At 45.0% G+C, this 71,138-nt stretch overlaps 2 protein-coding genes and 1 long non-coding RNA gene across 4 annotated transcripts in view; all 3 read right to left on the bottom strand.

Annotated features, from left to right (window-relative positions):
- The window catches only part of LOC309533138 (cytochrome P450 2J2-like), a 19,797-nt gene extending 3,043 nt beyond the window's left edge, over positions 1-16,754 (bottom strand). Inside the window, exons 1-8 of the mRNA XM_082224318.1 lie at positions 16,482-16,754; positions 11,287-11,443; positions 9,152-9,301; positions 8,650-8,810; positions 6,955-7,131; positions 5,327-5,468; positions 2,852-3,039; positions 1,323-1,464 (exon numbers count right to left, since the gene is read on the bottom strand). Coding sequence (XP_082080444.1) covers positions 1,323-1,464; positions 2,852-3,039; positions 5,327-5,468; positions 6,955-7,131; positions 8,650-8,810; positions 9,152-9,301; positions 11,287-11,443; positions 16,482-16,751 — 1,387 coding nt within the window. The 5' untranslated portion in view covers positions 16,752-16,754. The remainder of the gene's footprint in view (positions 1-1,322; positions 1,465-2,851; positions 3,040-5,326; positions 5,469-6,954; positions 7,132-8,649; positions 8,811-9,151; positions 9,302-11,286; positions 11,444-16,481) is intronic.
- A 5,551-nt stretch (positions 16,755-22,305) lies between these two features.
- LOC309533424 lies at positions 22,306-25,761 on the bottom strand. Its single transcript, XR_014220237.1, has 2 exons — positions 24,884-25,761; positions 22,306-22,848 (listed from the first exon to the last, which is right to left on the bottom strand). It is a non-coding gene; the product is annotated as an uncharacterized lncRNA (long non-coding RNA).
- A 15,149-nt stretch (positions 25,762-40,910) lies between these two features.
- Positions 40,911-67,946, bottom strand: LOC309533167 (cytochrome P450 2J5-like). 2 transcript variants are annotated; one of them, XM_082224371.1, is made up of 9 exons: positions 67,665-67,946; positions 56,222-56,384; positions 55,638-55,787; positions 53,677-53,837; positions 51,595-51,768; positions 46,676-46,817; positions 43,359-43,546; positions 42,643-42,784; positions 40,911-41,650 (listed from the first exon to the last, which is right to left on the bottom strand). In XM_082224371.1, exons 1-9 carry the CDS (start codon positions 67,833-67,835, stop codon positions 41,463-41,465), a joined length of 1,479 nt encoding a protein of 492 aa, XP_082080497.1. In that variant the 5' UTR covers positions 67,836-67,946; the 3' UTR covers positions 40,911-41,462. The 2 variants fall into 2 exon arrangements, with proteins under 2 accessions (XP_082080497.1, XP_082080498.1); XM_082224372.1 differs by lacking the exon at positions 51,595-51,768.
- Between the last annotated feature and the right edge of the window lie 3,192 nt (positions 67,947-71,138).

Here is a 71,138-nt window from a genome sequence, read left to right as displayed (position 1 = left end):
GAGCTGGTGCTCCAAGCTCAAACTGCATGGCTCTTACAAGCCATTTTTAAGTCTTTACACCCAGTGCTATTTTTCTAGAAAAAGAGGTGCTAAAACTTACCACATATACCTTTTATAATGGCAATGATGCCCACCTGACAGGTGCTGGAACTGAGTTCCTGTGAGTTCCAGCTGGGAAAAAGCCCTGCTCATACCAATAATTTAGGAACTTTCAGCACGGTAACTAAGTCAAGTTTTACTGCTTGTGCAATGTTTTCTGAATGCTGTGTGGAAAAGCAAAGGAATCTGACCTTTGGAGAGTTTGTATGTGAACCATTATAAACTTACCAAATGTGTGGTCTTTTCCCTCTTCTTTGGAAGAGGGGACTTTTGAAAAGAACTCACAAGGGCATATATTAAAGGTCTAGCAGCCTATATTTCCACACTTTACTTTGCTGCATATTTTTTGATTTAAAATCTTTGCTGGGGTGTTCTCACCAAATGAGTACTTGCCCCAAACCTGGATCTTGGAATTCTCCTTTCTATATACCTATTTCCCCCCCTGACAACCAACCAGAAGAACCTGTAAAACCATGCTATATTATCATACAAAAATGGCTGGCTCATCTTTACTTTAAAACATCATCTACAACAATTGAATAGGCATACAGTGGTACCTCGGGTTAAGTACTTAATTTGTTCTGGAGGTCAGTTCTTAACTTGAAACTGTTCTTAACCTGAAGCACCACTTTAGCTAATGGGGCCTCCTGCTGCCGCCGCACCACCGGAGCCCAATTTCTGTTCTTATCCTGAAGCAAAGTTCTTAACCTGAAGCACTATTTCTGGGTTAGTGGAGTGTGTAACCTGAAGCGTATATAACCCAAGGTACCACTGTAATTATTTGTATAAAAAGGTTAAGAGATGTTTGGAAGTTAGCAATGAGCATGTCTGCTGAATTTCTGCAGGAACAATACTTTACAGCACGTGGCAGATGACATTAAACACCCAGCTCCTGACAGATATGGGACAAAAATACTCCTTTGTTCTTTGAAAACGGAAAACTGGCACATACCCCAATCTCCTATAGAGGTCAGGATGAAAGAAGTAGAAAACAGGGTGATTTCATTGCAGACTCAGTTCTGAGTGTGGTTTCAGACCAGGCTAAATTACATCCCAGGAAAAGATGTAGGGTAGCTTTAGCCTAAACATGCCCAGCAGTGCTACTCCTGCCAGAAGGATGTTATTTCTGCTCTGCCTCCCTTGCTGCTGCTGTTGTCATTTCCTGGAATCTCCCCAATAAGCATGCCTACAAATCACAGCATAGCTTGGACATTGGCATTTACCTGCACCAAATGGCAGGTATTCTTCTCTAGCCACATATTGTCCGTTCTTGTCCAAAAAATGATTTGGGTTGAACTCTGTTGGCTTCTCCCATCGTGTTGGATCAAGAAGAACAGAACGCAGATCGGGAATAATAATAGTCCCCTGCAAATAAGAAACAATTGAAAGGGAATGCACTCAGAACACTGGATTGTCCTTCACTACCCTAGGGCTAATATTTGTGAAATTCAAACTGAATTTAAACTGGGTGGGGTTTTTGTGGGGAGAGTGGCATTTACCAGTGGCCAGATTCATCTCCAACTTTTTTCCATTTAAAAGCTGTCTGTATGGGCAGGGGAAAGGACGGTCTCATTCTCTCCATCCGTCTTTTAAAAGGGAAGACCCAAAACCAGAGGAAGACTGCTGGTCACCATATTTTCTCCTCCTTGATACATGAATAATAGAATTCTAGAGCTGGAAGGACTCCAAAGGACATCAAGTCCAATCACCTGTGATACAGGAATCTCAACTAAAGCTTAAATTACAGAAGACCATCCAACCTCTGCTTTGAAATCTCCAATGAAGGAAAGTCCACAAGAGCTCTGTCAGAACTTGAAGCCATTGGTTTAGGTCAGGGGTCTGCAACCTTTAAGACAAAAAGAGCCACTTGGACCCGTTTCCGAAGAAAAAACAACTGGGAGCCGCAAAACCATTGCGACATTTAAAACAAATATATCTCCCGAGCCACGATCTGACAGCGGGCGGGAAGGTGACGTCGGGACGGTGCGTGACTAACGCACGCACCGCCCCCATGCGACGTCACAGCCAGTACAGCGCCCGCCACAGTGAGGAGTGTCGGGGCGCACAATGCGCCTCCTCCCCTCACTAGTATCCGCCCCGGAGCCGCGGCAAAGATGTAAAAGAGCCACATGCGGCTCCAGAGCCGCGGGTTGCAGACCCCTGGTTTAGGTCCTGCCCTCTAGAGCAGGAGAAAACATGCCTTTTCTATTTCCCATGTGATAGTCCTTGAGATAGTTGAAGATGACTATCATATCTCCTCTCAGACTCCCTTTCCCCCAGGCTTTAGCATAACTAGCTTCCTCAATCATTCATCATAAAGCTTAATTTCCATACCCATTATACTCTTGCTCACCCTCCTCTGTACATGTTCCAGCTTGTCAATATCCTTCTTAAACTGTGGTACCCAGAACTGGACACAGAACTCCACGTGTGGTCTGACCAAACTAGAATAGAGCAGTACTATTGTTTCTGGACACTATACTTCTGTTGATGCAGCCTTGTATAGCATTAGCTTTTTTTTTAATGCTGCACCACACTGTTGACACTATACTCCTGACAAAAAAAAAATAGCACTAGCCAATGATGAAACAAGTCTGCAGATGGAACTCCTGCTCTTGTGTGGTTTTCCTGCTCTTCAGGTTTTAGACAACACAAGCTCCTGAATGGCTGCCTGCAACACTCAATACACTGCAGCCCAGTGATTCTGTTTGTTCTTGGGACACAGGAATGCAGTTGTATCATGCTTCTATACCTTGGGAATGAGGAAACCACAAATCTTCACATCCTCTATACATTGCCTGAGAACCCCAAAAAGTAAGGCATATTTAAAGCGCTGTGTTTCATGAATCACAGCATTGATGTAGGGCAATTTCTTCTTATCTTGATAGCTGATTGAGTGAGCAGAACCTATGACATCGTCTATCTCCTTGTAGGCTTTATCTGAAGAGAATGATAGAAACATATGGTTTATTTTGAATATTGCATTCCCCCCCCCCGATGGACATTTATTTCCCATGAACTTATTCCATATGATTCTGTGAATGAGTCCCTGTTTCTTACATTTATAGCCCACCTATTCCTCCAAGGAGCTCATGTCAATGTACATGGTTCTTCTCTACTCTAGATCCCAGGGGTGAAAAAGGGGAAAGTGAACCTCCGCTCAGCTGTTTCCGGTTACTAGAGCTGGCTGAAGGGCTATGATCCAAGGCTGTCTGTTTTACACTTAAAAACAAACAAACATATCCTCCACCCCACAATATTTCCTACTTTCTTTCATTAATCCTCTTTTCCTTACTTGATCTTGGCAAACATCAATCAGGGAAAGGGCTCAGGCACTTATTTCACAGCAGAGGCAATGATGGCATCTGCTGGGGACCTCTTGGCCAGTCCTCTGCATGGGATCCAACTGTTAGAGGTTGAGGTCCCTTTGCTCCCCCCCTAAAATATTTGAGGGGCCCAGACCAACCCAAAGTTGATGGATGTTACCATCCAAATGTGGACTGGGGCTTACCTGCCCCCCCCCAATAATTTATTTGATTTGGCACCCCTGCCTCTTTATATCAAATAAATGAGCTTCTCTCAAAGAGAAAATCACCCGCTAAGCTGTGCAGAGGAAAAGGTGGCTTCATTGGCTATGTGTTAAACTGCCATTTATATTTCAAAAGATTCCAAAGTCCTTTTATCATGGCCAAAGAAAATGCAAAGAGGGAGTGAGTGAGCCCAGCAGAACAATGACCTCTTTATGCATCTTTCTCTCCCTTCCTTTGGCCATGCCGTTTCCCAATCTTCAAATTGACAGTAAGAGCTGTTCGACAGTGGAATTTGCTGCCAAGGAGTGTGGTGGAGTCTCCTTCTTTGGAGGTCTTTAAGCAGATGCTTGACAACCATATGCCAGGAGTGCTCTGATGGTGGTTCCTGCTTGGCAGGGGGTTGGACTCGATGGCCCTTGTGGTCTCTTCCAACTCTATGATTCTATGATTCTATGAATTGTCTTCCCTCTATTTGCACAGCCATTCCTCTCCTTCAGAAAAACTTTAATTGACTCACTTAGCTTCATCCACTACCCACAACTGCCTCCTGTTCCAACTTTCTTACACATTCAGACCCTCCATCTCTTCCTGTCCCAGTAATAATAGATTGGAAGCTTCCTATGGGGACAGGGCATTCAGGGCATTTTACATTTCTACTTCTGTTGACCTTGATTTTAGGTTCCAGAAACTATGTAGAAAAATGTTGGTGGGGAAAAGGGTTCTTTCTAGATGAGTAAGTCAAAAGCATTTAACTTATTTTGATAACCCTTTGTCTTCCAAAACTTATATCATAAACTCACTTACTATTAACTATTTCCGTTCCTTTAAGTTCCTTATTTTAGCACCTCATTAGATATTGTCAGGGGTTCAGGAGCAGAGGCGAGGGCAAGGGAGGAAACAGAGAGTGAGGGGGAGGAGGCAGAAGAAAAGATGAGTGATGACGACGACCCGAGATCTCCGAGTCTTTCCATTGAATCAGAAGATTCACAGGAAGGAGCGCCAGTGGCCAGAGCAAGGGGGGAGCTTAGGGGGACACCCCAGGAAGAAGAGTCCAGAGGGGGCTCAGAGAGCAGCAGTTGGAAATCGGGACCAGCGTCACCAACAGAGCGCAGTGGAGAGGAAGGGCGCCAGGTATCGAGCTCTAGCAGCTTGCAGCAGGAGGGAGGGCATGAGTCAGGAGTGGCCACACCTCCATCGGGGAGCGAGGAAAGGGTCAGGCGGCAAGTGGAAGGTTGGGTGCGTGCGCCAAGTTCAAATACACAGGAAGGTGGAGCAGTAAGCAGCCCGGAAAGGGAGCCAGGTCCTAAAGCCCGACGCAAGGAGACAGAAGGATCCGGGGGGTCAGCGTCAGAAGCGTCCAGAAAGGAAGAGACCACGGGGGGCAGAGGGACCCAGAGAAGAACGGTCAGGCGGAAAAGGTGGAGTAAGGCTAGGGTACTTAGTTGGTGTACAGGGGGCGGAGACTCAGACGGAGCTTCGCCGGTCTAACCCATAAGACGTAGAGTTGCACGCAGCAGCTTGAGAATGGAAACTGTAATTCAATAAAGACTTTTACTAAGTAACCGCTGGCTAGCATGATCCTCTGTGAGCTAGGATCTTGAAGCAGCTCTGACAGATATGAATGAAACCTTTGAAGAATTACAGTCCACTGTCAAGAGGTCAAGAGAAGCCCAGGCTCCCATAGCTCCCTCTCTCACCTTGGATATCTGGATGACTTGCCAGGAGGAGAAGCGCCCATTTCAGAGAAACGGTGGTTGTGTCTGACCCTGCTACAAAGAGGTCAAAGATACACTGAGCCATGTTTTCTTCATCATAGTTAGACTCTGGGTCATTCCTGTTCTGATGCTGAAAATAGGGAAGGTGACATGTCATTTACATGCATTACAACCTGTCCTTCAGCATTTACTTTATCTACTTTCACCCACTTATTACCATACCACCTTGTTGTTGTTGTTTAGTCGTTTAGTCGTGTCCGACTCTTCGTGACCCCAGGGACCAGAGCACGCCAGGCACTCCTGTCTTCCACTGCCTCTCGCAGTTTGGTCAGACTCATGTTTGTAGCTTCGAGAACACTGTCCAACCATCTCGTCCTCTGTCGTCCCCTTCTTATTGTGCCCTCCATCTTTCCCAACATCAGGGTCTTTTCCAGGGAGTCTTCTCTTCTTATGAGGTGGCCAAAGTATTGGAGCCTGAGCTTCAGCTTCACAATCTGTCCTTCCAGTGAGCACCATTCCACCAGGAAATGCTTAATAAGGGGGGATGTCTGTGCGTCTTATGGAGTGAATGTGTGGTCCCTGGAGCCAAGTTGCCAGAGTGCAGCACGCTCCTGGGCTGCTCTTTGGCGGTGGGGGGTGGGGAAACCGCGCTGCTTTGCCGGCAGCCTCCGCTTCCCCCTGCAGCCCCAGGAAGCTTTGGGAGGCTTTGCGTTGCTTTTGCTGAAGCCAGAACAGCAAGAGGGATAGCAAAGGCTCTTCAACAACATTTGATTCAGAATATTTTTTTTTCTTGTTTTCCTCCTCTAAAAACTAGGTGCATCTTATGGTCGGGTGCGTCTTATAGAGCGAAAAATACAGTAGGTGGTGCGTCAACAGGGATGTCTCCTGTTGGCACTCCACTGCCCAAGGCTGTTAGCAATTTGACCCCTCCCAACCATCTTTTTAAACCTCATTTGAACAGTTTGTTATAATACTGTTGTTGTTGTTTTAAAATAAACATTTTAAAAGCCTTAGCCCCACCCACTAAATTGCTTCATGGATGGATTCAGAACAGGTGGTCCCCGGGGTGGCCTACAGAAAATTGGCCTGAATTGAGAGCCACAGATTAAGGCCACAAGGCACACAGGGGGGATTGTATACATTCCTGCAAAGGATAGCATGAGTTAGAACTATGCACCAACATATCCTCCACTGAAGAAAAGTGAAATTAAAAATGAAACCATTGAACCAGTAGAGCTTTCCTGTTGTCTCTGCCCATGTTTGAATGCGAGATGAACACCAATCCAGAATAATTTATGCACAGAAGCAATGCTCCAAAGGGAAGACCCCTTACTTGAGACACACAAATTTCCACTCATTTACACTCACATTTGGGGTTATAGAAATACCTGGCATTTCCTACCCGTTTCAATAGATGTTCATGGATGGAAGTCAACCTACTTTAGGAACCACAATGACTATGAGAGAAATTTGGCGAAACTCAATGTGCTTTTCAGCTGAGATTCAGAATAAAAATATTGGTGTCTTGGCAAGACATTAGTATTCACATGTAGGACGGAATATAACAATTCCTTGGATGAGCAGGATTCAGTTTCAAAGCAGGTACTTACTTTCTCCATCTCAAGTAGATAGAAATCAATGAAATCCTGTGGTTCATGCAGAGCCAGATTCTCCTTATGCTTCTCTATCTCCTCCTTTGCAAATGACACTACCATCTCCATGCAGGACAAGGCCTTCTTGTGGGGCCCTGGGAGATGTTTCACGAGCCATGGGAATGCTTCATACAACTAAAGGAAAGATAGCAAAAATGCTGTCATTACCATGAGGAAGCTTGGTCACATGTTTCATGTTTTAGATTAGCACTTTAATAATCTGCATAATCCTTCAGGGCTAGCATATTACTTTGAGTCTAACTGAGAAGAAGGAAGGTGTTTGCAGCTTCTCCTGAATCTCACAACAACTGGTTCTGGGAATTATCCCCAGCTGAAAATGTGAAAGAAAAACATTGCTCAATATATTTTCCAGCTCCCAGACTTCATTCCAAAACTGGGAATAATCCCAGGACTCCTCCTGGAACAAGTGAGTGGTCTTTTTGCAGGAGGTGGGGATGGGTGGAGAATATGGCGGGGGGGGGGGACACGACACATTCAAGTCAGTTGACATTTAAACATGAATTTGTCTAATATGCAAGTTCAAACACAGCCATCCTTTGAAATGTGCACTTCTGCAATTTTTATTATTACTTATTTTATTTATTAAATTCCCCAGTTGCCCTGTCAAATAATGCCCACCTTTCCTCTACAAAAAATCTTTTAAAAACAAAACTTTTCCTTTTTTCCTATTTTCTGCATTAAAGATCAATTGCATACCTTTTCTGAATACCATACACACACACACACACACACACACACACACACACACACACATATATATATATATATATATATATATATACACACAACAAAAAAGTTGTACATTTATGTCGTTTGTGACAAGCGAAACAAAGTTCACAACAACAAAACAACCGCCCCCCAAAAAAACAAACTCATATATTCTGACAATAAATCTTAGTGTACAGGTAACTTCCTGTCGTCTCCATACTTCACTTAGTATTTACTAACTTATTGCATAAACATATCCATTCCTTTTATAATAAAGTATCATTTCTCCTATATCCTTATTTCTTGCTTAATATAGCTACAGAGGATATTCAAAGGCTATGACTGAGTTCAAACTGCAACAACTGTTCTTAAGATATGTTTTTAAAACTTCCCATTTTGCAATACAATGGTACCTCTGGTTACGAACGTAACCCGTTCCGGAGGTCCATTCTTAAGCTGAAACCGTTCTTATCCTGAGGTGCACTTTTGCTAATGGCACCTCCCACTGTGCGCACGCCTCTGACGTGTGACTTCCACTCGCATCCTGGGGCAAAATTCACAACCAGGAGCAACTACTTCCGGGTTGGAGGAGTTTGTAACCCGAAGCGTGCGTAACCAGGAGCATTCATAACCAGAGTTACCACTGTAAATACTTGTTTTGAATTATCTTTCATTTTTCGGTTAATTTGGCTAGCATATTCAACTAATTTTTGTAACCATTCTGACCTGAAAGGGATTTTATCACTCTTCCAGTTAGTCGCCATTAGGATTCTCGTGGCGACAGTGGCATATAATTAGATTTAAACCTAATCTATCTTCTCCAACACTCTATCCTCTATCATAATGGATTCCAGGAGGCTGAATGGGGGCCTAAGATCCTTGGGAGACCTCTCTGGCTCAGTAGGAATGAAAATGTCTACTCACAGAATGCTGGATGCTGCCTTGAAATTTTAGGACAAAATCTATGGCTTCTATCAGCTTCCGGAACTTTTCATCTTCAAGAGCAAACCGGTACCCAAAAACTACAGCACATATCACGTTGGAGACTGAATTAGTGATGGGCATGGAGGGGTCAAGTGGTTGTCCTGCAAAATAAAGTTATACCAATGTGAGTTCAGCTGCTCCTGTTCATGCTGAGAGTGGGATTTTATGGTGGTCAAGAGAAACCCGCTGTGATCTCCAGCACAATGGGGCAGTGTGTCTCACAGAAGGTTTGGTGGTTCAAGTCCACCCAGGGACAGCTATGGTCAGAATTCCTGTATTGCAGGGGATTGGACTAGATGACTCTCTGGGTCCCTTCCAAGTCTACCATTCTGTGATTCTAAAGCATATTACATTCCTTTCCAAAATGGACAGAGGCAGTACACATAGATTTCTGCAGACTGGAAAATAAGAAAACCCATCACCATCACCTAGGATCATGTACCCTTTGAACTTGCAATGACCTCCACAAGCTGACGGGCCTCCTCTGCTATTTGGTGCTCCATGCCTTTCTTCCCCAGCCCCAGCTTCCGCATAGTTACCACTCCAAGCCGTCTCTGTTGCTTCCAGACGTGACCATTTGAGAATATAATACCTATGGGAAATCATTGAGAAATTATTATTTACAGAAATTAATGTAAATAACTAAGTTGCCAGCCTGGAAGAAACTATGTTCACTGAAGTTCATGTCCTTGAATTTAATAACTACTTGGTGTCTCTGAAGCAAATAATTAGAAGATGATGCAGAATCCGTCTCAGAGTATTATATGGGCATCTCTACGATCTTGGCGTAACAGAACCTCACTTTCTATTGCCTTTTGTCATTCAGAAATTCATTATTCATTATTGTGTGATAACAGAACAGAAATCAGGTGGTCCCAGTAGTCCCTGCACTTTAAAGTATCAGAAAAATGTGAGATCTCCAGATATGTGATATCTACGATGGGAGATTTTGTCTAGCGTTTAAAATTATGGAAAACTCAGGTGATACCTGCAAGTTCAGTCTTTGTTGCACAAACAACCAGTGTTGATAAAGATAAACCCAACTCCTTCTGTGGCATTAGCTATCCCTCCCAGTTTGGTGTCATCTGCAAATTTGATGAGCATCCTCTCAATTCCTCCATCCAAGTCATTTATAAAGACATTGAACAACAACATGCCCAGGTAAGAACCTTGCAGCACCCCCTTGTCCTCCTTTCCAAAATGATGAGGAACTATTAATGAATTTGGGTTCTGTCAGTCATCCAGCTACAAATCCACCTAACAAGTACCTCATTCATGCCACATTTTAGCAACTTCCTTGCAAGAATATAATGGGGGGTTTTGTCTTTGACTTCTGGGGAATGAAATTGCCAGTGAGGCAATGGAGGAATTTGCCGGACCTTACATTCTTGGCAGAGTTTGAGTTCCAACAGATATCAGGGAAATTGAAGTCTCCCATGACTCTCCTTTTTTGAATGTTTGGTATTCTGTTCTAGGGAGGCAGCATCTAAGTCTTCAGTCTGGTTTGGCAGTCTATAGCAGAGTCCCACAGTAAGGTCACTGATGTTTCCCTCTTATACAGTTTTTACCCATATAGTCTCAATCTACTTTCCTTGCTCAAGGTCTCTTCAACAGGTATATACTTTGTATTGTTTTTCACTCATATTTAGTTGTTGTTTCTGCACTGTTTTAAAACTATTTTAGCTGTTTTTATATGTCTATAAGTTGCTGTGAGACATTCAAGCAGAAGGCAATTGATAAATTAATAAGTGACGATGATGGTGACTGCCCACTGGGTCTACCCTACGTAGGATTATTGTTCAGTACCAACAAATTTGCCAACAAAGGTCCGTATAGTAAAAGCTATGGTTTTCCCAGTAGTAATGTATGGAAGTGAGAGCTGGACCATAAAGAAGGCTGATCGACGAAGAATTGATGCTTTTGATAGTATCTGCAGGAGGCCTTCACCCACAGAGTCTGGTTATTGACTAGGTATATAAGGAATGAGATAATCTTTTGAGCATCTTGATCCCAAGTTGTATATGCCTTTATACACCAATACCAACATCATGAAATTATTCTGTGAGCCATCCCAATATTTTGTGATGAAGGGTGGTATATAAATTTAATAAATAAAATAAAATAAACCCAGTAGCTAATTGGCAGCCAGTGGAATTCTTTCAACTCTGGCATAACATGTTGGCTGTTTGTGCCCCCATGAGCAGTTGACCCATTGCATTATTCATCAGCTGCAGCTTCTGGACTAATCGCAAGGGCAGTCCCAAAAAACAAACATTGCAGTAATCCAACCTGAAGGTTACTAGTGCATGAATGGCAGTAATTAGGCTATCCATAAAACACTTGCTAGAGGATTGGGTTGCATCTAGGTAAGTTTTACTCACAGAAGACTCATGGAAATTAATAGACCTTCATTAGCCATGCACATTAATTACAATGGGTCTACAGCAGGCCTAGCATTGGCTCCAACAACCCATTTCCTGCAGTTAATAGAGAAGCTTTGTTCTGTTTATCCAGGCAGTCATTTAAATTTTTCTCTGGGGGAAATACCAGTAGATTGTCTCATTCTTCACTACTCACCCTTTCCTTTTGTGTTAAAGAAAGACGGCACTGGCCGCTCGTCAAATTGTTCAGAGTGGTCAATGAGAGCTTCTTTCACTGCTTGGAATCCAGACAGGACTACAAGGGGCATAGGTCCCGTCCACATGGTGTAAACGTTTCCATATTGCTTTGCCATCTACCATTTGGGTCAAAAGAGAGGAGAGGAACGTTATGTTCAAAGTAAACAGGTGGCTATTTCAACTTAACACATGAGCTCCAGCCTTCCTTACCTCTGCAGCTTCTCACAGCTTCTTTTGCCAGCATCTCCCTCCCTCCCTCCCTCCCTCCCTCCCTCCCTCCCTCCCTCCAACTCTTCGTGACCCCATGGACCAGAGCATGCCAGGCACTCCTGTCTTCCACTGCCTCCTGCAGTTTGGTCAAACTCATGCTGGTAGCTTCAAGAACACTGTCCAACCATCTCGTCCTCTGCCATCCCCTTCTCCTTGTGCCCTCAATATGGAGCAGGAATCGGCAAGCCACTCCAGTATCCCTGCCAAGAAAACTCCATGGACAAAGACAACAGGTATGTTGTATTCTAACTTATAGAAAACACCTGAAGGCAGCCTTGTATTGGGAAGTCTTTAGCATTTGACGTTGTATTATGTTTTTATATTCTGCTGGAAGCCACCCAGAGTGCCTGGGGATACCTAGCCAGATGGGTGGGGTATAAATAATAAAATTATTATTAATTATTATTATTGTTATTAGGTTGTGAACTGCCCTGAGCTGTGGATTAAGGGTGATATTTATAAATTTAATGACTAATAATAGCTACATGTGAGCGACAAGCTCCTTCATTTTCTTGGAAAGAGATGATGAGCTCCTACTTCATTGCCAAGGGAACGTTGTGCCCATTAATCTGTTGGAAGGCGGGAGGTTCCCAGCATTCTAGGTCATAGGCAGAATACAATGGAAGAGAAGGAAGACAAATTCCAGAGCTTATCGTAATAAGCTGTTTGATTAGTTCAGCTTTTGTTTTGCAAGATGTGTTTCAGAGATAAGCCTCCTTAATCCAGCAGCTACAAGCAAGGTACACAGTAATAATATTAAAACTAATGTAAAAGGACAAGGTTCTTATTAATATTGAAAGGCACAAAACCATGTAAACAAGGTCAGTTATTTTAGACTAATTAGGGCATGGGTAGCTAAGTGAGGGGGACGCGGGTGGCGCTGTGGGTTAAAGCCTCAGCGCCTAGGGCTTGCCGATCGAAAGGTCGGCGGTTCGAATCCCCGCGGCGGGGTGCGCTCCCGCTGCTCGGTCCCAGCGCCTGCCCACCTAGCAGTTCGAAAGCACCCCCGGGTGCAAGTAGATAAATAGGTACCGCTTACCAGCGGGAAGGTAAACGGCGTTCCGTGTGCGGCTCTGGCTCGCCAGAGCAGCGTTGTCACGCTGGCCACGTGACCCGGAAGTGTCCCCGGACAGCGCTGGCCCCCGGCCAATAAATGTGAGATGGGCGCACAAACCCCAGAGTCTGTCAAGACTGGCCCGTTCGGGCAGGGGTACCTTTACCTTTAGCTAAGTGAAATCAGCAACATGCCAAAAAGTTGCTGCATTTTCTATATGGCAAGTGTTGAATTGTAAATGGTAGCAAGATCAGCCTGTGAACTTCCTGTCCCAGTGCCATTTCTTTCACAGTGGCAGTCAAGGGCAAAGTTTGTAATACAATGCTCTGGGTGAGAACCAAATTTGTCACCCCCAAATAGACCTTCGCAGTTAAGGATCTTCTCAGTTTTGCACACACAACCTCGGTGCCCTCAGTGCTGGACCTCAGTGGAGTCTGAATGATGGGGTGGAGGCGCTCCTTCAGGTATACTGGGCCGAGGCCATTTAGGGCTTTAAAGGTCAGCACCAACACTTTGAATTGTGCTCAGAAATGTACTGGGAACCAATGTAGTTCTTTAAGGTCTGGTGCAATATGCTCTCAGCTGCCACTCCCAGTCACCAGTCTGGCTGCCGTATTCTGGATTGGTTATAGTTTCTGGATCACCTTCGAAGGTAGTCCTACATAGAGTGCATTGCAGTAATCCAAGCAGGAGATAACTAGAGAACACACCACTCTGGTGAGACAGTCTGCAGGCAGGTAGGGCCTCAGCCTGCGTACCAGATGGAGATAGGAGACAGCTGCCCTGGACACAGAATTGACCTGCACCTCCATGGAAAATTGTCAGTCCAAAATGACTCCCAGGCTGCACACCTGGTCTTTCAGGGGCACAGTTACCCCATTCAGGATACCTGCTCTCCCCCTGCCCTCCAAAAACAGTACTTCTGTCTTGTCAGGATTTAGCCTCAATCTGTTAGCTGCCATCCAACCTCCAACCAATCTGAGTAGGCTGAAAGCAAAGAGTAAGGTTACCGTAACTTCTGTCATAGAGCTTCAGTATGCTGACAACAACGTAGTGTGCACACACACAGAGGATGACCTCCAAACCATCTTAAATATCTTCACAGAAGCTTATGAAAATCTTGGCCTATCGCTCAACATCCAAAAACCAAAAAAAACCAAAGTGCTGCACCAACAAGTACAAAACAACCCCTCTGCAGCACCACAAGTCCAACTCAATGGTGCAATGTTGGAAAATGTTGATCATTTCTCCTACCTGAGCAATTATCTTTCCACAAGGGCTGACATTAATGCCAAAATCCACCATCGCCTGAGCTCTGTGAGTGCAGCATTCTCTCAGCTGAAGTGTAGAGTGTTTAAGGACCAGGACATTCGCAGGAATATCAAAATGCTTCTTTACAAAGCTATTGTACTACCAACCTTCCTGCATGCTTGTGAAACATGGACCACTTATAAATGCCATCTCCAATTCCTCGAAAGATTCCATCAATGGTGTCTCAAAATGTTTTTACACTTCACTTGGGAAGACAGGCAAACTAATGCCAGTGTACCAGAAGAAGCAAAGATCACCATTGTCAAAGCAATGATTCTTCAACATCAACTTCATTGGACTGGTCATGTTGTGCAGATGCCTGATTATCATCTTCCAAAGCGACTACTCTATTCTGAACTAAAAAATGGAAAGTGTAATGCCAGTGGTCAACAGAAGAGCCTTAAAGACTCTCTCAAGGCAAATCTTAAAAACGTAGTATAAACACTGACAACTGGGAAACAGTGGCCTGCGAGCTCTCCAGTTGGAGAACAGCCTTTACCAAAGGTGTCATGGGCTTTGAAGACACTCAAACTCAAGACAAAAGGGAGAAACTTGCTAAGAGGAAGGCATGCTTGGCAACCCTCGTCATGATCAACTCCCACCCAGAAACCTATGTTCCCATTGTGGAAGTTTGTATGGATCCAGAATAGGCCTCCACAGTCACTTACAGACTCACTGTTAAGTCTATGTTCATGGAAGACAAACTTACTTGGCTACAGGTGATGGAAGAAGAAGGAGGAGGAGTTGCTCTTGGTGAGATTATTACCTGGAGATTAGTGTTTACTGCCGAGATCCATTAAGAATGATTTGCTATTTTATTAAAAGTGTTTCTAATTTGAGTGACCAATATGAAGATTTTCCAAGGCTTAAGAAATTGAGTAGCATATGCAGGTTAGTATCTGTTGAAAGGTTGCCATGAATGAATGCTGCGGACCTACGTTCCCTGTCATTTTTTAATGCCTTTTCTTAAATGTGTCTGTTTGGTGCTGTGGGGTTTAAATATGATGTGCATATGCACCAGAAGTGATAGCTCCAAAAGACTTGAAAAATGCGGGCAAAGATTTTCATGTTAAATCTCTGGTTGGTCATAATCATAAGTGTTATGCGCTTCCTCAGTGTAACAGTATACAACTTACATTTCTGATTTGTGATTTTTGAATGGACATTTTCATCTTTTATACGGTTTTGTGGTTTTCAGTATTATTAATAATGACCTTTCATATTATTACTATTATTTGTATTGCGGATAGCTTCTGACAAAGGAATGATTTGCTCTAGGAAATTGCACTAGGAAACAAAAGAAGTTTATCTCTAAAATGCATCCAACTAAACATACAGTTGGGCTAAATAAACAGTTCATTACAAGAACCACCAGAGCTTGTCTTGGCTGTGTTCAATTGTCCTTGGTGCTTTGCCCCTCTTCTTGCTTACAACACCCACTACATTAAGTGTGCCCCCCCCCCGAAATTGATAAACTACAATTTCCATCAGCCCCGGCAAGCACGGCTGATGGCCATGGAAGATGGGAGTTGTGTTCTGCAGTGGCTGGAGGGCCAAAGTTTCTGCACAACTACCCCGGATTATTTACAAGCAGAGGGGATAGACATGCAGAATAACCATCAGAGGTGGTTTTAGGGTAGCATGACCGGTTTGGCCACACTGGGTGCCAGTGCCTCAGGTGGCACCACAACAATGATGTACAATGGTACCTCGGGTTAAATACGCTTCAGGTTACATACGCTTTAGGCTACAGACTCCGCTAACCCAGAAATAGTACCTCGGGTTAAGAACTTTGCTTCAGGATGAGAACAGAAATCGTGCTCCGGTGGCGCAGTGGCAGCAGGAGGCCCCATTAGCTAAAGTGGTGCTTCAGGTTAAGAACAGTTTCAGGTTAAGAACGGACTTCCGGAACGAATTAAGTACTTAACGTGAGGTACCACTGTATAATGGAGAGCAAGTGGTGAGTGGGCAGCGCCAAATTTTAGCACTGCACAGGGAGCCAGTGAAATTCAAGAGCCCCAAATCCTCCTCTTCTTCCATCATCATTCTATCAAACTTTTATCTGCATGGCAGCTGCTAGGTCTGCCTGTGTATGGCCTGTATAACACAGCAGCAGTGGCAGGAATGAACTAATTCAGATTAACAGATTCACAGAATTAATTCCAAAATCTCTGAATTGTTTTTGTTTTGTTTTGTTTGTTTGTTTATTAAATTTGTTAGTTACTTTTACTTGCCCTTATTATACCTGAAAGTAGTTTGTAAAAATTCTGGGTGACTTGAAAAGGAATTAAGTTACTTTTGCAATGGAACCTTGGATGATTTTTAATTAAATTCAGTTTTAATTTTAATTCAATGATTTTTAAGTGTAGGAGTTTCATCGCATTTAATTGTGTATTAAATTGTGGCCCTTGCAGTTAGCATTTAAACCCATGGTACTGTTTAAGCTTAAATACCAGAATGGTTGGGGAAAATTGATAAAACAATTATTGACATTAGACTGAGTTATTACTAAGAAGTACCTTAATGAAAGTATCTTCACGAAGCTTCGCCCCGGATTTCCACAAACCTCCAATGACAGGAAGCGGAAAAGGTCCTGGAGGATATTGCCTGCGTGACCAGAGTTGTTTCAGGAAGCGCAGAATCAGAAGAACCACCAGCAGAGCAATCAAAAATGCCCGTATCTCCATCCTTCTCTTGCTGTCTCTTTCACCTTGTTTCTTTCTAGGATTCCTGGTTAGGTTCAACTCTCCTTCTTCAAGAGCTTTTTGATTCCTCAGAGACCTCGGCATTTCTCTCTCTCTTTATATACTCCATTACTAAAAGCAATTAAGCAACAAAGGTTCTGACATCCCATCAAATAGCCCTGTAATGAGATCTCGAGGCACGCACCACAGCCGGACTCTATAATCATTCTTATGTGTGTCACTCAAATGTCCGGGGGGTGTGTGTTTAATATGAATTGCAATTAGAATTCTAGGTAGTGTGAGACTGATTTGTGCCACAAACATTCAGGGAAATGCATACCATACATTCATGAAATTAAAAAAGTATGTGAGAAAAGGCCTGCTGCATCAGACCAATCAGTCCTATTGAGTGCAAGTGCCCATGGGAAGCCCTCAGGCATGACATGAAGGCAATATCCCTCACCCACTATTGTTCTCCAGTATTTGCAGCATCTGATCCTGGAAATCTGGCATTGTCCAAGGGTGCAATGGGAAGCCTGAGGCCCCCCACCCACCCACTTGCTGCCTCCTTGTTCACGAGGTGGTTCCCTATTTTTATCCCTTGAAAAGTACATAGAGCTAAAGGAGGAAGCTGGGACATGGGCCTGCTTTCCCACATCTTCTTTCTGCTCCATGTGTGCTGGATCCAACTTTGGAAAAGCAAAGTGTGTGGGGGCACATTCTCCTTCTCTCCTTCTCCTTTGGTGGTGGTGGGGCTCATCTGGGAGCCAAGTGCATGGTGCTCATAGGCAGGGATAGCCAACCTAAGGCCCGGGGGCTAGATGCATCCCAATTGCCTTCTCAATCCGGCTCGCGGATGGTCCGGGAATCATCATGTTTTTACATGAGTAGAAAGTGTGCTTTTATTTAAAATGCATCTCTGGGGTTATTTGTGGGGCATAGGAATTTGTTCATCTCCCCCCCAAAATATATAGTCTGGCCCACCACATGGTCTGAGGGACGGTGGATCAGCCCACGGCTGGAAAAGGTTGCTGACCCCCGCGACTAATCCCAAATTCCCAAGATGTCCATGTCCATTAGTAGTGTATCCTTCACGAACTTGTCTAATATCCCTTTAAAGTCATTTAAATTGGCAGCATCATGGTTGTGTGAATGTTTTCTTTCTTTCTTTTATATTTCCATGGATTTCTCTGCTTCATCTCTCAAATGCTCAGGGAAGTCTGAGGTATCTGTCATATAGCCTTGCTTTTCCAAACCATGCCTACAGGCAGGTCTGGCACAGTCTTTAAGTGGGGTGAAGCCATTTCCTCAGATGGTGGAAGCCCCTGTGTTGGCATCCCCATGCCAGTGGCAGAGAAGTAATGCTGGCATAAGCAATGATTTTGGATAAGATCTTCATTGAGATCTAGGTGATTTTTGACTGAGATCTCAGGATAAATCGCTGAGATCTTTCCTGTCATGGATTGGCTGGAAGCAGAGGAGTGGTGGGAGGCACCAGCTGGGGAACCCCTGAGGGAACCCCCAAGGAAAGAAGGCTGAGAGTCAGGGCATTGGTGGTAGGGTGACAATGAGTGGGCAGAGGAAGAAAAGGGAGCAGATGGGGAGGAGGAGGAATCAGCAGCTGAAGAGACAACAGAAGGGGTCTGTGGCAGGGAGCAGTCCAGAATCAGAGGCTGGAAAGGAGGAGGGTCAAGAGGCAGAGATGAAGGAGGCTGCTGAAGAAGCCAGGGGGTCTCTCCTTCTTGCTGCAACATTTACCACACCCTCGTCTCCTGCAAGAAGAGGGGAGACGGACTCTCCCACATGGGTAATGTGGGCAACCAAATGGGGTGATTTGCCCTATAGGGGAGAAATGGAGATCAGACTATTTGAGCCCACTTCGTACCATACTGCACACTCACCTCTTCTCATTTTCTAGTGTGGGCTGTGCTGAGTGTGTGTGTGTGTGTGTGTGTGTGTGTGTGTGTGTGTGTGTGTATATATATATATGCTTTCGTAGATTTTCACGGGTACAGGAATGCAGGTTTTGGTGTCTTCGGGTGTCTTCCCGTGTAAGAGTCGGGGTGTCTGTGCGACGTTTCGACGAGGTCTCACTCGTCATCTTCAGGCTGGTGCTTTCGGCTTCTTGTTACTGGAACAGAGCAGAATCTGGTGTTTGAGTTCCTATAAATACTGTTGAGGGGTGTGGTGTATAGCCTCCAACGTTCTGGGCAGAGAGGAAGTTCCTAGATTAGTGTGCCTTTTCTTCTTTTGTTCCTTAATTACTTGAGGGATATCTTGAGTGATTTCATGAGTGATATTCTGAATACCACTGGGTGGGTCATTAAGTGTAGATTAGTTGCTAAAGCTTTCGTGTCTTGACCTCTTGAGCTTGTGAAGAGTTTTTCTGAGAAGATGGCTGTGCTGCATTTAGTTGTGTTCTGGCTTGGCTTCGTGTATAGGGGCGAGCTGTGATTTTGTGCTTTGTATATATATGGGGTGACACTAATTGGCCTGTGTCACATCTTTTTTGCCTACTTCATATCACTGAGTGTCATCTGTGTGACTGGAGTGGTGTTTTGTTAGAATTTAGCTCCAGGTGGGTGAGTGGATTTTGGATAATATCTGAGAGGAGTTTCCAAGGGCTTTGAGCAGCTGGCAGCTAGCTCAGAAAGATGGGAGAGATTAAATCCTTCCTTCAGTCCATTCACCTCCTGGACCTCATTGGTTTTGGTTCATTTGGTTGAATTATTCCGATTGCAAATTCTATAGTTGTTACATTTTAATAAATATAACCAGTTAGCCACCTTTCTGGTCTTGAGTCTTCTTGGGTGTGTTGGCAATTAACCATTAGTACAGTGGTACCTTGGCTCTCAAACTTAATCCATTCCGGGAGTCCATTCGACTCCTGAAACCATTCAAAAACCAAGAAACAGCTTCCAGGTGGCTGCAGGAGCTTCCTGCAGTCAAGCGGAAGCTGTGTTGCACGATCAGCTTCCAAAAAACATTCGCAAACCAGAACACTTACTCCCGGGTTTGTGGCATTCGGGAGCCAAAACGTATGAGTACCAAGGCATTCAAGAACTAAGGTACGACTGTTCTTCAAAAGAACTGGGTATTAGTTATTTAGGAACAGCAGAATGAGGAGAGATGGCTTCAGGAAGCGGAGAAGGAATCTTGATTTCATGTGCCCTGGAGACCAAGATAGGCAACAGAGCAAAAAGGAGGTACGTTCTGGGCTGCTGCTGCTGTGTGCCCCTCCACTGAATACTAAAGGTTGTATATATGTGTAAAATAAGCCATAATCTTAAAACACTATAGCCTCTGCCATGTCTCAACTCCCAACAGAAACAGGACCCTGGGTGGGTGCCTGGAACCCTTGTGGCTGGATGATGAGGAGTGGTGTGAGGATCTAGCTGGAGAACCCCCCCCCCCAAGAAAGCCTCAGAAGAGGCAGGCTTAGAGTCAAGGGAGTGGTGGTGGGACAGGTCAGAGGATGAAAGGGCAGCAGAATAGTTGGATGCTGAACAAGCAACAGGCTTGAGTGAGAGAGAGGAAGAAGAGGCAGAAAGCACTGCAGACCTAGGTCAGGAAGCTGAGGAGGACGATGAGGGGACAAAGGCTGTGACAGCTCCACAGGAGCCAGCCAACCCTACTGTATTCCATTCCCTTCCTCCGTTTTCTTCAAGGACATGGAGGGCCTTGCATGTAGCAGGGCCAATAGCACAGAGAGAACAGGGCCCCTCCTCCCTGACAGAGTTTAAGACTGCTGGGGAAACATCCAGCCAAAGGGGAGATTTAGGGAAAAATAGGAGGCACAGATTGTCAACTGATTTACTGGGGCTAGTCTTGCCTGTAGGTTTTCTGTTTGTATTCTGTTTCCTTGAATAAAGAATCAACTTCACTGCTCATCCCTGAGTCTCTCTGCTGACCCGCAACACAACCAGCTCTGACATGCTGGAATCTTGCATTTGCTCAGCAGAGATTGGGGGACTTGGCACCCAACCTTTGTAGCAACATATTTACCACATCTTTGTGAAGGAGGAGTGAATAAATAAGTGCATCTTTTCTGCTTTTAAACAGAACTTTTAATTTAATTGTAAACATAACTTTTAATTTCTAGAGTTCTCTGGGGATAATTGATAGATTGTTAAAACTCTCTGGGAATTTTAACTCTGTGAGGGGAATAGGGAACCTCTAACAACTCAAAGGCCCGCGGTTGGCGCTGTGGTCTAAACCACTGAGCCTAGGGCTTGCCGATCAGAAGGTTGCAGTTCAAAGCCCCGTGACGGAGTGAGCTCCCGTTGCTCGGTCCCAGCTCCTGCCAACCTAGCAATTCGAAAGCACATCAAAGTGCAAGTAGATAAATAAGTACCACTCTGGCGGGAAGGTAAATGGCGTTTCCGTGCGCTGCCTGGTTTCGCCAGTAGGGGCTTAGTCTTGCTGGTCACATGATCCAGAAAAACTGTCTGCGGACAAATGTTGGCTCCCTCGGCCAGTAAAGCGAGATGAGCGCCGCAACCCCAGAGTCGTTCGCGACTGGACTTAACTGTCAGGGGTCCTTTACCCTTACCTTTTAAACAACTCAACACCCTGAAGAAACTACACTTCCTATTATTCTCTGGGGGAATCCATTACTGTTGGTGCAGGTGGTGCCTGGTACTGAACTTGCACTTTATGCAGCTCATGAACCAACATCCTTCACATGGATAAATAAGGAAGCATTTCCTTCTATGCAGTCTAAGTTGGTAGCATCAGATAGATAAGAAACCTGGGAATATAATAATTATACTATGATATCTGATGTGAATTAGCCTACAAATATGGCACACAGGTAAATCTTGTTGATTAATGCAATATGGATGACTCAAGACCTATCAAACCTCTCCAAACACAATGCCAGAGCAGGGTCATTGGCAGGTGCATAATGGCAGTGGCAGGTGAAGGGAGGGCCACAATAATGACACAGGAGACAGGTATTGGGTTTTATTAGGCCGCAACGTGATTGACTGCAGGAAAGAGTAGGTTTGGCTAAGGCATTGGGCACGTGTCCTGCATCAGGCAGCCCGCCTGCTATCTGATAGTAACTTGTGTTGGGGAGTCACCCCCAACGTGAATTGAATGGCAGAATCCCGCACAGGCTGCCATTGGGAGAGGTGTTTTGGTCCACTGGTCTCCCAGAGTCACCCCTCCTGGACCCCCCTACCTAGGTACCCCTCTGACTAAGGGTGCAACCCAATGCCTTTTTTTTGCCAAAGTTGTGAAAACCTACAAGCTGATCAGTTTGTTTGCAGGATTTAATTCCTCCCTGGCCCCAAATATGCTGACCAAATAAACCACAGCAAGGTCCATAGGTAACGTGCACACTTCCCCCTCAGGCAGGCCCCTAAGGACTGGGTGGGTGGGGAAATCCCAGAATGACTGGCTAACAGGGCGGCCAACACCTGCCCACCCCCTTAAATGCTTGCAGCCCCCAAGCCCCAGCCCTCAATTGGCTGAGCAGGCAATGCCCGCCCTTACCTGAGGGCCCGATGCAGCCAGAGGTGAGCAGTGCCAGCCATTCCCTCCCCTGGCTGCGCCAGAAGATGGCAGCCTTCCTGAACCCACCACGACCGTGCCATGTGACAGTGGCTGCCCATCCAGAGTCTCAGGTGACTGGATAGAACGGAGACTTGGAGACTCATAAGTCAGTTTTTTATTCAAGAAAATAGTATACAAGCAGAATGCCCACAGGCATGGCTGCCCTCAGTGGCGATGTTGCCAAGACTTGGCCCCTCCTGCTTCCTCCTAAAGCCCCTCCTCTGGATGTTTCCCAAGCAGGCGTAAACTCTGGTGGGAAGGGTCCCCCTTGGGCTTTCTGAGCCTTTTGTTCAGCTACATGCAAAGACCTGCATGACATTGGAGTCAAGGGAGGAGGTGGGACCAGGTAGCTGCTGAGAAGCTGTTTCAGCTTTTCGGTTGCAGCTTCTTCCTCTTCTCTTTGAGGTCCCGGACCTGAGGTGCCTTCCTCTGCTCCCTGCCCTGCCTTTGAAGGGTTTTCTTCCTCTGGCTCTTCTTTTTCCCTTGAGCCTGTTGCTTCTCCTGCCTCCCAGACTCCCTCCTCCTCTGACATGTCTTCAGAGTCCCACCACCACAATCCTGGCTGTGAGTCTTCCTCCTCTGCTGCTTCCCTAAGGTGTTCCCCAGTGGAGCCTCCAACCACTCCTCTTCATCCAGAAAGTCCCTGGCACACAACCATGAGAAATTATTATTGGCTGTTAAAAATGAATTACATCAGTAGTCACGGGTAAACAATTGCGGCACAGGAAAATATCTGCTTCAAAAACAATTGTGTTCTCAAATGAATTCTTTGCTTGGGGTTCACTATAAAACCCTTGATGATTGTGAAAATATTTTTGTAGACTTTACTTGACAATAGAAAAGACTTGAAACAGAATCCAAGACTCTGTGTAATAAAACAAAAGGGTGGACTATTTTTTCCTTCAGTTACTAGATATTACAAGACTCACTTCAAAAAATGGTTTCACTTGGGTGCACCTTTAATTCTTGAGCAGATTAAGGCCTTGTTTTTTTAAAAAAAACCACAACAAAAAAACCCACAACCCTTTCTGGTACTGTATGATATCTGAGAAGGAAATACATAAGTCATGAGTTAAAAATAAATAAATTGAGATATATACATACACCTGTGCAACTGAGATTTGAGCTACTATAAAAAATTGACCTTGAGGTGCCCCAAAGTGCTACTTCAGCATTTCCCTAGTAAACTATTTTATTTTAGAGGATGATCTGTGCCTATAAATATGGGCGCAGAATCTGGCTACCAACCTGGACGTCTTGTGATCTTTGCCTAAGAGGAGAAAATTAAGTTGTCTGAAAGATTGGCGAACCTCTTCAGCAAAGGATCAATGGTGTCTCTACGGATCTCAACATAAAGTCAAACTCTGTACATCTGGGTATGGCTGAATGCACCACAAGACACCATAAGCCTTAAGGAAAGTTTCTAGAAATTTATCTTTAGAAGGCATTTAATACCAAAGTGTATTAATTGCATATACTCAACAGTTGATAGCTTTTGTTAGAGGTGTAAAACGCCTCTGTCGATACACTACATATCTTTCAGAAATGTCCCCAAATAACAACATTCTGACCTGATGTTATCAAGGACACACAACACACACAACACATTCCTACTACAGATAGGTAGCCGTGTTGGTCTGCCATAGTCAAAATAAAAAAATTCCTTCCAGTAGCACCTTAAAGACCAACTAAGTTAGTTCTTGGTATGAGCTTTCGTGTGCATGCACACTTCTTCAGATACACTGAAACAGAAGTTGCCAGATCCTTCTATATAGTGAGAAGGTGGGGAGGGGTATTACTCAGAAGGGTGGTGGGAATGGGAGATTGGCAGATAGCTGAGATGAGCCTGTTGACGACTCTTAACGATTGCAATAGGTCTTACAGGAAAAGGCAAGGGGTGAGATGGTGAAAAATGGCTTAGTCATGTATAATGAGATAAGAATCCAATGTCTCTGTTCAAACCAGGTCTCTCCATGGTTTTAAGTTTGGTAATGAGTTGCAATTCAGCAGCTTCTCTTTCCAGTCTATTTCTGAAATTCCTTTGTAGTAAAACAGCTACTTTGAGATCTTGTATAGAATGTCCTGGGAGATTGAAGTGTTCTCCTACTGGTTTCTCTGTTTTGTGATTCTTGATGTCAGATTTATGTCCATTTATTCTTTGGCGTAAGGTTTGGCCTGTTTGTCCAATATAGAGAGCTGAAGGACACTTCAAATGCCAACAGTGGCACGGGTTTCCTTTATCCTTCTAAATCTGGTTTCTGGGTTGCTTTGTGGATTGAAAGTGCCTCTTCCTCCTGGTTGAATTACTAGCACTGGGAGAGGGGAAACGTAGGGAGGCCCAGCTATCTTCTTAGGCTATCAGTACTAAGCCATTTTTCACCTTCTCAACCCTTGCCTTTTCCTGTAAGACCTATTGCAGTCGTTAAGAGTCGTCAACAGGCTCATCTCAGCTATCTGCCAATCTCCCATTCCCACCACCCTTCTGAGTAATACCCCTCCCCACCTTCTCACTATATAGAAGGATCTGGCAACTTCTGTTTCAGTGTATCTGAAGAAGTGTGCATACACACGAAAGCTCATACCAAGAACTAACTTAGTTGGTCTTTAAGGTGCTACTGGGAGGAATTTTTTTATTTTAACACATTCCTACGTTTGTTCTGAAAATGTTCCATTGATACCTGGGTGTAAGCGTTACTTGCAAGAGCTACTGAATACAGAGGGAGGCGCACAGTAGTGATGAGAGAAGCAGCTCAGCGAGAGTAGCTGGGGCCATATGAGGTGAGGGAAGGAGGGATGGACTGCAGTCAGGATAAGCTCCTGTAATTCCCTGTTCAGCTGCCGCCGCTTTCCTCCTGCTCCTTGTCAGAGGTTCACTTCAGCCAGCAGTGAGCCTGACTGCTTTCCTTGCCAGACCCTCTCCCTTTCCCTTTCCGTCCTTTTGAGTTGCATAAGCACAAATTTCAGTGGCGCACTGTAACGCCAAAATCCAGCGCCTATCTCTTCTTTCCGTCCATTGCACAAAATAGTGGTGGCACTTGTTGGGCTGCCCCAGAAGCTACGTCCCTTTGCCACTGATATCTGAGCACCATAACCCTGAAGCAAACACATCACACACAGCCTGCTGGGCTGCTGAGCCTGAGCAATCATTTTCTGACAGTCTCAACCGCAAGGCTGGTTATTCCCAGCCTAAGCTCAAGATAAGGGAAGTCCGGGGACATAGCTTGAGCTAAAATATAGCAACCACTCTCTAGCCAATTGTGAGAATAACTGGCTTAGGCATGCTTTGTCCATGCATATTCTCAGCCAATCTTCTTCTTCTTTGGCAATCACTTGTAGCCGAGTAAGATTGTCTTCCAAAACAGGGTTTTAGCATCCGCACAACATGACCAGTCCAACAAAGTTGATGTCGAAGAATCATTGCTTCAACACTGTTCCAACAGAAAAAACGATGCTTTTGTGTACTTGCTAGGATAGTATAAATGCTTTTGTATTTTGTGTGTTCATAATAATAATATAATCATTTATTATTTCTACCCCACCCATCTAGCTGGGTTTCCCCAGCCACTCTGGAGGGCTTCCAACAGAAGGTTAAAATTACATTAAAACACCAGTCATTAAAAGCTTCCCTAAACAGGGCTGCCTTCTGATGTCTTCTAAATGTCATATAGTTGTTTATTTCTTTGACATCTGATGGGAGGGTGTTCCACAGGGTGGGCACCACTACTGAGAAGGCCCTCTGCTTGGTTCCCTGTAACTTCACTTCTCGCAGTGAAGGAACTGCCAGAAGGCCCTCAGTGCTGAACCTCAGTGTCCAGGTAGAACGGTGGGAGTGGAGACGCGCCTTCAGGTATACAGGACCGAAGCTGTTTAGGGCTTTAAAGGTCAGCACTCAGTCTTTGGGAAACATCCTATCAAGTCTGTATTCTGCAGGATCAAATAAACTTTTTTTTCACCCTTCCATTGGCGTTGGAAAGACAGAGAGGAAGGTCTTGTCTTCAAAAACATCACGTTGCCCTGCTTGGAAAAATTGGGTTTTGGTGGGACACAGTGTGAAAGCATGGTTGCTAAGCAGTTTCTGTGGCTGCCAAGGAAGAAACAGGGCAGTTAACGGTTATATTGTGTGCTGATTTGGGCCTGTGTACAGATCCTTCTTGAAAGTTTTGTCATTGCTTCTTGAAATGCTGTTGATTTGTCCTTTCTTAATGACATTTTTAGGAATTGTTCTGATAACTGAGTCTGTGTTTGAAAGCACAAAGAAAATAATGACCCAGGCCTTTGTGTTATGCAGCTCTGGTACTGAGGATTGCCCTCTGGTGCAAATATGCTGGAAATTCGCCAACTACAATGGGTGGGGACTGGGTAAGTTGCTGGAATGCAGAACTGTGACTGGGGGTGTGCAACAAGGAGAAAGATGAAGGCTTGAAGAAAACCTGAAGGACTGGAATTTTCTTGAAAGAAATAAGCTATAACTGTAATTGTTAAAAGTGTAATTGTCTTTTATCTTCTGTTTTAATTATGTGTGTTCTAATGTCTTCATTAACTTGTATGTAATTTCCACACAATAAGTGGATCTGCTCTGTTTCAGCACCCAGAAAAATGTCCTAACACTTGCAATCAGGAACCTTGATAGAGTTTCTGATTCTGGGCAGCCTCTAAAAACGTTGAAAATAAAACAAGTGAAGAAACACAAATTGAAGAGCAGCACTGTTCGACAGTGGAATTTGCTGCCAAGGAGTGTGGTGGAGTCTCCTACTTTGGAGGTCTTTAAGCAGAGGCTTGACAACCATATGTCAGGAGTGCTCTGATGGTGTTTCCTGCTTGGCAGGGGGTTGGACTCGATGGCCCTTGTGGTCTCTTCCAACTCTATGATTCTATGATTCTATGATTCTATCAAATAAAACCATATACACGTAAAGGGAATGAAACTGATTATACCTGAAGGAGCATCTCCACCCTCATCGTTCTGCGTGGACACTGAGGTCCAGCGCCGAGGGCCTTCTGGCTGTTCCCTCACTGGGAGAAGTGAAGTTACAGGGAACCAGGCAGAGGGCCTTCTCAGCAGTGGCGCCCGCCCCGTGGGACGTCCTCCCACCAGATGTCAAAGAGATAAACAACTACCTGACATTTAGAAGACATCTGAAGGCAGCCCTGTTTAGGGAAGCTTCTAATGTATTTTTAATCTTCATTGGAAGCCCTCAGAGTGGGTGGGGAAACCCAGCCAGATGGGCAGGGTACAAATAAATTATTATTATTATTAAAGATTACTGGGATAAAACAGTTTTCAAGGACTGTTTAAGGGTAGCAAGAAAGTAAGTCAAGCAGCGTTCAAGTGGAGAGCCACCACTGAAAAGGTCATTTGTCACTGAAACTCATGAATCTGATTGACCTTAGTGGTGTAGACTAGAGAGCAGAACATCTAAGCCTTGGAGCTTCTAAGGCCATCTTCAAGCCCAAGCTGATTTACATGGGTATGGGTTGCTAAGACCTGCCCCTGTAAGTGCCTGGCTGATGTATTCAGCTATGCCATTGAAACCCTCATTAATCTCTGGCATAGGGACTCGTGCCCATCATATGCGCTTGACTCATTCCCCTTCGTGGTTCAGTCAGTGTCAATAAGATTATTTTGATTTGCCTATGATTACTGCTTTACTGTGAAGTGGCACTTCCGCAATTGAAAGAGGCTTTTATTATGTTATTACACCTCTTTCATCTGACCTCACATATTATAGATCAGATTACAATCTGCTATATTGAGTTATGGTAGTGCGCACCAGCTACAGGCCTTCTCAGGATGGCACGGGTTTCCTTTATCCTTCTAAATCTGGTTTCTGGGTTGCTTTGTGGATTGAAAGTGCCTCTTCCTCCTGGTTGAATTACTAGCACTGGGAGAAGGACAAAGGTAGGGAGGCCCAGCTATCTTCTTAGGCTATCAGTACTATCTTCCATGGCTATCAGTACTATCAACCATATTTCCTGTTCATCTCTCTGTGTAGGTTTACGCTGGCTGACACGGAGATGAAGTGACTCCCTACCTACATTATGGGTAGGTGCCAGAAGTAGGCTCTGGTAGACAATTAACTTATTGCAAATGACTTTCCTATACTATTCAGCAGGATTGTTTGCCATGCTGATTCATATTCACATGAAGCCTTCGTACATAGTCACCCAGAGGATCTTACAGTAAATACCATGTCTTTAAGACTATATGGAAATGGCGGAAATGACTGGCAGAATCCGAGATCAGGGAGAAGAGTTGGTGGAAGAAGATTGGAGGAAATTTAAAACTTATTTACAGAAACATTGTAAAAATTTTGAATGCTGATGACATTGAAACTTTCTCTTAGCACGTTTGTCCCTTTTGTCCTGAGTTTGAGTGTCTTCAAAGCCCATGACATCTTTGGTAAAGGCTGTTCTCCAACTGGAGCGCTCACAAGCTAGTGTTTCTCAGTTGTCAGTGTTTATACTACATTTTTTTAGATTTGCCTTGAGAGAGTCTTTAAACCTCTTTTGTTAACCACTGGCATTACGCTTTCCATTTTTTAGTTCAGAATAGAGTAGTCGCTTTGGAAGACGATAATCAGCCATCTGCACAACATGATCAGTCCAACGAACTTGATGTTGAAGAATCATTGCTTCAGCAATGGTGATCTTTGCTTCTTCCAATACACAGCTGTCAGGGCTGCCTCAGGTCTCAGCTCACAAAAGACCAACGCCAAGATCTTCTTATAAACAAGGATGTTTATTGCAGTTCATTATTGGTTCCACAACAGAGGCGTGCAGCCCCACGTCTGTTAGCCTTAGACCGTTGAAGTCCCCTCTGAATCAGTCCCTCCCCTGCACCAGTTTAAGATGCTTGCTTTGCTCCACCTCCTCCTATCTTTCCTTTTCCGCAGGGTCTTTCTGCCCGCTGGAGTTCCGCCCCTCCTGGATTCCTCTGACGCTGAATCTCCCGATGGCGCTCCCTCCCTCCTGCGGGCTTTGGGACCTGGCTCCTCCCCCGGGCTCTCCGTTTCCCCGCGCGCTTGCACATTTGAACTTGGCGCGCGCGCCCAGCTTCCAACCTTTCTCCTGATCGTTACGTCACTCCTCTCACTGCTCCCCTCCCCTTCCGGAAGAGTGGCTTGTTCTGACCTCTCCTCCGTTCCAGCTGACGGAGCTGCTTCCCCTGATACGCTGGAACTCCCCCCCCCTTCACTACGCTCTGGAGGGGAAGCCGGGCCTGATCTCCAGCTGCTGCTTCGGGATTCCCTGTTGGCTCTTTCCCCCTGATGAGTCCCCCCTGGGGCTCCTCTTGCCCTGGCTACAGGCGCCCCCTCTGGGAATCCCCCGATTCGCTGGAAAAGCTCATGGAGTCCCTTGGGGGCCACAGTCCTCCTCCTCCTCTCTGTCCTCGGACTCCGCCCAATCGTCCTCCCTCTCCTGCCTCCCATGTGCCTCTGCCCCTGAACCCCTGACAACAGCCTTAGTTTGCCTGTCTTCCCAAGTGATGTGTACAATTTTTCAGAGACACTGTTGATTGAATCTGTCAAGGAGTTGAAGATGGCGTTTATAAGTGGACCATGTTTCACAAGCATACAGTAAGGCTAGTAGTACAATAGCTTTGTAAACAGGCATTTTGGTTTCCCTCAAACACTCTACACTTCAATCGGAAGAAAGCTGCACTCACAGAGCTCAGGTGATGCTGGATTTTGGCATCAATGTCGGCTCTTGTGGAAAGATAATTGCCCAGGTAGGAGAAGTTTCAAAGAGTATCTTAGAGGGTATAGTAGTCAATTTAACCTACAATAGGAATGAACATATGAACAGCAGAAAACATTAAATAAAGGAAGATTTGAGATGAAAATGAGTGGAATAATAGATTATGCAGCCAATGAAAGACTACCTAGAATGCCATGGAGAGAATGCCTGGGAAGTCCATGGAAAAGATAATGATGAATTATTATGAATTATGAATGATGAATTATATATAAGTTGTAAAATGCATAAACAAAACAAACAAACAAACTAACTAAAAACTCAAAGTTCAGGGTAGGTGTGATCCCAGCTGTACATTGCCGTACTTTTCCCAGAGTCACTCTTGACAAGTTAAGATGACAGGTGGCTATGGTTTCACTGGAGATGAGATTTGCAGTGCACCCAGCCCCCTTGTGATCCACAGGGGGAAGGAAAACAAAGGACGGTCCCTCCACACATGCTTGGTTAAGGGTGGGTAGATGGAACACAGTAAGTAAACTGAAAGGAACAACCATAGTCCAAAAGACTTGGTGTTGTGGTTATTCACTCACTAAGCAAGGCCTCCCCCTTTACACATAGAAGTTAGTTAGATACCAACTTCCAAGCGTATTCAAATTAGCTTAGCCATAGTTAGCTAGCTAACAACTTCAACAGAGCCTCCTTCTGGCTACACATCAGTCTCAAGGAACAACCCTAGACTTCACTGGCACATGTACCAAAGGAACAGGCGAGACTTCTGCTGCCTTGCTGGCACAGGATTTTAAAGGGGACAACTTAACTTACTGCTCAAGGCACAGATTGCTGGTCCCTGACTTTGTGCTCCTCTTGCTTCAAGATCAGGTATACCCACCTTCCTTCCTTCCTTCCTTCCTTCCTTCCTTCCTTCCTTCCTTCTCCAACCCCGCTTTTCCTTTAGTGTGAGTCTGTAGCAAACTGTTGAACTCACTCGCTGGGCTTTTGGGTAGCTAGGGATTCTTTTAGTCTATAGAATGAAAGTGTGTGTGTTGGTTTTTAATATTTGTCATTTGGTTGAAAGGGGGGAAAAATACTGGATATAGTAAAATAAAATGAGAATTCCCTGGATGCCTAGATCCAAGTTTAGGGCAAGTACTATGTTAGAAGTGGGTCTTGAGACCCTCAAAATAAAATCTGAACAAAATTGGTGAAGCAGCAAAGAGTTTATTGATTACCAAACGTTCTTGCAAGAGCAGGTGTCCAAAGTAGGCACACCCCGGCTTTGGCAAAGCATAAGCTTATATTCCCTATACCCAAAGTGCAGGTCCCCTCCCTTGTCTCCCCATTGGCTGGATACTACAAGGTTTACAGCCTATCAAGACCACCTCATTTCCCTACTAACATTATTTATTATTTCGCTTATTTGCAATTACTTGCTAAGCCAAGCAAAAATGCCGCCTTCTGATCACAAGCTCTAACATCTCCAGTTAACAAGTGTGAATCGATCTGGACTGCTGACAAATGCGTACTTATTACAACCACATCCTGGCCACAAACTCTAAATATCTCCAGCTGACAAGTGTGAGTCGATCTGGACTGCTGACACTTGTCTACTTATTACAACCACATCCTGACCACTAACAGGTGTAAACGAGTTCTATACTTGCTGAAGAGTACAAAGAAATCGTATTCCAGCTATAGGCTGCCCTATCTACTGCGGTTATCGAACAGTTGAAGCATTTTTGCTTCTTGTAAAAAAGCAAAATTATCATTACTCACATACTATTTGATGAGACAGCCCCGGCAGAGACATAAAATCACAAGACATGCAGCATAGTAAAGTGTGGAAATATAGGCTGTTAGAGCTTTAAAATGTCCCCTTGTAAGTTCCTTCCAAAGCCACACAACTCTCTTAGCGTGGAAAGAGACTGTTGGTGTAATCTGGAAAAATGGGTGAAATTGTGTTAAAGTGCTTGGGGCATGTTTTGAATAGCCCATCCTCCATGTCTGGATTCTGCTTAGAGCTAGAGTTAGCATGCCAGCTGCACTGGGTGGCTCAGAAACAGTCCAAGACTAAATATCCGGAGCATGACTCATCCACCTTCCTTTTCTCTAAGGAATGTATGGAGGTGCAGAGGCAGCTATAAGGCCTGTCTCTTCTTATTATGGAGAGAGGCAGTCCTTGGGACACTGTGGTCCTCAGCCGTTTAAGGCTTTATAGCTCGAAACCAGCACTTCAAATTGGGCCTGGAAACTAACTGGCAGCCAGTGCAGTCTGACAAGGATCCGTGTAATATGCTCAAACCATCTTGCCCCGATGAAGAACCCAATCACTTAAATTTGCACTAGCTGAAGTTTCCAAACCGTCTTCAGAGGCAGCCCTATGTATAACACATTGCAATAATCTAACCTAGAGGCTACCAAAGCATAGACAACAGGAGTTAGACTGTCCCGGCTCAGATAAGAGCGCAGCTGGGCCACCAGCCAAAGTTAATGGAAGGCACTCCATGCCACTAAGACCACCTGAGCTTTGAGTGACAGCAAAGGATCCAGGAGTATCCCAAAACTATGTGCCTGCTTCTTCAAAGGGAGTGTGACCCCATCAAGAGCAGGCAACCTCCCAGCCATCAGGTCTAGAGAACCACCCACTAACAGTGCCTCAGTTCTTATATGGATTGAGCTTCAGTTTGCTGGCCCTCATCCAGTCCATTATTGGGGAAAGATGTGAAGTACAATCAGAACTGTGTGTCATCAGCATATTGCTGACAATGTATCCAAACCTCTAGATCTTCTTCTTCTTCTTCTTCTTCTTCTTCTTCTTCTTCTTCTTCTTCTTCTTCTTCTTCTCTGGCAATCATTCATAGCCAAGTAAGATTGTCTTCCATAAACATAGTTTTAACAATGAGTCCATAAGTGACTGTGGAGGCCAATTCTGAATCCACATGTCCTTCCACAGTGGGCACATTGGTTTCAGGGCGGGAGTTGAACACGGTGTGGATTTGCCAAGCATGCCTTCCTCTTAGCACATTTGTCCCTTTTGTCCTGTGTTTGAGCATCTTCAAAGCCTTTGGTAAAGGCTGTTCTCCAATTGGAGAGCTCACAGGCAAGTGTTTCCCAATTGTTACTGTTTATACTACATTTTTAAAATTTGCCTTGAGAAAGTCTTTAAACCTCTTTAATTGACCACCAGCATTACACTTTCCATTTTTAAGTTCAGAATAGAGTAGTTGCTTTGGAAGATGATAATCAGGAATCTGCACAACATGATCAGTCCAATGAAGTTGATGTTGAAGAATCATTGCTTCAACACTGAAGATCTTTGCTTCTTTCAGTACACTGGCATTAGTTCGCCTGTCTTCGCAAGTGATGTGTAAAAATTTTCAGAGTCACTGTTGATGGAATCTTTCGAGGAGTTGGAGATGGTGTTTATAAGTGGTCCATGTTTCACAAGCATACAGTAAGGTTAGTAGTACAATAGCTTTGTAAACAAGCATTTTGGTTTCCCTGCAAATGTTCCGGTCCTTCAATCGGGAGAAAGCTGCACTTGCAGAGCTCAGGTGATGCTGGATTTTGGTTATCAATGTCAGCCCTTGTGGAAAGATAACGACCCAGTAGGAGAAGTGATCGACATTTTCCAACATTACACCATTGAGTTGGATGTGTGGCGCTGCAGAGGGGTTATGTTGGTGTCACACTTTGTTTTTTTGGATGTTGAGTGACAGGCCAAGCTTTATGTAAGCTTCTGTGAAGATATTTAGGATGGTTTTTAGGTCATCCTCTGAGTGTGCACACACTACATTATCATCAGAATACTGAAGCTCTACGATAGACGTTATAGTAATCTTACTCTTTGCTTTCAGCCTGCTCAGAATGAAGAGCTTTCTATCTGTTCTATATACGATTTCTACTCTGGTGGGGAGTTTCCCTTCGACAAAGTGTTGCTGTCATATTTTCATGGAGGAGCCGAATGATGTTCACAAATTTATCTGGCCAGCCAATTTTCAGAAGGACAGTCCACAGGGCTTTACAATTTACAGTGTTGAAGGCCTTAGTCAGGTCAATAAACGCCATATACAGGGGTTGGTTTTGCTCTGTGCATTTTTCTTGAAGTTGTCAAGCAGTGAAAATCATGTAGACTGTCCCCCTAGAAGGCTGAAAACCATTTGGGAAGGGTCACCTCGGAAATTGTTAAGAAACTGTTGGCTAAGAATTTTGCCGGCCGCAGCTAATAGAGAGATGTCTTGATAGTTTCCACAATCATGTCTGTCACCCTTTTTTAAAGAGATTGATAATCTTGGCATCCCTAAAGTCTGCTGGGATCTCTTCTCTCTTCCAGACTTTTTCAATAAGCTTGTGAAGTTGTTGTGTAAGTTCAATTCCACCCACTTTGAAGACTCTGGCAGGCATCCCATCAGGTCTGCTGGCTTTGTTGTTTTTCATTTGATTAATAGCTGTACACAACTCTCCCAGATATGGAGATACTGCAAGCTCATCTCTAACTTGGTTTTGCGGAATTTGTGAGAGGACCTCAGCAGCTACGGGGGAGTTGTTGGTAATATTCTTTCCAGTGTAATGCAATAGCTTCTTTATCTTTTAGAAGTATGGTACCGTCGGCTGAGTGTAGGGGACATATGCCATGATTTATTGGCCCATAGATGATCTTTGTGGCTTTAAAGAAACTCTGTGCATCATGAGTGTCAGCTAAGTGTTGGATCTCTTGAGCTTTTTTAATCTACCATGTGTTTTTTAGTTCTCTGGTTCTTCTTTGAACCTCAGCCTTAGCGTTGGCATAGGTCTTTTTCTTAGTGGCACAGTTTCTATCTCATCAGAGCTCTGATAAGGAGCACATCATGGCGATCATTAGCACGGACAATAACATAGTCTAAGAGGTGCTAGTGGTTTGACCGAGGAAGCCTCCATGAAGTTTTCAAGTTATTTTTTTCTGTCGAAAGAGTGTGTTGGTAATAACAAGATTGTGTGCTGCACATATCATCAAAAGTAAGATTCCGTTCTGGTTGCTGCTGCCAATTCCTTCTTTCCCAGTAGTCCCAGGCCACAGATTGAAATCTCGCCCAACTCTTGCATTAAAATCACCCAGGAGGATAATTTTATCTTCCTTAGGTTTCTCTGATAGGATGGTTTCCAGCTGAGAGTAAAAAAAAATCTTTAATGTCTCCATCGGCATCCAGTGTTGGTGCATAAGTGCTTATAATCGTAGCCTGTTGGTTTTTGGTGAGTTTTATTGGAAGGCTTGAGAGTCGCTCATTAATGCCGGTAAGGACTTCACTCAGCAGTGGGGTTTAAAAGCATAGGGGATATAATTGAACCCTATGGAACCCCACAGTGAAGGCCCCATGGGACTGAATCACTCTCCAAGCAACACCCTCTGAGAACAACCATCCAAGTAGGACTGGAAGAACCACATAGCGGTGCCACTCACACCTAACTTAGACAGCTGCTCTAGAAGGATACCATGATCAGTGGTATCAAAAGCCACTGAGAGGTCGAAGAAAATTAACAGGGACTCATTTTTCCTGTCTCTCTACTGCCAATGGTCATCATACAGGGCAACCTGTTGGATGTATCCCTTGGTACAGTCAAATGCAACATTCCCTATTTCCCTAGAGTGGGTACAGGCAGGGGAATATCCAGTCAGAAAGTAACTTTCTGTTCCACTGACTGGATTATCCTCCCCCTGAATGTGACCTGGGAGATGGGCATGGCTCTGGCTGACTCCACAAAAGAGCCAAGTCAGACAGCCATTTTCTCACTTGCGCTTTTGTCTTGAAGTTGTCTTGTTCTATCTTTGGCTGCCATGCTGCTCTCCTGCAGCTATTTTGTTGTATTACTGTAATTTGGTTCTCTGCAGCTTTGCAGCTTTCAAAGAGGGAATCTTTCCCAGCCCTACCTTGAGTTACCCTACAGTGTGTCCATTTGACAACAGATACAGACTATCTCAGCACTGGTGGTGCAGGAAGTATCTACACCTGACCAGTGGCATTGTGGAAGTGTGTATAGCATGATCACAATCACCATTTCCTTCTTGATGTTCATTTGGGGCATGTGCACAGAAGAAAAAGCATGAAAAACAAAATCATGAGGAGGGTTTTCACATATTAAGTAGCCACCACTAGGGCTTGTGGGCGGCAGGATCTAGAATCAGAAAGCAGTGTGTTGAGGACAAGCATGAAGAATTCTGGATTGAGGGGGGAAATATTAAATTAATAAAGTTTAAATAAAACATTGTTAGACCTCTGGGTCTTCTCTTGACCTCGGGTCCCTGGCAAATTTCCCCAACTTGCCACCCTCTGGAGTTGGACCTGGATATTCAATTAAGTTTTACTCAGAGTAGAACCATTGAAATTAATAGACATGACTGACTTGGGGCCCTTAATTTGAATGGGCCATTTCTGAGTAAAACTTGCTTGTATACCACCCCATAAAACCATTTATAAAATCATACAGTTGTTATTGAGTAAAATGATAGGGTTACATGAATTAGATATCAAAATACTAGGTGCTTTTCTGATTTCGGCTGGCAACTTATTCCAGACGGCTGGAGCTGCGGTACTAAAAGCCCAATTTGTATGCATACTAAGTATAGAAAATGCACTGGTCAGGCAGGCAGATAGGGAAACTTGTAGGTTAAAACAGAAGTAAAGCTGTTGCTAGGGAGTGGGGAGAAGCATCTAGGAAGCTCTTTTCCAGGTGACAGGTCGCCCCAATATTTCCTTTTCCTCTTCACTGCTTTACAGTGGCATTTTCCCCACCTACACAGGTAAAGCAGCTCATGAGGAAGAGAAGCCTGGCTGACAGACTGCTCTTACATCCTGGAAGGAGATAACCATTCTCATCCACATGATACACAGGTCACGTGGAATCCACTGAGAAGTGGTACCAGAACTGGCCTTGCCACCAAGAGCCAATGCCAGGACCAAACTAGACATGGCAGCAGGCAGCACCATCTCATGTTTTCCCTAACTATTCACAGGGATGGGAGGGCCTAACTCTCATGGAAAAGGCATCCCAGGGGAAAGGTGAGACTTATGGCAGTTTGCATTCTTTCTCTCTCTGCTTCTGCTTCGTTTTGGCAGGCAATGGTGTGTGTGAAAAGTCAGCAATGGCCTTATTCTGGAGGCATATTAAAAGTCCTCCAAGCCCTTTGCAAAGAGGAAAGCAAAGAGGAGGTTAATACAAATCAAGGAAAATCGTCTTCCTTTTGCTTTTGTAGTATCTTAAATCCATGCTTCAGTGAGCAATAAGGTACTATAGTACGTCATTTGTTTCCAGAGACGTTGCCCTGTTAATCTTGCAGCATCAACAAAGAGCCTTGGGATACTTAAAAAATGCAACACATTCCTACGTTTGTTCTGAAAACGGTGTGTCAACCTGGGTGTAAGCATTACTTCTAAGAGCTACTGAATACAAAGGGAGGTGCACAGCAGACGTGGAAGTGGACAGTACCAGTGCAACCTCCAAACATCTGGTGTAGGAGTCCACCACTTATGGAGAATGTTTTTCCCTGGAAGGGGCCAGCGAAGTCCACGTGCAGGCATGGCCAAAGTGCTTGGGGGGACTCCCAGGACTGGGCTGGGGCCCTTGGGGAATCCAGGCGGGATTCTTGGCAGGTTTGGCAGTATTTGACCCAGGCCTGTATCTCTCCATCGATCCCCGGCCACCACACATAATTCCTGGCACAGGCCTTCATTCTCACTACCCCTGGGTGTGTCTCGTGTAGGGCTGTGAGGACCCTTTTGCAGAGGGCCTGGGGAATGACAATCCTGCTTCCCCGTAACAGGAACCCCTTGTGGGCTGATAGTTCATGTTTGCAGGTTGTGTAGCCAGTGAACTCTGGCCTGGGGCTGCTGCTGGGCCATCCCCTCCACACACAGTCCAGAACCCAGGAGATGACCCTATCTTTCATGGAATGGTCTGCAACTTCTTGTGCCTGAATGGGGCGGTCAGGAAGCAGCTCCAGGCTCATAACCTCTTTCACGGGTGCTGGGTCAGGGCCTGTTTCTGGTAGTGGCAGGCAGCTGAGGGCGTGTGCGTGACCAATCCCTTCCCAGGGTGGTGGATCAGGGCATACTGGTATCTGGTGAGGAAAATTGACCACCTGAGGATGCACTTGGGGGGATCTGCTTCTTGGGGGCAAACAGGCCAAGCAATGGCTTGTGAAGAAGAGAAGAAGAGTTTGGATTTGATATCCCATCTTTCACTCCCCTTAAGGAGTCTTAAAGCAGCCAACATTCTCCTTTCCCTTCCTCCCCCACAACAAACACTCTGTGAGTTAAGTGGGGCTGAGAGACTTCAGAGAAGTGTGACTAGCCCAAGGTCACCCAGCAGCTGCATGTGGAGGAGCGGGGATGCGAACCCGGTTCACCAGATTACGAGTCCACTGCTCTTATCATTATACCACACTGGCTCTTTACCATGGTCGGTCACCATGGTAAAGGTCAGTCCTGGTCAGTCACCAGGGTAAAGGATCGCCCATACAAGAAATAGTAGGATTTTTTTCTCCCTTCACGATTGCCAGACCCACCTTGTTGATTTGTGAGTAGTTCCGCTCGGCTGCGGTGAGCGTCTGGGAAAAGTATATACTGGCACCTCTCTTCCGTCCGGGAGTTGGTGTCCCAGGACAGCGCTGATGCCGTAGGGCGATGCATCACATGCTAGCACCAGCAGCAGCCTCTCGTTGAAGTGTGCCAAGACTGAGTTCAAGATGAGCAAGTCTTTGACTGCCTGGAACACAGCCTCCTGGCACTGGCCCCACACCCAAGGGGCCCACTTGTCTAGGAGTCTGTGTAAGGGCTCTGCTACTACCGCCTTATGAGGAAGGAAGGCAAGGTGAAAGTTCAATAGTCCCAAGAAGGCCTGAAGTTCAGTCTTGCCCTTGGGCGCTGGGGCATCACAAATGGCCCGTACCTTGTCACAGTTAGGTGGACCCCTTCTGCGTCCACCGCAAATCCCAGAAAGTCCACCTGGGGCACTCCTAGTAGACACTTTTCCCGCTTCACCTTGAGGCCCGCTGTCTGGAAACGGTGCAGGACGGTGCGGAGGCAGTCCCCGAGCTCCTCTGGCGTGGGTCCAGTGATCAACAAATCATCAAAGAAGGGGGTGACACCAGGAGTCCCTTTAAGGTGAGAGTCCATTACATTCTGGAATATGCCTGGCACCACGCTGACGCCGAATTGCAGCCGCCTTACCCTGAATGCTCCTCTGTGCATCACAATCGTCTGTGCCTCTGCTGTGGCCTCATCCACCAGCAACTGTTGATGGGCTTGTCAAAAAAAAATGACCCAGCTTGCCAAAAAAAATTCACCCAGCCAGGTTGGCGAGGACATGGCTGACCACTGGCACTGGCTATGCATGGGCCGTGAGGGCCTTGTTTATGGTACATTTGTAGTCTGGGCAGATGCGGACCGAACCATTAGGCTTGATAGGTGTATCGGTGTTTCCCAGGGGGCATTAGGCACCTGGTCCAGCACTCCTTGCTCCACGAGCCGGTCCAATTCCTCATCTATGCAGGGTTCCAGGGCGAATAAGACCCAGTGGGCCTTGAGCATGACGGGTCATACGGTGGGGTCTAGCTGTAGGGCACTGGGGGGGGGGGGGTATATTGTCCCAATGTGCTGTCAAAAAACCCCGGATACGCTTTGCATATGGCGTCCACGTCCACTTGTAAGCTAGTGCGGGTCACCCCAGTGATGGCTAGCCCCAGCAGTCCAAACCATGCCAATCCCAGCAAGCTAACGTAGGGGCCACAAGAAAGTCCTCGATATTGCACCCTGAAGGTCCCCACCCCCATTGTGGGGACCTTACGTTTCTGGAAGGTCCTGGAGGATGAATGGGGCCGGCTTGAGTCTGGGACCCCCGCTAGGGCACGGTTCCCTTAAGGTTCTTGCCGAGATTATGGATAGTGTTGAACCCGTGTCAAGCTCCATGCAGCACGGGGCCCCCTCTATCTGTACCTCTACATAAATTTTCTCTGTGTTGGAATGGGGCAACTGGTATACCTGGCAGTCCATGATCTCCGCTGAGTTGCCTTGATGTGTTGGGCCCCAGGACCTGGGGCTCTTGGGTCAGTCATCTGATGCCTGGTGTCAGGTGGGCTGAGCCCGACACACCCAGGTAATGTGTCCAAATTTTCTGCACTGCCTGCACTCTGCATTGCAGAAACGGCAGGTCCTCCTCTTGTGGCTCTCCCTGCAGCTTGCACAGTTCCTACCTTCTAGCCAAGGCAGCTGTGGTGTGTGCGCTACTTGAGTGTGCCGCTGCACTCAGTGCACCTCCGCCCTGACGGATTCTGAGTCGTTGGTGAGGTCTTTGTGGCGAACCCTAGGTTGGGACGGCAGGCTCGGCTGTGCCTTTTGCACCGACTTCTCGGCGGCTTCAGTTCCTAAGGTCTCCTCCAGAGCAACCTGGAACGTTAGGTCCTTCTTGGCGTAGAGGCATCATTGCAGCTTCTCATCCCGCAGACCACCGACGAGGCGGTCACGAAACATGTTCTCCAGCTCTGAGAAGTTGCAGAGCTGGGCGGCTTGGTGGAGGGAGGTCACAAACATGGTTATGGTTTCCCCGGGGGCTTGCCGCTTTGCGTAGAAGGCATTTCGGCAGACTACCACCAAGGGCTGCGGCAACAAGTGCCCCTTCAGCCGTTCCATTATTGTTTTGTAAGAAACGGTAGCAACATCTTCAGGCGCAAAGAGAGCCTGGGCGATTTTGAACGTCTCCTTTCTACAGACATTGAAGAATGTCGCCCTCTTCTTGGTGTCGCTGGTGACCTCTTTAGCTTCTAGGAGGAAGTTGAAACAGGTAGCATACCCTTCCCAGTCTCCTGATGCTGGGTTGAATGGCAAGAAGCTGCTTTCTGTTGCCATTCCTTGGGTCCCGGAGCTGAAGCCTGGATGCACGGTGTGATGCAGCAGTGCGGCAGGCGGTGGTGCTGCGGTGCTGTGTGTGGCAGTCAGCTCAGCGGGATCCCATCCTCGTCGCCAGTGAAATATACTCGGAGTGTGAATTTCAAGTTCTTTATTCAGCTCATAGTAGCAATGAATGAAACTTTTCCCAAAACGTCTAGCTATATATACACAAAACATCTAGCTATATATATACAATTAGCATGATTGGCTAATTCCAGGCTGCTCCTGCAGGCCAATCAGGTCACTGATTCACTTCCACCTGAAACTGGATTGGGTGGCTCCTGCGGACCAATCAGACTGCTGCATTCTGGATCCTATTGTTCTAGGATTCATCTCAGTACATAACAGTGGAGAACATACAATGTACTTCATAAGCTGAGAAAATAAATACTACCATAGAGCAGATTCAACAAATAGGCTCCCTTTTCATCTTTGAATGGCACAGAGTAAAAAATATGTAAGATCAGAGAGAGAATTCAGTCCTGAGTATGTATGCAGAAACTGCAAATGAAGGAGACTTTTGTTGTTCCAGTGATAGTAGAACTGAGAGATCCAAGGGCAAAATATCAGTAAAAGGGGAAAAGAATGATGGATGAATTTATTGCAATAAATAAACAAACCATGGTAATTATTTTGATAGGCTTTCTTATGCACTGCAGCGGGGAATAGCACAGAGTTTGTGAGGGTGGGGATGCAATGTCATCCCCATAACAGGCTTGTTATTGAGTCCATTCACTTCTTCTGGCAGCTGGAAGCAGAATGCCCTCAACAGGGTGGTTAGGAAGATGAATATCTCCATCTTGGCCATCTGCTCTCCCACACAGGCTCGAGCCCCTGCAAAAGAAAGAAGGGGGAAGCAACAAGTGAGTCATAACCAACTCCATCTATTCTCCAGTTCATCTGGTTTGCTCAGCTAGTAGTTTTAGCCACAGCAGCAACAACAAAAAGCTGGAAAACAGCTACTCCCAAAGTATCTCCCTTTAATCCTCTGTGTTGACATCCTGAGGGTCCTGGCTTTGCTCCAGGAAATACTGGAAGCTGACCTTGAGTGGCTGCAGTTCCCAAAGGAAGACTATGCTTGAAAGCAGCGTGAGCATTTGGATATGGAGCATACAGGTCATGGTTGTATCACTATATGTAGTACTTTGGGGGAGCAGGTCTAACTACTGGCAGAAGGGCATAAGAGAAGGAATAATCAAAGTGCATTCCATCACACATTGCCTGTGTGTGAATCTCAGAGCAGACACCTGGTGGCCAATAGTGGCAGCTACCAACAGTGATGGAGATAGCAGAAGCTACAACAAAAAGAAAAAATGGAGAGAGAGATGAAAAGAGAGAGGGAAGAAGCTGGAGCAACTGTTTGTTCTGGGATCACCTCCTGCAGTAGCCATACAGACAAAAATATTATGGATGCAATTTGCAGCAGAGTGAACGGTTGTATGCCCAACAACATCTGGATAATTACTCCTACTATAAGGCAGGAGAATTCTGATTGGAAGAATGGCGTGGAAGAAGACTGCTAAATCCATTGCTCTCTCAACACTATGACCCCCACTGGAGCTAACTCCAGGAGGCAAGGGATGCTTCAGCACTCACAATAATGTATTTGTGGGCCTGGACCCCCACAAAGTCAATGGGCAAAGTTGAAGCCCTTCTTTGCAGGCACCTACTATCTTCAGTGTGAGAAGGCACCTATGATGACCCCAACCTGATTTTTTACACCACAGGGGATCCATTCATGTCCCTCACTCTGTTTAATCAACATTGACCATCAGTTTGTTTGAAACAAGCTGCTAAACATGACCATAAATTATTTCTACGTTTACCTGCTCCAAATGGCAAAAATTCTTCTCTAGACCTAAAATTTCCATCCTTGTCCAAAAAGTGGCATGGGTTGAACTCTTCAGGTTTTTCCCATCGCGTGGGATCGACAAGAACAGAGTTCAGATCTGGAACAACAAATGCCCCCTGAAAAGAAGAAACAGCTGTCTCAGAATGCATCCGGAACAGCAGAAAACAGTTTTGCCATTCACTGCCCCAAATCTTAACACATTTCTCACATACAGTGGTACCTTGGGTTACAGATGCTTCAGGTTATGTGTTTTCGGGTTGCGCACCGCGTCGAACCCGGAAATACTGGAACAGGTTACTTCTGGGTTTCGGCGCTCGCGCATGCGCAGAAATGCTAAATCACGCTTTGCGCATGCGCAGAAGTGCCAAATTGCAACCTGCGCAGGCACAGCGCTGCGCGGGTTGTGAATGTGCCTCCCGCACGGATCACGTTAGCAACCCAAGATTCCACTGTATAGAGATACAGTCAATAAGCACAATATTTGATTCAAATCCTGATTTGGTGCATCAGGAGATAGCATGTATTTCTCATAATAGAATTTATTAGCTTTCAGGTTATTAATCTTCAGATTTCTTTTCGGGAGAGGGGAGATCCTTCTCCCTCAGATTTTGTGCTACATATGTGCATTTAAAGTGCCACTCTCAAGTGCTCTTTGCTCTCAAAATATACAACTGCTGCCTTATCTTGTACCTTTGGAACATGAAAACCATGCATTTCCAAATCCTTTGCATTTAGTCTGGGAATTCCAACTAATAAGGGATATTTTGCACGCAAAATTTCATGCATCACCGCGTTGGTGTAAGGCAGTTTCTTTCGATCTTCATAGCAAATGGGAAGGGAGGAATCTAAAACATCTTCCATCTCCTTGTAGATTTTATCTGCAGTGAAAAGTGGGAAATGAAGCTTTATTTAAAAATACCCTAGTTTAATTTCGTTATCCCCGAAGGGGGCAATGACAATAAAGATATTATTATTATTATTATTATTATTATTATTATTATTATTATTATATCTGAGAAACTTCTGACAATCAAGCTGTATATGGTGGGGTGAAACAGTGGCGTAGCGTGGGTTGTCAGCACCCAGGGCAAGGCAAGTAATTTGCGCCCCCTAACCCGTGGATTTGCGCCCCCTAACCCTAACCCCCAGATGTTGCGCCCGGTGCGGCTGGCCCCCCCTGCACCCCCCACGCTACGCCACTGGGGTGAAAAGACCCTGGTATATTAAGTGAGGCTCATTGGTATATGCTGGCAGCACCCTGAAAATAAGAAGTTAACAATTAAATACCGTGAATGCAGCTGCATGTGGAAAAGGTCTATTGCTCTGGGATAGAACATCTGCTTTGCATGCAGAAGGTCTGTGATTCAATTCCCAGAATCTCCAGGTAGGGCTGGGAATGTTCCTTCCCTGAAATCCTGGAGAGCTGATGGCAGCCAGTGTAGGCAATACTGAGCTGGATGGACCCTGGCCCTGACTCAGCAGCAGCCAGTTTCTCATGTTTCCAGAGGGGAGTTCCTTAATTCAGAGGGGAGTTCCTTACTCTCTGGGAAGACTATTTCACCAGGAGCCAGATCAAATGTTTCTTTCACCCACTCAGTTCTGCCCTTACTGAAACTCAGTGCCTGGCTTCTCTCCCACACAAAACAGGATTGCAGCCAGTGCATGGAGGCTAGTTAGCACAATTCTATGGCTGCCCATTTCCCCTGGCCTCCTCCTGGCAAAGTGGTTGCTTGGCCACAATGGCAACCCACACTGTGCGCTGCTCAGCCATACCCCAAGGCAAACACCTCTGTGGTGAAATCTGCAAAGCAGGCACAAGATGTTGCAGAGGAGGAAAGCTGGCGATGGTACTCCTGAGTCAGATTGAGGGCCAACCAAGCCTCCTACTGCTATCTTTGGATGCAATGTAAAAAAAGCCATGGAGGTGGCAGGAGTAGCAGGGATTAAGCAGCTTGCCACAGCAGCAAAATGGCATTTGGCCACAACTAGAGCCCACAGATACTAAAGGAGGAGTGAAGGTGCCCCACAGAGTCCTCTGGGGCCTCTCCTCACTTTTTTTTACCTCAGGAATGCAACCAGCAGCAGCCTGGTCACTCTGGCCTGCCTTTTCCTCTCAGTGCCTCAGAGAGACAGGGCAGGAAAGGGGAGAAGGATGGCTAACAGCCTAACAGCAGGACTGAGTGAAAATTAGTAGCACTCTTGGTTAACTGGGGGTTCATATGGGGGGGCGTTGCTTCCCAGTGGGTGGAGTGTGAGGGGGGGAACAAGCATCTCCTTGTGGTGGTACTTAAAATGGTTGTTAGGAATTAAGTATAATGAGGGGATTCTAGAGAGCTCTGGCTCCCTAGTCTCCTGAGAGAGCAGCTGCCTCTTCCCTCCCCCCCCCCCCAGAAATATTTATTAAGGTGTTACTCAAAACATAGGTTTACAAAATAGAGTTTCATACGTAAAACAAAACTTAACAAACTAAAAAAAACACACATAAAGAAGGGTATAGAAAAGAAAAGAAAACTAATAACTAAATAGAAAAAAGAAAAAGAAGATTTAAAAATAAGTCCATCTTTCAATAATCTTTCAACTCATTTCCTTATTTCCTTGACCTCCTCACACCTCCCCTTTTTGTATTCCCGTTTAAAAATCCTTTCAGCAAATCCTTACCCTCTATCATTATCTTTACTCAATATCTTAACCTATTATAACTATGTATTTTCAACCATTATCAATCCATATTTGCATATTCTTGATAATCTTTTTACCAATACCACTTATTTTCAATCCAACATCATTTTAACATTCGTTGATTTTACAGTTTTTCTGCAAGTAGTCTTTAAATTTCTTCCAGTCTTCTTCCACCGACTCCTCTCCCTGGTCACAAATTCTGCCAGTCGTTTCTGCCAAAGCAGCTGCCTCTTCCCTTCCCTCTTGAAGAGAAGAGTTAGTGGCTGACAAAAGACCAAGCACTGAGGCGACCACAGAAGGGAAAGGAAGGGCAGCTCTGTGTTCCTCCTTATCCTTAGCAGCTATCCCTTGAGGCAAGGACGAAATGGGGGCTTCCCCTCTTGGCAAAGCTGCCTATCCTCCCATTTCTGAGAGCGAAGCAGATGCTGCCCAGGAGCTGAAGCATATCTAGGAAGCAGACCAACCCTGAAATGAACTCAAGTCATTGACATCCCCTTCCCAAGTTTCTGAAGGGGTTCTTTTTATAGGGGTTTTGTGTATCACCAGCCTGTCAGCAAGACTGGGCAGAATCCCCTTTCCCTGAAGACAGGCCTCTCTTCTGGAGTCTGCTGGGATATAGAAGGGCCTAGAGGTTAAATGCCGAACAAAAGCCCAAAACAAAAGTATTTTATGCATTTTTTTTCCACATAGAACTAGGAAATGGCACACTCTATGCTTCTCTGTGAGGAAATCCTAGTGTTACTAGAAAATCTGGAATCAAACGACGTTCCCAGTTTTCTTGGAATGATCTCTTGATTACTGTGGAAATAGTCACTGTTTGTTCTAAGGACTGGAGAGCAAATGTTAGTCAAAACTAGATGAAACAAGTCAGCAGATCTTGGTGACTGAGCAGAAGTAAACAACACCGAAGTTTGCAGTATTATGCCTAGCAGCATTTTACCTTTATAAGAAATAGTAAAACATTTTGTTTGGAATCAGAAGTCCAGCAATATTAAAACAAAACAATAGAGTCACCACAAAGACAAGAAAACACATTCACAACAGAGAAACTGGTTTTGGGTGAGTTGCCTATTTCCATCATACTAACTACTAACTACTTTTATTAAAAAGGTTCAGAAAAAGGCAACACACAATGATTATGGGGCTGGAGTAACACCCCATGAGGAAGGCTTGTACCATTTGGGTGCAACTGTGAACAAATATCTGTCATCCACTCATTATGAAACCTTGGAAGAATTACAATCAGCTACTAAAAAGCAAATAAATCTAAGCTCTTCCCTACAGGGATCCAGGGAGGTGCTTGCTTCCATTGCAAAGTTCTCCCTCACCTTGAACATCTGGATAAGACACCATGAGGAGCAGTGCCCATTGCAGAGTAGCAGCAGTCGTCTCTGTCCCTGCGACAAAGAGGTCAAGAACACACTCTGCCAGGTTGTCTTCATCAAAGGTAGAGTTGGGGTCATCCTTGCTCTGTTGATGATAATGGAAAAGGTGAAATGTTGGAATTAATTGCAGGCCACATAAAATCTATCTGACTTAGGGGGGGGCTTCCTAGCGCAACACCTAATACTTTGTTTTACAGGTAACTTTGTAGGAAGATACTTTCACACAGTCATGGACTGCAGTAGTCATCTAAAATGCCTATTGCTCGCCACCCCAATCTCCAAGTGGTTCAAGATTCCAAGAATTCCAGGCACTTACCCAGGGTTCGTGTTTCCTTTGGAATGAGGCATAACAGAGACTGTGGTGTTTTTATGATACATGTTTTACTTACAGCCTGAGCCTACAGTGGAGGAATTCACAGCACCAGCACCCCAATATGGCCTTGTTTCCCCCATAGCCACAGCCTTGGATTCAAATCAAACATTGTTTCTCTCGCTTTCCAGCTTGCTGCTTCTAGCATTCAAGTTCATCACTTCACTTTCCGCTCCCAATCCTGCCTTTGCCTTTCTAACAACCTGTGAGTTGGAGGAGGGCCCCCCACCCATTTCCCATCTTGCACAGACCCACTTCCTATGTTACCTTAACCACCCATTTTCTCACCAGGAAGCTAGTCTGGCTATTCCAAGAATTAGAAGCAGGGCCGAGGCATTAGAAGGGTATCGGCATTCAGTCTACTCCCCCTGAAACTCATAACATGGCATTGTAAAGGGTATAGGAAAGGATCCTCACTCGTTGGATCACCACCTTTTCGTGGTCAGTGGGCTTGCACAGTCCTATGACCCTTGTGAGTGAAGCCGTCGGGAGTCTCGTACTCCCAGCAGGGTCACCCAAGGCGGTAACTTCAAAGGGGAGGAGCTAGAGAAAAAATTATCCAAGAAGTCCTCAATGGCAGAACAGGCGGATGATAACAAGCAGATAACAAGCAGTCACAATGGCTGTGAAGGCGGATGAAGGCTGCAGCAGATAAGAATCTACCTGTAGTCGTGACTACTCATGCCATCGGAACAGAGCCTTACTGCAAAGACTGCGTTGGTCAGCATGCACAGATTTACATCCATAAAACAAATTCATGCACAGGCATCTTCCCCAAAACCCAACCCAAACCCAAAAAAGTCCCACAGCCAGCAAATGGTAACCGTGGCAGGAAGCCCCTAATCATGAACATGGGCACTGGATACAGATTCCTTTGTTCTGACACAAGAAATGATACAGTTGCTGAGCAGCTCCGGAACTGTATCCATGACTAAGCAGCCCTACTTAGGATCCACTCTGTTCACCCTGAAAAGGGGGAGGGGCTAGAAAATGTGCCCTAAACATAGTCTGCATCCCTTTTTCCATGACTGGGTTACCATGCCCAGTGGGGTCACCACCCAGTGGTCGTAAAAGACAATTGAACTTTGGAACTTGGAATATACAGACTTTGTAGGATAGTACAGACAAGGAGCGTCCCAAACGCAGAAGTGCCATCATTGCAAGAGAGATCTGACGTTTTAACATCGATGTTGCAGCACTTCAAGAAACTCAAAGAGCAGGTGAGGGACAACTGAAGGAAGAAAAAGGAGGCTACACATTCTTCTGGAAAGGTCTACCTGAACAAGAATGTTGAATACATGGAGTAGGCTTTGCTATCAAGAAGGATTTTGTGAAGCTCTTATCTTAATACCTACTGGTATTAATGACTGACTTTCAGCCCTTCGAATAAAACTTGCCCAAAACCAGCAGGCTACTATTCTAAGTCCTTATGCACCAACACTGGATGCCGATGAAGACATTATCAGAGATGCCTAAGGAGGATGATTTTAATGCTAGAGTTGGGCAAGATTTTGATCTGTGGCCTGGGACTAATGGGAAAGAAGGAATTGGTAACAGCAACCAGAATGGAATCTTACTTTTAATGATATGTGCAGTACACAACCTTGTTATTACCAACATACCCTTTTGACAGAAAAATAACTTGAAAACGTCATAGAGGCATCCTCGGTCAAACCACTGGTACCTCTTAGACTATGTAATTCTCTGAGCTGAAGATCACCATAATGTGCTCCATACCAGAGGTATGATAAGTGCCGACAACTGCTGGACAGAGCACCGATTAATACTTTTCATGATGGCTATCCAGCTTATACCTCAACGCAGGCTTCAAGGAAGGAAATGAAGGCACAAAATGAACACTTAAGCCCTTCAAGAGCCTATCAGGTGGGACCGCTTCCAAACGATTCTTAAGGACCATCTGCTTTTGGAATTCCCTGATTGAGGAACAATCCTCCATTGAGGAACACTGGACCAAGCTATAAACATCCATTATTGCAGCCTGTAAGCAAACTATTAGATACCAAACCAAGAAACACCAGGACTGGTTTGATGAAAATGACAGTGAAATTGAACGCATTATTAACAAAACAAAACAAAAAGGAAGGCCTTTCAGATATGGCAAAGAGATAAAAACTGTGCTACTAAGAAAAAAAACCGATGTCAACACTAAGGCTGAGGTTCAAAGACGAACCAGAGAACTAAAAAACACGTGGTGGATTAAAAAAGCTCAAGAGATCCAGCACTTAGCTGACACTCATGATGCACAGAGTTTCTTTAAAGTCACAAAGACCTGAGGAGATTTCACCCCTCCCATACCCAAGAATCTCCTGACCATCTCCTGATGGTCTCTGCTGACTCTCCACAGAGAAGAGGAGGCGTGTCCTGCCTATTTACTTATTCTGCCCAGCAACATATCTGTGTGTGAGAGAGAGAGTCAGTCAGTCAGTGTATCGGAGAGAGTGAGAGTGTTAGAGATCCTAAAGATAAGATTGCTGCTAAGAGCAGCTGCAGACTCTCAGTGTAGCATTGATTTATGCTTAGAATATTCAGCTCTGTATATAGCTTTGTATCATAGTTGTAGTTATAGAATAAAAGGAAGATATTCTACAGAGCTGCTCTCCGAGTGGTTTATACTCTGCAAGACTCTGCAAAACTCTGCAAAACTCTGCTGCGCAACGACTGTAGTATTGAGACAGTGAACCCGGTGCTCTCAGCTCTAAGCTGTGAGTCCACAGCACTGTGACCTGTTCCTGCGAGAAGGAGGTCTCTGGCGGTGCTACCCAGCTCGCCCAGCCCAGTCGGGGTTGAGGTGCAAGAGTCCAGTTGGTGCACTGGCTCTAGGGCGATGCTGACACCTAGCAGGGGTGGTTTCTCTTTTAGGCAAGAAAGGACTTGCCATATTTGATCATTATTTAGCTATTAATCCATTCATCCCCCACATCCATATAAGACCAGAGCAGTTCACACCTGCACATATTTGGATATATATAGGAACAATATGGCTTTTTCATTCATCTCAGTGAGGGTATGTTTCCAGATAGCTACATGCACACCCTTTTAAAAAAGCCCACACAAGATGTGTGCAAAAGCACAGTCAGGAAATTGCAAATTTGCTCATTTTTCTGTCTTTGTGCAAATCTGAGGAATCAAAAGAGACATACATTCCTCTGTTCAGAAGTCCATTGGAAATATTTATGATCACAGCCAGAAAAGAAGTTACAGTAAAGCATTCAGGAAGTAGTGGGCATGGATATGGGAGTAGTAAGAAGTGATTATTGATCCACCCAGCCAAACCAACCAAAATAAATAATCTGTAACCCCAGATGTTTGGAGCCCAATTTCCCCCAATTTATAATAGAATCTACTGTTGTAGAGCAGTACTATTCCTTCCTTTAATCTGGACACTATACTTCTGTTGTTGCAGCCTAGAATAACATTAGGTTTTTTTTCTGCTGTATAACACTATTGACACTATTGACTTAAGTTTGTGGTTTACTAAGACCCTTAGATCCTTTTCACATGTGTCTCCCATCTTATTTTTGTTCATCTGGTTAGTCCTGCCTAGGTGCAGAACCTTACATTTGTCCCTATTGAAATTCATGTTCTCTGTTAAAGTCATTTGAATCCTAATTCTGTCTTCTGCAGCATTAGCTAAATTTTAATAATAATAATAATAATAATAATAATAATAATAATAATAATAATAATAATAATTTATTTATACCCCGCCCTTCCTGGTTCAGAAAACCAGACTCAGGGCGGCTAACAACAAATTTAAAACACTTACTTGATGCAACAAAAAAACAGCATAAATACAGTATAAAACGTGAATAACAATAAATTCAGAATTCAAAAAACAATTTAGGGGGGAAATCCAGCCAATAAACATTAGATGATCACCAGGGCTAGCTGGCTAAATTAGTCCTATTTGGGACAGCAAGGAGACCAGGGGAGAATTAGCTGTGGGATCCCAGAGTGGGTAATCTGCATAAAAAGCGGAGGGGGGGAGGAAGGAAGGGGAATAAAAGATCAGGCTAAGTTCAAATTGAAAGCCAAGTGGAATAGCTCTGTTTTACAAGCCCTGCGGAAGGAAGTTAAATCCTGCAGGGCCCTGGTCTCATGGGACAGAGCATTCCACCAGGTCAGAGCCATCACTGAGAAGGTCCTGGCTCTGGTGGAGGACAATCTGACTTCCTTAGGGCCCGGGACCTCTAAACTATGATTATTAATGGACCTTAAGGTCCTCTGCGGGGCATACCAGGAGAGGCGGTCCGGTAAATACGAAGACCCTAAGCTATTTAGCTAAATTAGCTAAATCATCAAATTATCTCTGTATCAGGTACACCCAAATTTGCAGGGGGAAAGAATCAAGACAGGTGCTGTTTGAGGGTAACTTCATCTGGACTACACAAAGTAAGTGGGAACTCAGACACAAACACACATTGTAGTGTGGACAGGCCCCAAGTGCCTGGAGTTGACAGTGGATGCTTACTTTCTCCATCTGAAGTAGGTAGAAATCAATGAAATCCTGCGGCTCATCCTTTCGTTGCTCTTTATGCCTTTCTAACTCCTCCTTTGAAAATGAAAGTACCAAGTCTGCGGAGGCAAATAACTTCCTATGAGGCCCTGGGAAATGTTTCATGAGCCATGGGAAGACTTCATACAGCTGCAGAGGAGGAGAAAGCAAAAACCACAAGTCACTACCACAAAATGGTTTGGTAACAAGGTTTGTCAACAAACTCATTTGGACTGGCACTTCAGCATCATGGCCTGGGTTATTATTGAGGCTGTGGCTAAATGTCTGTGGGCGCTCTTTGACCCAGAGTTACTCCCGGGTGGCAGGTGGCAGAGTGTTTTTACATCACTTCAGGTGGCAGTGAATTGGGCATACTAAATAGGACCGCATTAGAAGGCAGGTTGGGATGTTTAACCAGTACAAAAATGCAGCTGCAGCAGTCAGTTCATATAACATTCATTTTACACCATTCTTACTGTTACATATTTTTAAGCCCTTCATGACCCAGGACCAGGGTCTCTAAAGCTGTATTCTCCTTTCAGAACCACACCTTCAGTCTCTGAGCTGCTCTGGGTCCCATCACCATTAGAAATATAGCAGCTGGCAGAAATCTTGGAGAATTTTCCATAGTGGCAGCAAAAACATGAAATACCCTTTCTAGGTAGTTCCTCCAAACTTTTCTGTTTAAGTGAATAAACATGGTTCTGAAGATGATCTGTTGATGGATAGATGCTGCTGTGTTCTGAACTTAACTAACCTGTCTCTTCTGATTCTGCTACATATTATTTTAATAAGTTTTTAATAGGTGTTGCAGTTATGATTATATTGCTTCTAAAGCTTTGGGGGGGGTGTTCATTCCTCGTTTCTCTTTAGCCTCTTTGAATACTTCAGAGAAAAGTGAGGTAGATATGTATTAAATTTATGTGAACTGTCAAAGCTTAAGGACACAGTGCTAAGGTGAATTATTCTCACATTTTGGCTCATTTTTGTTGCAAAGAGTTTAGTGCAACATTCATTCATTCATTCAGCAGTTGGTCTGTGAGCACTTAGTAAAGGATGCTGTGATTACTAAGACCCAGCATGGGTTTCTCAACAGTTAGCCATGCCAAATGAATCTCATTTCTCTTTTTGATGGAATTACAAGCTTGGTGAATCAGGGGAATGCTGTGGTTATAGTGTATCTTGATTTCAGTAAGGCTGTTGACAAAGTCACCCATGATATTCTTGTGACAAAACTCATAAAATATGAGTTGAATGAGGTAACAGGTGGATTTGTAGCTGTCAAATAGAAAATGGAGCTAGCTTGTTTTCTCCTATAATAATCGTCATCATCATCATCAGGGCTTCTTTTTCAGCTGAAACTCACCGGAACTCAGTTCCGTCACCTCTCAGCTTGGCACCATTGCCATTGTAAGAGAACAAGGGAGTCTTTAATGGTGAGTTGTGGCACCTTTTTTCTAGAAAAATTGTGCTAATTATTATCATTATCATTAGCAATCATTATTATTATACCCTGCTGGGTATAATAATAGGGTAGGACTTGAATCAATGGCTTCAATTTTCAAGAAAGGAGATTCTGACTGAACATCAGGAAGAACTTTCTGACAGTAAGAGCTGTTTGACAGTGGAATGGATGCCCTCAGGAGGTTGTGGACTTTCCTTCCTTGATATCAGCTTGGCTGCAGAAGTTGCTGGAAGGAGGCATACAAATCCAACACGGATTTAAATTCACATATCCCTCCAATGAATCGAGTACTCTGAGGGCTCATGCACACTTCTGCTTGTGTCCTGCTTTCTAGACACGGATCCAAATGATTTTTCATTTTCCTGCCACTTTCCCCAGGAAAACCCACTGTTTATCACTGAATTGGAACATCAACTCACAAAAAAAGCAACTGACATTTGTTCCAATTCAGTGGTGAACAGCAGGTTTTTCAGGGGGAGAAACCTGCAAGACAAATGGAAGTATAGATGAGCCCTAAGATTTAGGAGTACTACCATAATGTTCTGTGAATGCTTATTTGAGTTAGAGCCTCTGGGAATCAAAAGTCTACTCACCAGGTGAAGTAAGGTACTTGTATCTTTCAAGAGGCAATCAATGGCATCGATCAATTTTTGGAATTTTTCATCTTCAAGAGAAAATCGGTATCCAAAAGCCAAAACACATATCAAGCTGGACACTGCATTAGTGATGGAGAGGGAAAAATCATGTGGCTGCCCTGCAAATGAAATCATTTACATTTACAGTGGTACCTCGGGTTACATACGCTTCAGGTTACAGATTCCGCTAACCCAGAAATAGTGCTTCAGGTTAAGAACTTTGCTTCAATTTGAGAACAGAAATCGTGTTCCGGCGGCGCAGCAGCAGTGGGAGGCCCCATTAGCTAAAGTGGTGCTTCAGGTTAAGAACAGTTTTAGGTTAAGAACAGACCTCCAGAATAAATTAAGTACTTAACCTGAGGTACCACTGTATATCTTGGAAAGCTGCTAGGATCAATTGCTATTTTCAATATATTTGAATAAAAGTGAAAATGTATGAAATTCCATTCCAAAATGTGCAGAGATTGTGCATAAAGATCTCTGCAAACTGGGATATGTATTAGCATCATTACTTACCATATTTACGCGAATGTAATGTGCACCTTTTTTGGCCAAATTGCATTGTGAAAATTAATAATAATAATAATAATAATTTTTTATTTATACCCCGCCCTCCCCAGCCAAGCCCGGGCTCAGAGCGGCTTACAAGCAATAATAAAAACAAGATGAATGATTACAACTTAAAAACAAAAATAAAATACAACATTAAAATAATGGAACATTAAAATATTAAAATGTAGCCTCATTGCAGGAGGAGAAGGAAAAGAAAAAAGAAAGAGAGGGAGGGAGGGAATCAAATTGGCTCCAAGCCAAAGGCCAGGCAGAACAACTCTGTCTTACAGGCCCTGCGGAAAGAAATCAGATCCTGCAGGGCCCTGGTCTCATGAGACAGAGCGTTCCACCAAGTTGGGGCCAGTGCTGAAAAGGCCCTGGCTCTGGTTGAAGCCAATCTAACTTCCTTAGGGCCCGGGACCACTAGGGTGTTGTTATTTATGGACCTTGAGGCTCTCCGTGGGGCATACCAGGAGAGGCGGTCCCGTAGGTACGAGGGTCCTAGGCCGTGAAGGGCTTTAAAGGTCAAAAGCAGCACCTTAAATCTGACCCTGTACTCCACCGGGAGCCAGTGCAGCTTGAAAAACACTGGGTGAATATGCTCCCATGGCAGAGACCCCGTGAGGAGCCTCGCTGCAGCATTCTGCACCCGCTGGAGTTTCTGGGACAGCTTCAAGGGCAGCCCCGCGTAGAGCGAATTACAGTAGTCAAGCCTGGAGATGACCGTCGCATGGATCACTGTGGCCAGGTCGGGGCGGGAAAGGTAAGGGACCAACTGCTTGATGCGGCGAAGGTGGAAAAATGTCGCCTTGGCTGTTGCTGTAACTTGCGCCTCCATGGAAAGGGAGGCGTCAAGGATTACACCCAAACTCTTAACGGAAGGCAATGGCACTAATTGGGCCCCCGCAAGAGAAGGGAGTTGGTCCCTCATCCCCATGCCATCCCGACCTAGCCATAGGACCTCTGTCTTCGAAGGATTTAGTTTCAATCGGCTCCCACGAAACCATCCAGCCACAGCTTCCAAGCATCTGGTCAGTGTGTTCGGGGCCGAGTCGATGTGGCCATCCATCAGCAGATAGCGCTGAGTGTCATCAGCATATTGGTGACAGCCCAGCCCAAAGCTCCGGATAATCTGGGCAAGGGGGCGCATAAAGATGTTAAAAAGCATCGGGGAGAGAATTGCGCCCTGTGGCACTCCACACACAAAGGAGTGGCGCGACGACATTTCCCTCCCTAGTGCCACCCTCTGTCCCCGACCACATTAGATTTGCCAGCAAATACTTTGTTGGTTTCAAGGTTTTGAAAACTGAGGTGTTCATTAGATTGGAGGGTGATTTGATTCATGTAAATACGGTAATATCACATACCTTTTGCATGTGCAAAGACCTCCACAAGATGATGGGCTTCCTCTTGTATTTGGAACTCCATGCCTTTCTTCCCCAGACCCAGCTTCCGCATAGTAATGACACTGAACCGTCTCTGCTGCTTCCAGGTGTGACCATTTGAAAAGACCAAACCTAAAACAGGAAGGAATCAATGAGAAAACATTACTCACAAAAATGCCATATTTTTAAAATTGTCAGTCAACCAAGATGAGACCAAATTTAGTGCAGATAATAGCTGTGCGTTTCAGAGATGCCATTCTTTCACAACCTAAGAACTGCAAGACTGGAACAGAATCTGTCTAGTAAAGTGATATTCACCAGCACTGTACTCTTCAGAAAATGCCTAAGAGGCCATCACTCAATCTTGTCTTCAAGCACTGGAACTTATTTCAATATAGCACACAGGATCCTTCCAGATATCCTTTTAATGGTGCATTCGTGATTATTTGTGTTCATAATGTTATTGAAGTGGTCACATGGATATGATGGGCATATTCAGATTTCGACTTTATACTCTTCTCTGGAGATAGGGCCAGCAAAACCCATCAGCCTTCTCAACAACTTACCCTTTTTTTTTAGTGCAGCTTCCAGGAAAGGGGTCACTGGTCGTTTAGACAAGACTTCTGGTGGGTTTGTAAGGCCTTCTTTCACCATTTGGAATCCAGACAGTACTACCATAGGTCGATGTCCGATCCATATAGTGTAAATGTTTCCATATTGCTTAGCCAGCTGCCATTAGCATCAAAGTAGAAAAGAGAACTGTCAGGTTAAAACATAGCAGATTATTACAAGCTTTTGTGACTACAGCCCATTGCCACCGTGACAGGCATTCTGGGAGCTAGTTAGTGGCAAAGCCTTCTTCCTCACTACCAGAGAATATAATTCTTATTCTTTTAAAAAATGTTTTTATTAACAATTTCAACATAACAAATTATCAAAACATATCTTATTATTTCCCCCCTTTTTCCCCACCCCCTTCAAACCCCCCCTCCCCCCTCCCAGCAACTTCCCTCAGCTCCTCTCTCTGATCTCTCACCACATATTATTCTGAAGAAGTGTGCATGCACACGAAAGCTCATACCAAGAACTAACTTAGTTGGTCTTTAAGGTGCTACTGGAAGGAATTTTTTATTTTGACTATGGCAGACCAACACGGCTACCTATCTGTAACTGCACATATTATACTCTGCATGTTATAAAATTATATATATCCTTACATTATCTATCTACCATGTTATCAACTAATAAATTGTGTATGTTTATTCAAAAGCTGCCAAGGAGTCTGATTCATTTTGTTGTCTTTTTAGATAAATTGTAAAAAGCTCCCATTCTTCCTTAAAGTCACAGTTGTCCTTGTCCCACAATTTGTATGTCAATTTAGCCAAAAACTGATGCATAGCTCATCAATTTTTCTTGCCACTGTTCTTTCATTGGGATTTCCTCATTCTTCCACCAGAGAGTATATTTCAAGGCAGCCCAATTGTTGCAAGAAGTGGTTGTGTGAATCTTTAAACCCCTGAAATTTCCCTGCCTTTATCTTTTCTTGTTGCATAGTTCTTCTGTCTTTTTGGAGACATGCATTTAAGTGGGCTAGGTCAGACAAGGAGCAATTAGAAGCAGGGCATGTGGCAACTGAGAATACCCACTGATAACATCACCAAACATGCCCTTCTTGCGGGCACTCCCATCTCTTGCGGGGGCGCAATTAGTGCCAGCACCGTCCGTTAAGAGTTTGGGTGTAATCTTCGACACCTCTCTTTCCATGGAGGCGCAGATTGCAGCTATAACAAAGGCGGCATTTTTCCATCTCCACCAAGCTAAGCAGTTGGCTCCTTACCTCTCTCGCCCTGACCTAGCCACTGTGATCCACGCGACGGTCACCTCCAGACTGGATTATTGTAACTCGCTCTACGTGGGGCTGCCCTTGAGACCCAGAAACTCCAGCGGGTGCAGAATGCTGCAGCGAGACTCCTTACGAGGTCTTCGCTGTGAGATCACATTCACCCGTTGCTATACCAGCCGCACTGGTTCCCGGTGGAGTACACGATCAGGTTTAAGGTGCTGGTTTTAACCTTTAAAGCCCTATACAGCCTAGGACCCTCATACCTATGGGACCGCCTCTCCTGGTATGCCCCACAGAGAAACTTACAGTCTTCAAATAAAAACATCTTGAAGGTCCCAGGCCACAGAGAAGTTAGGCTGGCCTCAACTAGAGCCAGGGCTTTTTCGGCTGTGGCTCCGCTCTGGTGGAACACTCTGTCACAAGAGACCAGGGCCGTGCGGGACTTGACATCTTTCCGCAGGGCCTGCAAGACAGAGCTGTTCCACCAGGCCTTTGGCCAGGGCACAGCCTGACTCCCTCCCTCGGCAATCTTCGCGGAGCTCTGGCCCAATGGTTGCCAGTGGCTTGAATTAATTAATTTTATAATGAATGATTTTAGAATGTTGTTTATGCTGTACTTTTGTACTGTTTTATTGTTGTTAGCCACCCTGAGCCCGGCTTCGGCTGGGGAGGGCGGGATATAAATAAATATTATTATTATTATTATTATTATTACCTCTCAGCTCATGTGTAAGTTCCTTATGCAGCCACATTTTCGCCTGGCACTTAAGTACCTCGGGTTACATACGCTTCAGGTTACAGACTCCACTAACCCAGAAATATTACCTCGGGTTAAGAACTTTGCTTCAGGGTGAGAACAGAATGTTAGAGGGGTTTTTTTTTCCTCTGGCGGCAGATGACAGAGACTATGACACCATGAGACCGGTGTAAAACCAAATCAAATAAAGGTTTTATTACAAAACAACAAACAGCGAAGCTTGTGGGTGTTTTCCCTGCAGGCAGAGTTCAAACTGCAGCTTTTCTCCTTTTGTAGTCATAGGTCACAATCAGCACTTTGAATTGGGCCCATAAATTAATTGGCAGCCCGTGCAATCGGGCCAGGATTGGTGTTATCTGCTCAAACTGCCTTACACCAGTGAGCAACCTGGCCAGCTGAAGTTTCCAAACCATCTTCAGAGGCAGCCCAACATTAATGCATTGCAGTTATCTAACCTAGAGGTTACCAGACCTGAAAGGAGTACAGCTGAGCCACCAGCCAAAGCTGACGAAAGACACTCCATGCCATCAAGGCCACCAGAGCCTCACGGGACAGCAATGGACCCAGAAGTACCTGCAAACTGCATGTCCACTCCTTCAGAGGGAATGTAATTCTATCAAGAGCAGGCAACCTCCCATCCATCTGATCTAGGGAACCACCCACTTACAGAGCCTCAGTCTTATCTGGATTGAGCTCTCATCCATTACCAAGGCAAGACACCAGTCCAGCACATCCACTGCCACAGCTTCAGATATAAAGGAGCTGTGCATCATCAGGGCTGATGCAGGGCATCAGTTGAAGAAGGAGCAAAAAGGGTTTTCTTGTGTGTGTGTGTTTCTTTGTGGCTGATTAGCTGTTTTCCCTGTGTAAAGGTCAGAGGGGGCAGGGTTTCTGTTGAGGCAGGGGATTAGCTGTGGGAGGAGCTTATCAGAGTTTGCAGGGCAGCAGTTGAAGAAGGAGCAAAAAGGGTTTTCTTGTGTGTGTGTGTGTGTTTCTTTCTTTGTGGCTCATTAGCTGTTTTCCCTGTGTAAAGGTCAGAGGGGGCAGGGTTTCTGTTGAGGCAGGGGATTAGCTGTGGGAGGAGCTTATCAGAGTTTGCAGGGCAGCAGTTGAAGAAGGAGCAAAAAGGGTTTTCTTGTGTGTGTGTGTTTCTTTGTGGCTGATTAGCTGTTTTCCCTGTGTAAAGGTCAGAGGGGGCAGGGTTTCTGTTGAGGCAGGGGATTAGGTGTGGGAGGAGCTTATCAGAGTTTGCAGGGCAGCAGTTGAAGAAGGAGCAAAAAGGGTTTTCTTGTGTGTGTGTGTTTCTTTGTGGCTGATTAGCTGTTTTCCCTGTGTAAAGGTCAGAGGGGGCAGGGTTTCTGTTGAGGCAGGGGATTAGCTGTGGGAGGAGCTTATCAGAGTTTGCAGGGCATCAGTTGAAGAAGGAGCAAAAAGGGTTTTCTTGTGTGTGTGTGTTTCTTTGTGGCTGATTAGCTGTTTTCCCTGTGTAAAGGTCAGAGGGGGCAGGGTTTCTGTTGAGGCAGGGGATTAGGTGTGGGAGGAGCTTATCAGAGTTTGCAGGGCAGCAGTTGAAGAAGGAGCAAAAAGGGTTTTCTTGTGTGTGTGTGTTTCTTTGTGGCTGATTAGCTGTTTTCCCTGTGTAAAGGTCAGAGGGGGCAGGGTTTCTGTTGAGGCAGGGGATTAGCTGTGGGAGGAGCTTATCAGAGTTTGCAGGGCATCAGTTGAAGAAGGAGCAAAAAGGGTTTTCTTGTGTGTGTGTGTTTCTTTGTGGCTGATTAGCTGTTTTCCCTGTGTAAAGGTCAGAGGGGGCAGGGTTTCTGTTGAGGCAGGGGATTAGCTGTGGGAGGAGCTTATCAGAGTTTGCAGGGCAGCAGTTGAAGAAGGAGCAAAAAGGGTTTTCTTGTGTGTGTGTGTTTCTTTGTGGCTGATTAGCTGTTTTCCCTGTGTAAAGGTCAGAGGGGGCAGGGTTTCTGTTGAGGCAGGGGATTAGCTGTGGGAGGAGCTTATCAGAGTTTGCAGGGCAGCAGTTGAAGAAGGAGCAAAAAGGGTTTTCTTGTGTGTGTGTGTTTCTTTGTGGCTGATTAGCTGTTTTCCCTGTGTAAAGGTCAGAGGGGGCAGGGTTTCTGTTGAGGCAGGGGATTAGCTGTGGGAGGAGCTTATCAGAGTTTGCAGGGCAGCAGTTGAAGAAGGAGCAAAAAGGGTTTTCTTGTGTGTGTGTGTTTCTTTGTGGCTGATTAGCTGTTTTCCCTGTGTAAAGGTCAGAGGGGGCAGGGTTTCTGTTGAGGCAGGGGATTAGCTGTGGGAGGAGCTTATCAGAGTTTGCAGGGCATCAGTTGAAGAAGGAGCAAAAAGGGTTTTCTTGTGTGTGTGTGTTTCTTTGTGGCCCATTAGCTGTTTTCCCTGTGTAAAGGTCAGAGGGGGCAGGGTTTCTGTTGAGGCAGGGGATTAGCTGTGGGAGGAGCTTATCAGAGTTTGCAGGGCATCAGTTGAAGAAGGAGCAAAAAGGGTTTTCTTGTGTGTGTGTGTTTCTTTGTGGCTGATTAGCTGTTTTCCCTGTGTAAAGGTCAGAGGGGGCAGGGTTTCTGTTGAGGCAGGGGATTAGCTGTGGGAGGAGCTTATCAGAGTTTGCAGGGCATCAGTTGAAGAAGGAGCAAAAAGGGTTTTCTTGTGTGTGTGTGTTTCTTTGTGGCCCATTAGCTCTTTTCCCTGTGTAAAGGTCAGAGGGGGCAGGGTTTCTGTTGAGGCAGGGGATTAGCTGTGGGAGGAGCTTATCAGAGTTTGCAGGGCAGCAGTTGAAGAAGGAGCAAAAAGGGTTTTCTTGTGTGTGTGTGTTTCTTTGTGGCTGATTAGCTGTTTTCCCTGTGTAAAGGTCAGAGGGGGCAGGGTTTCTGTTGAGGCAGGGGATTAGCTGTGGGAGGAGCTTATCAGAGTTTGCAGGGCATCAGTTGAAGAAGGAGCAAAAAGGGTTTTCTTGTGTGTGTGTGTTTCTTTGTGGCCCATTAGCTGTTTTCCCTGTGTAAAGGTCAGAGGGGGCAGGGTTTCTGTTGAGGCAGGGGATTAGCTGTGGGAGGAGCTTATCAGAGTTTGCAGGGCAGCAGTTGAAGAAGGAGCAAAAAGGGTTTTCTTGTGTGTGTGTGTTTCTTTGTGGCTGATTAGCTGTTTTCCCTGTGTAAAGGTCAGAGGGGGCAGGGTTTCTGTTGAGGCAGGGGATTAGCTGTGGGAGGAGCTTATCAGAGTTTGCAGGGCATCAGTTGAAGAAGGAGCAAAAAGGGTTTTCTTGTGTGTGTGTGTTTCTTTGTGGCCCATTAGCTGTTTTCCCTGTGTAAAGGTCAGAGGGGGCAGGGTTTCTGTTGAGGCAGGGGATTAGCTGTGGGAGAAGCTTATCAGAGTTTGCAGGGCAGCGGCGCGCGCCTAGCGGCGCACGCAGTTAGATCCATCTTTTAGATTTAGGGGAGCTAGTCTCAAACTTTTGTTTGGGGAGATCTAGGTGTTCTTTTGTGTGGGGGCAGTTATTTGTCCTGTCTTCAAGCTTTTTATGATGGAGGACCTCTGTAGCCAACCCCAACGACACGATCTCAAGATGGAAGGGGAGGGAACAGCTGCAGTCGCCTGTGATTCCTGCGCAATGTTTGCCATCTTGCCAAAGGTTGCAGGCAGCTTTACCTGCAGCAATTGCATGTTGATTGCCCTCTTAAAAGACAAAGTCCAGCAACTGGAGGAACGTATAGCTACGCTCCAAAGAATTAGAGAACTGGAGCTCTTCTTGGAAGCAACAGAGCACACCGTCTCCACCAAGGAGGAGACAGGGGACTCCCCTGAGAAGGAGTCTAGTTCACCAACACAGGAGCCAGATATATGGAGAAACGTGACTCAAAGAAGTAGGAGGCCCAGGGTTCACTCTGATTGCTTAGAAATACACAATCGCTTTGAGGTCCTCTCCCCTAGCATGGAAGACGAAGAGCAGACTCCATTTGAGGATCTCTCCCTCATTACAGTCGATCAGGTATATGAAGACGAGCAGCAAAGTCAGTCCTCAGGGAATGTGCAGGCGACCTTGGAACGGACAGCTCACAGAAGAACCCCGACCAAACCCAAGAGGAGGCGTGTAGTGGTGATAGGGGATTCCCTACTGAGGGGAACAGAAGCAGTGATCTGTGGGCCTGACAAGATGTCTCGGGAAGTGTGCTGTCTCCCCGGGGCTAAGATCCAAGATGTAACTGAACGACTGCAAGGAATCATAAAACCCACTGACAAATACCCCTTCCTCTTGGTTCATGTGGGAACCAATGACACTGCAAGCAATAGCCTCCAGAAGATCAAAAGAGACTACGAGGCTCTCGGCAGGAAATTGAAGCAACTAAATGCACAAATTGTCATCTCATCTGTCCTCCCAGTTGAACGACGTGGCCCAGGGAGAGAGGGGAAAATAGTGGAAGTGAACAGCTGGCTTCGCAAATGGTGTAAACAGGAACGGTTTGGATTCTTAGATCACGGACTGCAGTTTCTTGAAGATGGACTTCTGGCAAGTGATGGGCTGCACCTCACAACGGTTGGGAGAAATGTTTTTGCCAAAAATCTCAGAAACCTCATCAGGAGGGCTTTAAACTGACTAATGTGGGGGAGGGAGACAGTGCTCCTGAAGGTAGGAGTCTATCAATTAATGAAGATGATCTTCCAAATGTCATAGACCAAACGGAGCAAACAGCACGCGGACTTAGTGGTGGGAGGAAAAAATCCTTAAATAAGAGACACGGGGGAATGATTAATGGACTTCAATGTCTGTACACTAATGCGCAAAGCATGGGAAATAAACAAGATGAGCTTGAGCTCTTGGTACAGCAAACTAAATATGACATAATAGGCATCACTGAAACCTGGTGGGATAAGTCCCACGATTGGAATGTAATAATGGGGGGATACAATCTATTTCAGAGAAACAGACCAGACAAGAAAGGAGGAGGAGTGGCGTTATATGTCAGGGATGTGTATACCTGTGAAGAGATCCAAGATTTAGATCCTCAAAGCCAAAGTGAGAGCATTTGGGTCAAAATTAAGGGAAAGAAGAATAACAGAGACCTCATTGTGGGAGTTTACTATAGATCCCCAAGCCAAACGGAGGACATAGATGATGCCTTCCTGGAACAGATGGCGAAGCATGCAAAAGGAAGGGAGATAGTAGTAATGGGGGACTTCAATTACCCGGATATTTGTTGGACGTCAAACTCAGCCAAGAGCATAAGGTCAAACAGATTCCTCACTGGCCTTGCAGACAACTTCATTGTCCAGAAAGTGGGAGAAGCAACAAGAGGAACAGCCATTTTAGATCTGGTCCTAACCAATGTTGATGACCTGGTTAGTGGGGTAGAAGTGGAAGGATCATTAGGCGCGAGTGATCATGCTCTTCTGAAGTTTACTATACAGCGGAAAGGAGCAGCCAAGCATACTAGGACTCAATTTCTTGACTTTAAGAAAGCCGACTTCATAAAACTTAGGGAAGTGCTGGGTGAGATCCCATGGACAACAATACTAAAAGGAAAGGGAGTTCATGATAGCTGGGAGTTTGTTAAGAGGGAGATACTAAAAGCACAACATCAGGCAATACCAATGAGACGGAAACATGGAAGGTGCCTAAAGAAGCCAGGGTGGCTATCTAAAGAACTTTTAACTGAATTAAGATTAAAAAAGGATGTGTACAAAAAATGGAAAAGGGGGGAAACCACCAAAGAGGAATTCAAACAAATAGCCAGCACGTGTAGACACAAAGTCAGAAAAGCTAAAGCACAGAATGAACTCAGGCTTGCTAGAGAGGTTAAAAGCAACAAAAAAGGCTTTTATGGGTATGTTCGTAGCAAAAGGAAGAACAAAGAAACAATGGGATCACTCAGAGGAGAAGATGGTGAAATGCAAACAGGGGACACAGAAAGGGCTGAACTACTCAATGCCTTCTTTGCCTCAGTCTTCTCAGATAAAGAAAACAATGCCCGACCTGAAGAATTTGGAGCAAATGATTCAGCAAAGGAAACACAGCCCAGAATAACTAAGGAGATAGTACAAGAATACTTGGCTAGATTAGATGTATTCAAGTCTCCAGGGCCAGATGAACTGCATCCAAGAGTATTAAAAGAACTGGCAGATGTGATCTCAGAACCACTGGCAGTCATCTTTGAGAATTCCTGGAGAACAGGCGAAGTCCCGGCAGACTGGAGGAGGGCAAATGTTGTCCCTATTTTCAAAAAGGGGAAAAGAGAGGACCCAAATAATTACCGCCCAGTCAGTCTGACATCAATAGCAGGGAAGATTCTGGAGCAGATCATTAAGCAAACAGTCTGTGAGCACCTAGAAAGGAATGCTGTGATCACCAATAGTCAGCATGGATTTCTGAAAAATAAGTCATGTCAGACTAACCTGATCTCGTTTTTTGACAGAATTACAAGCCTGGTAGATGAAGGGAACGCAGTGGATGTAGCCTACCTTGATTTCAGCAAGGCATTTGACAAGGTGCCCCATGATATTCTTGTAAAGAAGCTGGTAAAATGCGGTCTTGACTATGCTACCACTCAGTGGATTTGTAACTGGCTGACTGACCGAACCCAAAGGGTGCTCATCAATGGTTCCTCTTCATCCTGGAGAAGAGTGACTAGTGGGGTGCCACACGGTTCTGTCTTGGGCCCGGTCTTATTCAACATCTTTATCAACGACTTGGATGATGGACTCAAGGGCATCCCGATCAAATTTGCAGATGACACCAAACTGGGAGGGGTGGCTAACACCCCAGAGGACAGGATCACACTTCAAAACGACCTTGACAGATTAGAGAACTGGGCAAAAATAAACAAGATGAATTTTAACAGGGAGAAATGTAAAGTATTGCACTTGGGCAAAAAAAATGAGAGGCACAAATACAAGATGGGTGACACCTGGCTTGAGAGCAGTACATGTGAAAAGGATCTAGGAGTCTTGGTTGACCACAAACTTGACATGAGCCAACAGTGTGACGCGGCAGCTAAAAAAGCCAATGCAATTCTGGGCTGCATCAATAGGAGTATAGCATCTAGATCAAGGGAAGTAATAGTGCCACTGTATTCTGCTCTGGTCAGACCTCACCTGGAGTACTGTGTCCAGTTCTGGGCACCACAGTTCAAGAAGGACACTGACAAACTGGAACGTGTCCAGAGGAGGGCAACCAAAATGGTCAAAGGCCTGGAAACGATGCCTTATGAGGAACGGCTAAGGGAGCTGGGCATGTTTAGCCTGGAGAAGAGGAGGTTAAGGGGTGATATGATAGCCATGTTCAAATATATAAAAGGATGTCACATAGAGGAGGGAGAAAGGTTGTTTTCTGCTGCTCCGGAGAAGCGGACACGGAGCAATGGATCCAAACTACAAGAAAGAAGATTCCACCTAAACATTAGGAAGAACTTCCTGACAGTAAGAGCTGTTCGACAGTGGAATTTGCTGCCAAGGAGTGTGGTGGAGTCTCCTACTTTGGAGGTCTTTAAGCAGAGGCTTGACAACCATAAGTCAGGAGTGCTCTGATGGTGTTTCCTGCTTGGCAGGGGGTTGGACTCGATGGCCCTTGTGGTCTCTTCCAACTCTATGATTCTATGATTCTATGATTCTATGATCAGCATATTGCTGACAATGTATTCCAAAACTCCAGATGAACCCACTCAGTGGTGCCATGTAAATATTAAATAAAGCAGGGGATAAAATAAAACCCTAAGGAACCCCCACATTAAAGTCTCCATGGGCTCAAACAGCACTCTCCAACCATAACCCTCTGGAAGTGGCCATTGAAGTAGGACTGGACTATCATAAATCAGTGCAACCCATCCCTAATTCGGACAGCCGCTCCCAATGGATACCATGGTCAATGGTATTAATAGGTGCTGAGAGGTTAAGCAGAATTAATATGGGCACATTACCCGTCTCTCTCCTGACAGAGGTTAACATACTGGATAACTAAAGCTGTTTCTGTGCCAAAACTGGATCTGAAACAACACTGATTGAAATGATCTAGAAAATTGGTGTGTGTGTTTTTTCAGGAGAGCCTAGATCTGATCCACAACCATCTGCTCAAGAATCTCGCCCAATTATTAAAAAAGAAGAACCTTGCCCAAGAAAGGGAGATTAGCAGCTGTCTGGTAATAAGATTTTCTGAATCCAGGGAGGGTTTGTTATAGCCAGTGGCAGAGCTTCATGCTCCTGCACCGGGGAGCGGAGAGCAGGCGGGGGTGGGGCTGGTGCACGTCCTGGGGACATGGTGCCCAGTGCAGGCGGGGGGGCAGCCAGGATGGCACCCCACTGGGATCATGCTGCTGGGGGCAGTGCGCTCCCCCCACACTCCTCTTCCTCCGCCAGTGCTTATAGCCCTTATAATTCTTTATATATTACTTAATATGGATCATTTTGTTTTATGGGAGACATTTTGCCCCAAATACATATATAGAATATCACATTGTATAGACAAATATAAAGGCAATCCATATGTAAAAAAAGAACAAAACTCATTCAAAATATATATATATAGGAAATTGCAGCCAAGATGAAGTCTACATAAAGTTTTTCTTTTCTTTTCTTTTCTTTTCTTATGTATCCCTGAATAATGTATATGTGTTTGTCCCACAAGATTATTGGAGAAATTATATACAGGGCTAATCATACAGCCAATCAATTTGGTATTATATGTAAAAATGATTACTGATGATGTAAACAAGCCAGATAAGATTTGTTATGATGATAAAATTGAAACAATTAATTGAACTTATTATGTGTACATTTAAAGTTGCTATAGTAGGCAGAGTAGGGACAAACGTGGCACTGTAGTCTAAAACACCGAGACTCTTGCTGATCGAAGGTCAGCAGTTCGAATCCACATGATGGTGTGATCTCCCATTATTTGCCCCAGCTCCTGCCAACCTTGCAGTTTGAAAACATACTAGCACAAGTAGATATATAGGTACCACTGTGGCTGGAAGGTAAATGGCATTTCTGTGTGTTCTGGCTTCCATCATGGTGTCCCATTGTGCCAGAAGCGGTTTAGTCATGCTGGCCACATGACCAAGAAAACTGTCTGTGAACAAATGCTGGCTCCCTCGGCCTGAAAGCGGAGATGAGTGCCACACCCCATAGTTGAATTCAACTGGACTTAACTGTCCAGGGGTCCTTTAACTTTTACCTTTACCTTTAGCATGCAGAATATCTGTAGAACAAACTGCAGTTTTGATGAACAGAGGAACAAATATTTAACTAACAATTTCCATTAAGCCAATTGTCAAATTGCACTGAATGTCACCCTTCCATTTTCCAGGAGGTTTTACCAACACAACACTTTACTCCTCAATCGCTCTAAAAATAAAATAATCTGCAGTTCTATTAAACCAGCTTCTTACTCAACTAGTGGACGTACCTTCAGGAAAACGTCTTGTGAAAGTATTCTCCCAATCTGCAACAGGCCCCCAATGACAGGAAGTGGGAAAGGTCCAGGAGGGTAGTGTCTGTGTAACCAAAGTTGTCTCAGGAAGTGCAGAACCAGAAAAGATACCAGCACAAAAACCAAAATTTCCAAGATCCCAGCCATTCTCCTGTTGTTATCTTTCCTCTGTGTATTTCTTTTGCTAGTACAGCAGCATGCACTGGAACGTAGTTTTCGCAATAGAATGTTGCTTCCCTTCTCTGTTCATTCACCAACAGCCTTTTATATAGTCTACACTGAAGATGGGTGTGGCAAGATTTATTGCACGAAACAGAATTTAATTAGTTCTCGGGAATTATCTCACTTTGTACAGGTTGCAATAATACTTGCGTTCCTTAAGAATGTTAAATATACTGTTTCAATCCAGCAGCTGAAAGAACTAGATTTGTCCCCACCTCGTCCCCAAGGGAATAAGTAATCTACTCTCAAGTTACTTGAGGGTTGAGGTGAACTTGCCCAGCCCTGGACAAGATGGGGGAAAGCATGCTAGAGAGCAAAAACCCCAGCATCCATGGAAACACAAGCAGTGTCTGCCTTTTACAGGTTGTTACAGGGATAGTGACATCCCTTATCGCAACTCGGGCATGGGGGGAGCCAATGCAGTGATGTTGAGGGGGACACCCCCAGTAACACTGGGAGAGCCAGTGTGGTGTAGTGGTTAAGAGCGGTAGTCTCGTAATCTGGGGAACCGGGTTCGCTTCCCTGCTCCTCCACCTGCAGCTGCTGGGTGACCTTGGGCCAGTCACACTTCTCTGAAGTCTCTCAGCCCCACTCACCTCACAGGGTGTTTGTTGTGGGGGAGGAAGGGAAAGGAGAATGTTAGCCGCTTTGAGACTCCTGAAGGGGAGTGAAAGGCGGGATATCAAATCCAAACTCTTCTTCTTCTTCTTCTAACACTTTGGCCCTCCCTGCACACAAACAACAATGCTATAGCACCTTCCACTCAGCAAGTTCCCCAGGCACTGTTACAAAACCTGCTTGGGCGTTTCACATACTGAAGGGAGTAGGCAGGGAGTGTATTGACAGTTGGAAGGCAATGCCTGGAGAGAAGGAGGAGGGATGCATCTGGAGCAAACAAGATATGCAGGCTTGGCTGATAAGCGAAAGGAGTGCACTGGCAAAATGCTTTGCGTGTTGAGTCCCACAATTGCCACCCCAAAAAATTCACACTTCACACATCAATTTTTGTTTAGGTTTTTGGCATAATTTTGGCCACAACTTTATTCAAATACAAAAAAATGCGAGTGGTTGCTTAGGCATTGGTTATGACTATCTGTCCATGCCCTCAGGGACAGAGCTGGCATTCCGGACACCAACGGAAGCCAGTGTGGGAAACAAGTATTGGGTGAGAAAGTGAAGCTGGGCATCAGTCTCACACTACTCACCCTCATGTTCCTGTGGGGCTTGCACGGCCCAAGTCCGACTCCGGGGACAAGGACGAAAAGAATGGCAAGCCCCTGGATTCCTTTAATGGAATTCCCTTCGCATCATTTGGAGGGATAGGCACTTACCCCTCCAAGCACCAATTTAACCAATGCCTAACCGCCATGGAGCCCACAGCTCACCGCCAAACCACTCACAGACCCAACCAAGACCACAGCTTGGCCACCACCGCACCTATCCAAGCCTCATTCCCTGAAGCAGAAAGGTGCACGCCATCAGCTCTGAAAAAGGATGGCGCCTGAAAAAGAATCTCGGGGTGGGAAATCACATCTCCACCCAGCTCAAAAATCTTTTTTGAAACAGCAGAATTGATGAGTTTTCTGGCCCTTTCAGTGGCAGCTGGGCAACGACTGCCCCTCCAAATGCGTCGTTGCAAAAGCTTTGACCATAAATTTTTTTGCTGTTGGCACCATTGCCCGCAGTGTCTCCAGGTTACCCAAAATCGCATTACGTAGCGAAAAAACAGTCCATGGCCACCAGGTCGTTCTCACCCAGCTGCACCCCAACAGCAGTGGACGGCCCTTTCATTTATTATTATTTTTTAAAAACATATTTATTAAAGTTTCCAAAACACAAAAAAAAGACAGAAGGAAAAGAAAAAGAATAAACCTTTACAATTTAAGCCTTACTTTCAATAACATCTTTCCAGGACTCCCCCATCCCCCCTCCCTATTGTATTCCCCTTTCATTAATTTAGTTCCACAAGTTCTTACTCCCAATTAAAACTTATTTTGTTTAACCCACTATTCAGATTAGTTATATAGCCACGTTCCCTTTACATTCCACCATCCCTCATCATTAAAGAAAGAAAAAAAAAATTTCCCCAAGGCCGCCCCAATTCCCTTCCACGAATAACCTCTTTTGATAAACACGTCCAATCAAGATAAAAAATATTTTTAAAAAAGTTCAAAAAATAGTACACCCTTTGGATTCCAGATCTCCCCCCGCCCTTCCCCGGTTTCGATTCCCCATGTCCATCAGTCTATCTACTGTCAACCTGGAGGTCTCACGTCCATAGCCGATTTTTTCCCCCTTCTAATTCCAGCTTGCCAGTTTTTTTCCTTTTTTAATATTTAACTTCAAATGTCCAGTCTTAAAAGAGGCCCCTAACAGGCCTTTGGTTTTCATTGGTCTTTCACAATAATATAGCTCCTCCCTTGTTCTTTCCAGGTCGTCGTCAGTCCTTTGTTCTTTTTTCTCACTTTCTCAGGTTTCTTTTCCTGTTCCGCTGCAAAAACATTATAATTCAGAAATTTAATACCTCTACAGGGGTTGTTGTTAGTTCAGGAACAAAAACTTGCGTCCAGTCCCTTCCGTTCTTCAATAGATATTTCTATTGTCTCCTTTAATATAAACACCTCTGTAGACAAAATACTGTTTCGTTTTTGCAGCTTTCCCAGAAGATAACAAATCCTGTACGATTCCAAGAGTATTTTTCCACTTACAACTGTTCTTGTAATGTCCCAAGAGCCCTCTAAGGGGATTATAGTAACTTTGTTTCCTCAAGTCCAAAAGTCAAATTGTTATTCCTTATTTTCGACAATTTATATCCAAATTGTAACAAATTGTAACAAATCTAACCAGCAAAGTCCTCATGGCACAGTTCTCTTTATATTCTCCAACTTTGACAGCTGCTTTGACAGCTGTCAAAGTCTCTGTCTCCCTTCACCAGGCTCTCTCGTGGATCGCCCCGGTTCCCGGGGGGGTTGCACTTTCACTCTCACTCTCCACTCTTCTCCTCCAGCACAGTTCTTATAGTTTCGCATCGTGGAATTAGTAATCTTTATCAGAAGCAAGCTCCTTTCCGACCTTAGTTGCCAAATCCTTGTTTTAAAATGTCTACAATAGGGGGGAGACTGACTTCCTTTTTGGATCTCCCCCGCTCGTGCCAAATCCGAAGAAAAAAAAGATTTTTTCCCCCTTTTAAGTCCGATTTCCAAATTACTCACGGGTTGTTGTTTATAG

Source organism: Podarcis vaucheri (genome assembly GCF_965113315.1).
Source record: "Podarcis vaucheri genome assembly, chromosome: 5".
NCBI lineage: Eukaryota > Metazoa > Chordata > Lepidosauria > Squamata > Lacertidae > Podarcis > Podarcis vaucheri.
Note: the sequence above shows the minus strand (reverse complement) of the source record. Positions and strands in the feature narration are given on the sequence as shown.

Excerpts from the sequence above, each read along its gene's own strand:
- LOC309533167 (XM_082224371.1), bottom strand. The coding sequence starts at position 67,835 with ATGGCTGGGATCTTGGAAATTTTGGTTTTTGTGCTGGTATCTTTTCTG. Across the intron at positions 53,838-55,637 it reads GGTCTTTGCACATGCAAAAG|GGCAGCCACATGATTTTTCC; the intron begins GTATGTGATATT and ends TTTCATTTGCAG. Across the intron at positions 41,651-42,642 it reads ATTTTTGCCATTTGGAGCAG|GGGCTCGAGCCTGTGTGGGA; the intron begins GTAAACGTAGAA and ends TTTCTTTTGCAG.